A 72,089-nucleotide genomic window follows, 5' to 3' on the forward strand; every position below is an offset into this window, starting at 1 on the left:
TATTCAATCCCGATGCAATTTCTGTGTTTCAACACAGTCTGATAGCCTACAGATTACAGAATTCCACCAGATGTGCATCGGAAACTTTTACTGGTCTTCCAGGAACGATCAAAGCGTTGACTGTTTGAGACATTACTCCCGTAGAAAGTGCGCATTGCGACTGTTGAATTCAATCCCGATGCAATTTTTTTGTTTCATCAACACTTTGATAGTCCACAGATTACAGAATGCCTCCAGAAGTGCATTGGAAACTACTACTGGTCTTCCAGGGAATGATCAAAGCGTAGACTGTTTGAAACATTACTCCCATGGAGGAAAGTGCGCATGGTGACTGTTGTATTCAATCCCGATGCAATCTCTGATTTTCATCAACACTCTGATAGTCCACAGATGACAGTTAGCCTCCAGATGTGCATCGGAAACTACTACTGGTATTTCTGGGAACAATCAAAGCGTAGACTGTTTCAGACACTACTCCCATGGAGGAAAGTGCGGTTGGTGACTGTTGTATTCACTCCCGATGCAATTTCTGTGTTTCATCAACATTTTGAAGGTCCACAGATTACAGAATGCCTCCAGATGTGCATCGGAAACTACTACTGGTCTTCCAGGGAACGATCAAAGCGTAGACTGTATCAGACATTACTCCCATGGAGGAAAGTGCGGATGGTGACAGTTGTATTCAATTCCGATGCAATTTCTGTGTTTCATCAACACTCTGATAGTCCACAGATTACAGAATGCCACCAGACGTGCATCGGAAACTACTACTGGACTTCCAGGGAACGATCAAAGCGTAGACCGTTAGAGACATTACTCCTATGGAGGAATGTGCTCATGGTGACTGTTGTATTCAATCCCGATGCTGTTTCTGTGTTTCATCAACGCTCTGATAGTCCACAGATTACAGAATGCCACCAGATGTGGATCGGAAACTACTACTGGTCTTCAAGGGAACGATCATAGCGTGGACTGTTTCAGACATTACTTCCATAGAGGAAAGTGCGGATCGTGACTGTTGTATTCAATCCCGATGAAAGTTCTGTGTTTCATCAACACTCTGATAGTCCATAAATTACAGAATGCCACCAGATTTACATCGGGAACTACTACTGGTCTTCCAGTGAACGATCAAAGCCTAGAATGTTTGAGACATTACTCCCATGGAGGAAAGTCCGCATGGTGGCTGTTGTATTCAATCCCGATGCAATTTCTGTGTCTCATCAACACTCTGATAGTCCACAGATTACAGAATGAAACCAGATGTTCATCGGAAACTACTACTTGTCTTCCAGGGAACGATCAAAGCGTAGACTGTTAGAGACGTTACTCCCGTGGAGGTAAGTGCGCATGGTGACTGTTGTATTCAATCCCGATGCAATTTCTGTGTTTCATCTACACTCTGACAGTCCACAGATTACAGAATGCCGCCAGATGTGCATCGAAAATACTACTGGTCATCCAGGGAAGGATCAAAGTGTAGACTGTTTGAGACATCACTCCCATGGAGGAAAGTGCGCATGGTGATTGTTGTATTCAATCCCGATGCAATTTCTGTGTTTCATCACAGTCTGATAGTCCACAGATTACAGAATTCCACCAGATGTGCATCGGAAACTTTTACTGGTCTTCCAGGAACGATCAAAGCGTTGACTGTTTGAGACGTTACTCCCGTGGAGGAAAGTGCGCATGGCGACTGTAGAATTCAATCCCGATGCAATTTTTGTGTTTCATCAACACGCTGATAGTCCACAGATTACAGAATGCCTCCAGATGTGCATTCGAAACTACTACTGGTCTTCCAGGGAACGATCAAAGCGTAGACTGTTTGAGACATTACTCCCATGGAGGAAAGTGCGCATGGTGACTGTTGTATTCAATCCCGATGCAATCTCTGATTTTCATCAACACTCTGATAGTCCACAGATGACAGATTGCCTCCAGATGTGCATCGGAAACTACTACTGGTCTTTCTGGGAACGATCAAAGCGTAGACTGTTTCAGACACTACTCCCATGAAGGAAAGTGCGGATGGTGACTGTTGTATTCACTCCCGATGCAATTTCTGTGTTTCATCAACATTTTGAAGGTCCACAGATTACAGAATGAATCCAGATGTGCATCGGAAACTACTACTGGTCTTCCAGGGAACGATCAAAGCGTAGACTGTATCAGACATTACTCCCATGGAGGAAAGTGCTTATGGTGACTGTTGTATTCAATTCCGATGCAATTTCTGTGTATCATCAACACTCTGATAGTCCACAGATTACAGAATGCCACCAGATGTGCATCAGAAACTATTACTGGTCTTCCAGGGAACGATCAAATCGTAGACTGTTTGAGACATTACTCACGTGGAGGAAAGTGCGCATGGTGACATTTGTATTCAATTCCGATGCTATTTCTGTGTTTCATCAACACTCTGATAGTCCACAGATTACAGAATGCCACCAGACGTGCATAGGAAACTACTACTGGACTTCCAGGGAACGATCAAAGCGTAGACCGTTAGAGACATTACTCCCATGGAGGAAAGTGAGCATGGTGACTGTTGTATTCAATCCCGATGCTATTTCTGTGTTTCCTCAACACTCTGATAGTCCACAGATTACAGAATGCCACCAGATGTGGATCGGAAACTACTACTGGTCTTCCAGGGAACGATCATAGCGTGGACTGTTTCAGACATTACTTCCATAGAGGAAAGTGCGGATGGTGACTGTTGTATTCAATCCCGATGCAATTTCTGTGTTTCATCAACACTCTGATAGTCCACAGATTACAGAATGCCACCAGACGTGCATCGGAAACTACTACTGGTCTTCCAGGGAACGATCAAAGCGTAGACTGTTTGAGACATTACTCCCGTGGAGGAAAGTGCGCATGGTGATTGTTATATTCAATCCCGATGCAATTTCTGTGTTTCATCAACACTCTGATAGTCCACATATTACAGAATGCCACCAGATGTGCATCGGAAACTACTACTGGTCTCCCTTGGAAAGATCAAAACGTAGACTGTTTGAGTCATTACTCCCGTGGAGGAAACTGCGCATGGTGACTGTTGTATTCAATCCTGATGCAATTTCTGTGTTTCATCAACACTCTGATACTCCACAGATTACAGAATGCCTCCAGATGTGCATCGGAAACTACTACTGGTCTTCCAGGGTACGATCAAAGCGTAGACTGTTTGAGACATCACTCCCATGGAGGAAAGTGCGCATGGTGATTGTTGTATTCAATCCCGATGCAATTTCTGTGTTTCATCACAGTCTGATAATCCACAGATTACAGAATTCCATTAGATGTGCATCGGAAACTTTTACTGGTCTTCCAGGAACGATCAAAGCGTTGACTGTTTGAGACATTACTCCCGTGGAGGAAAGTGCGCATGGCGACTGTTGAATTCAATCCCGATGCAATTTTTGTGTTTCTTTAACACTCTGATAGTCCACAGATTACAGAATGCCTCCAGATGTGCATTGGAAACTACTACTGGTCTTCCAGGGAACGTTCACAGTGTAAAATGTTAGCGACATTACTCCCATGGAGGAAAGTGCGCATGGTGACTGTTGTATTCAATCCCGTTTCAATTTCTGTGTTTCATCAACACTCTGATAGTCTAGAGATTACAGAATGCCACCAGATGTGAATCAGAAACTACCACTGGTCTTCGAGGGAACGATCAAAGCGTAGACTGTTTGAGACATTACTAACATGGAGGAAAGTGCGCTAGGTGACTGCTGTATTCAATCCCGATGACATTTCTGTGTTTCATCAACACTCTGATAGTCCACAGACTACAGAATGCCACCAGATGTGCATCGGAAACTACTACTGTTTTTCCAGGGAACGATCAAAGCGTAGACTGTCTGAGACATTACTCCCATTGAGGAAAGTGCGCATGGTGATTGTTTTATTCAATCACGATACAATTTCAGTGTTTCATCAACACTCTGATACTCCACAGATTACAGAATGCCTCCAGATGTGCATCGGAAACTACTACTGGTCTTCCAGGGTACGATCAATGCGTAGACTGTTTGAGACATTACTCCCGTGGAGGAAAGTGCGCATGGTGACTGTTGTATTCAATCCCGATGCAATCTCTGTGACTCGTCAACACTCTGATAGTAAACAGATTACAGAATGCCACCAGATGTGCATCGGAAACTACTACTGGTCTTCAAGGGAACGATCAAAGCGTAAACTATTTGAGACATTACTCCCGTCTAGAAAGTGCGCATGGGAACTGTTGTATTCAATCCCGATGCAATTTCTGCGTTTCATCAACACTTTGATAGTCAACAGATTACAGAATGCCACCAGACGTGCATCGGAAAATACTACTGGTCTTCATGGGAACGATCAAAGAGTAGACAGTTTGAGACATTACTCCCGTGGAGGAAAGTGCGCATGGTGACTCTTGTATTCAATCCCGATGCAATATCTGTGTTTCGTCAACACTCTGATAGTCCACAGATTACAGAATGCCACCAGATGTGCATCGGAAACTGCTACTGGTCTTCCAGGGAACGATCAAAGCGTAGACTGTTTGAGACAATATTCCCATGGAGGAAATTGCGCATGGTGACAGTTGTATTCAGTCTCGATGCAATTTCTGTGTTTCATCAATTCTCTGATAGTCCACAGATTACAGAATGCCACCAGATGTGCATCAGAAACTACTACTGGTCTTCCAGGGAACGATCAAAGCGTTAGTGTTTGATACATTACTCCCGTGGTGAAAGTGTGCATGGGGACTGTTGTATTCAATCCCGATGCAATTACTGTGTTTCGTCAACACTCTGATAGTCCACAGATTACAGAAAGCCACCAGATGTGCATCGGAAACTACTACTGGTCTTCCAGGGAACGATCAAAGCGTAGACTGTTTGAGACATTCCTCCCGTGGAGGAAAGTGTGCATGGTGACTGTTGAATTAAATCCCGGCGCAATTTATGTGTTTCATCAACACTCTCATGGTCCACAGATTACAGAATGCCACCAGACGTGCATCGGAAACTACTACTGGACTTCCAGGGAACGATCGAAGCGTAGACCGTTAGAGACATTACTCCCATGGAGGAAAGTGCGCATGGTGACTGTTGTATTCAATCCCGATGCAATTTCTGTGTTTCATCAACACTCTGATAGTTCACAGATTACAGAATGCCTCCAGATGTGCATCAGAAACTACTACTGGTCTTCCAGGGAACGATCAAAGCGTAGACTGTTTGAGACATTACTCCCATGGAGGAAAGTGCGCATGGTGACTGTTGTATTCAATCGCGATGCAATTTCTGATTTTCATCAACACTCTGCTAGTCCACAGATGACAGATTGCCTCCAGATGTGCATCGGAAACTACTACTGGTCTTCCTGGGAACGATCAAAGCGTAGACTGTTTGAGACATTACTCCCGTGGAGCAAAGTGCACATGGTGATTGTTGTATTCAATCCCTGCCGTCGTTGGATAAGCAGCTGCTGCAGCAAGTCGTATAACCCTAGCTTACTTATTTGTTAGATAGTTTAATTAATTTCTTTGCGTGTTTTTGGGTACTTGCATTGTTTAATTCATATAGTTCGGGCGTATTATAGTATTTGACAGCTGTAGCATCGCGCTTTAGTGTTTACTTCGTAGGTTCTTATTTTAATTGCGTGTGAGTTTCGTATAGGAGGTGCAATTTCGAGTTTTAGTTACTGTAATCGTAAATTCAGCAGATTGTAGCGCAGTCGTTAGGCATTTGTACAGGTTAGTTGATACATTCTTTGTGTGTTCCGCTGGAGTTATCTAGGCACGGACTCGTGTTTCAGTAACTGTTGTTAAACATCAATTAGAATGGACAGGGACTGCGATTGCTGTGTTCGGATGAGGGCTGACTTGGCATCCCTTCGCTCACAGCTGCAATCGGCGCTGACTTCGGTCGCGCAGCTTGAGGCTGTTGCCAATGGGCACCACTGTGGGGAGCCGGACTCGGGTACCACGGGGATGTCAACCTCATCCCGTCTGTCCCCAGATCGGTCTGCCGCTGTGGTTGCCCCGGTTGCTGCCCGCAGTGGGGCTGAGCCCTCGCCTGTGGTTGATTGGGAGATCGTTCCAAGGCGTGGCAGGCAGCGAAAGGCGTCCCCGGAGGCTGATCAGAAAGCCTCCCCGGTGCGTCTGACAAACCGGTTTCAGGCACTGTCTCTGGCTGAGCCAGATGCAGCTGCCTCCCCTGTTTCAGAGGATCATTCTCAGCCTTCAAGGTCCGGGCAATCGCACAGGGTGGGCTTATTGGTAGTTGGGAGCTCCAATGTTAGGCGCGTAATGGGGCCCCTTAGGGATATGGCGGCTAAGGAGGGGAAGAAATCCAGTGTGCACTCTGTGTGCATTCCGGGAGGAGTCATTCCTGATGTGGAAAGGGTCCTTCCGGATGCCATGAAGAGCACAGGGTGCAGCCAGCTGCAGGTGGTGGCACATGTTGGCACTAATTACATGTGTCGCTTTGGATCTGAGGAAATTCTCTCTGGATTCCAGCGGCTATCTGATTTGGTGAAGGCTGCCGGTCTTGCTTACGAGATGAAGGCAGAGCTCAGCATCTGCAGCATCGTTGACAGAACCGACTGCGGACCTTTGGTGCAGAGCCGGGTGGAGGGTCTGAATCAGAGGCTCAGACGGTTTTGCGACCGTATTGGCTGCAGATTCCTTGACTTGCGCCATAGGGTGGTGGGGTTTCGGGTTCCGCTGAATAGGTCAGGAGTTCACTACACTCAGCTGGCGGCTACACGGGTAGCGGAAGCTGTGTGGCATGGACTGGGCGGTTTTTTAGGTTAGAAGGCCTCGGGAAAGTGCGGGATGGGCTGCAATGTCAAAGGGTGCTTAGCAATTACAGGACGTGCTTGGATCAAGGAACAGTCGGAATTATAGTTGTAAACTGTTGTAGTTGCGCTGGAAAAGTCCCTGAGCTTCAAGCGCTAATAGAAAGCACAGAAGCTGATATCGTTATAGGTACAGAAAGCTGGCTAAAGCCTGAAATAAGTTCTGCAGAAATTTTTACGAAGTCTCAGACGGTGTTCAGGAAAGATAGATTAGGCAGAATTGGTGGTGGAGTGTTGGTGTCTGTCAGTAGTGGTTTATCTTGTAGTGAAGTCGAAGTAGATACTCTGTGCGAATTGGTGTGGGTGGAGGTTATACTTAACAGCCGAATTAAGTTAATAATTGGCTCCTTCTACCGACCCCCAGACTCCGATGATACAGTTGCGGAACAGTTCAGAGAAAGTTTGAGTCTCGTAACAAATAAATACCCCACTCATACGGTTATAGTTGGTGGGGACTTCAACCTACCCTCGGTATGTTGGCAAAAATACTTGTTCAAAACCGGTGGTAGGCAGAAAACGTCTTCCGAGATTGTCCTAAATGCATTCTCTGAAAATTATTTAGAGCAGTTAGTCCACGAACCCACGCGAATTGTAAATGGTTGCAAAAACACACTTGACCTCTTGGCCACAAACAATCCAGAGCTGATAGAGAGCATCATGACTGATACAGGGATTAGTGATCACAAGGTCATTGTAGCTAGGCTCAATACCATTTCTTCCAAATCCATCAGAAACAAACGCAAAATAATTTTATTTAAAAAAGCGGATAAAGTGCCACTAGAAGCCTTCCTAAAAGACAATTTCCATTCCTTCCGAACTGACTATGCGAATGTAGACGAGATGTGGCTCAAATTCAAAGATATAGTAGCAACAGCAATTGAGATATTCATACCTCATAAATTGGTAAGAGATGGAACGGATCCCCCGTGGTACACAAAAAAGGTCCGAACGCTGTTGCAGAGGCAACGGAAAAAGCATGCGAAGTTCAGAAGAACGCGAAATCCTGAAGATGGGCTAAAATTTACAGACGCGCGAAATTTGGCACGTACTTCGATGCGAGATGCCTTTAATAGGTTCCACAACGAAACATTGTCTCGAAATTTGGTAGAAAATCCGAAGAAATTCTGGTCGTATGTAAAGTACACAAGCGGCAAGACGCAGTCAATACCTTCGCTGCGCAGTGCCGATGGTACTGTTATCGACGACTGTGCCGCTAAAGCGGAGTTATTGAACGCAGTTTTCCGAAATTCCTTCACCAGGGAAGACGAATGGAATATTCCAGAATTTGAAACTCGAACATCTGCTAGCATAAGTTTCTTAGAAGTAGATACCTTAGGGGTTGCGAAGCAACTCAAATCGCTTGATACGGGCAAGTCTTCAGGTCCAGATTGTATACCGATTAGGTTCCTTTCAGATTACGCTGATACTATAGCTCCCTACTTAGCACTCATATACAACCGCTCGCTCACCGATAGATCTGTACCTACAGATTGGAAAATTGCGCAGGTCGCACCAGTGTTCAAGAAGGGTAGTAGGAGTAATCCATTTAAGTACAGACCTATATCATTGACGTCGGTTTGCAGTAGGGTTATGGAGCATATACTGTATTCAAACATTATGAATCACCTCGAAGGGAACGATTTATTGACACGTAATCAGCATGGCTTCAGAAAACATCGCTCTTGTGCAACGCAGCTATCTCTTTATTCGCACGAAGTAATGGCCGCTATCGACAGGGGATCTCAAGTTGATTCCGTATTTCTAGATTTCCGGAAAGCTTTTCACACCATTCCTCACAAGCGACTTCTAATCAAGCTGCGGAGCTATGAGGTATCGTCTCAGTTGTGCGACTGGATTCGTGATTTCCTGTCAAGAAGGTCGCAGTTCGTAGTAATAGACGGCAAATCATCGAGTAAAACTGAAGTGATATCAGGTGTTCCCCAGGGAAGCGTCCTGGGACCTCTACTGTTCCTGATCTATATAAATGACCTGGGTGACAATGTGAGCAGTTCTCTTAGGTTGTTCGCAGATGATGCGGTAATTTACCGTCTAGAAAGGTCATCCGAAGACCAGTATCAGCTGCAAAGCGATTTAGAAAAGATTGTTGTATGGTGTTTCAGGTGGCAGTTGACGCTAAATAACGAAAAGTGTGAGATGATCCACATGAGTTCCAAAAGAAATCCGTTGGAATTCGATTACTCGATAAATAGTACAATTCTGAAGGCTGTCAATTCAACTAAGTACCTGGGTGTTAAAATTACGAACAACTTCAGTTGGAAGGACCACATAGATAATATTGTCGGGAAGGCGAGCCAAAGGTTGCGTTTCATTGGCAGGACACTTAGAAGATGCAACAAGTCCACTAAAAAGACAGCTTGCACTACACTCGTTCGTCCTCTGTTAGAATATTGCTGCGCGGTGTGGGATCCTTACCAGGTGGGATTGACGGAGGACATCGAGAGGGTACAAAGAAGGGCAGCTCGTTTTGTATTATCGCGTTATAGGGCAGAGAGTGTGGCAGATATGATACACGAGTTGGGATGGAAGTCATTACAGCATAGACGTTTTTCGTCGCGGCGAGAGCTTTTTACGAAATTTCAGTCACCAACTTTCTCTTCCGAATGCGAAAATATTTTGTTGAGCCCAACCTACATAGGAAGGAATGATCATCAAAACAAAATAAGAGAAATCAAAGCTCGAACAGAAAGGTTTAGGTGTTCGTTTTTCCCGCTCGCTTTTCGGGAGTGGAATAGTAGAGAGATAGTATGATTGTGGTTCGATGAACCCTCTGCCAAGCACTTAAATGTGAATTGCAGAGTAGTCATGTAGATCTAGATGTAGATGCAATTTCTGTGTTTCATCAACACTCTGATAGTCCACAGATTACAGAATGCCACCAGATGTGCATCGGAAACTACTACTGGTCTTCCAGGGAACGATCAAATCGTAGACTGTTTGAGACATTACTCACGTGGAGGAAAGTGCGCAAGGTGACATTTGTATTCAATCCCGATGCAACTTCTGTGTTTCATCAACACTCTGATAGTCCACAGATTACAGAATGCCACCAGATGTGGATCGGAAACTACTACTGGTCTTCCAGGGAACGATCAAAGCGTGGACTGTTTCAGACATTACTTCCATGGAGAAAAGTGCGGATGGTGACTGTTGTATTCAATCCAGATGCAATTTATGTGTTTCATCAACACTCTGATAGTCCATAAATTACAGAATGCCACCAGATGTACATCGGGAACTACTACTGGTCTTCCAGTGAACGATCAAAGCCTAGAATGTTTGAGACATTACTCCCATGGAGGAAAGGCCGCATGGTGACTGTTGTATTCAATCCCGAAGCAATTTCTGTGTTTCATCAACACTCTGATAGTCCACAGATTACAGAATGAAACCAGATGTGCATCGGAAACTACTACTGGTCTTCCAGGGAACGATCAAACCGTAGACTGTTTGAGACGTTACTCCCGTGGAGGAAAGTGCTCATGGTGACTGTTGTATTCAATCCCGATGCAATTCCTGTGTTTCATCTACACTCTGACAGTCCACAGATTACAGAATGCCGCCAGATGTGCATCGGAAAATACTACTGGCCTACCAGGGAAGGATTAAAGCGTAGACTGTTTGAGACACCACTCCCATGGAGGAAAGTGCGCATGGTGACTGTTGTATTCAATCCCGATGCAATTTCTGATTTTCATCAACACTCTGATAGTCCACAGATTACAAATTGCCTCCAGATGTGCATCGGAAACTACTACTGGACTTCCTGGGAGCGATCAAAGCGTATAACGTTAGAGACATTACGAACATGGAGGAAAGTGCGCATGGTGACTGTTGTATTAAATCCCGATGCAATTGCAGTGTTTCATCGACACTCTGATAGTCCACAGATTACAGAATGCCTCCAGATGTGCATCAGAAACTACTAATGGTCTTCCAGGGAACGATCAAATCGTAGACTGTTTGAGACATTACTCCCATGGAGGAATGTGCGCATGGTGACTGTTGTATTCAATCCCGATGCAATTTCTGATTTTCATCAACACTCTGATAGTCCACAGATAACAGATTGAATCCAGATGTGGATCGGAAACTACTACTGGTCTTCCTGGGAACGATCAAAGCGTAGACTGTTTCAGACATTACTCCCATGGAGGAAAGTGCGGATGGTGATTGTTGTATTCACTCCCGATGCAATTTCTGTGTTTCATCAACATTTTGAAGGTCCACAGTTTACAGAATGCCTCCAGATGTACATCGGAAACTACTACTCGTCTTCCAGGGAACGATCAAATTGTAAAATGTTTGAGAAATTACTCCCATGGAGGAAAGTGCGCATGGTGAATGTTCTATTCAATCCCGATGCAATTTCTGTGTTTCATCAACACTCTGACAGTCCACTGATTACAGAATGCCCCTGACGTGCATCGGAAACTACTACTCGACTTCCAGGGAACGATCAAAGCGTAGACCGTTAGAGACTTTACTCCCATGGAGGAAAGTGCGCATGGTGATTGTTGTATTCAATCCCGATTCAATTTCTGTGTTTCATCAACACTCTGAAAGTCCACAGATTACAGAATGCCACCAGATGTGCATCGGAAAATATTACTGGTCTACCAGGGAACAATCAAAGCGTAGACGGTTTGAGACATCACTCCCATGGAGGAAAGTGCGCATGGTGACTGTTGTATTCAATCCCGATGCAATTTCTATGTTTCATCAACATTCTGATAGTCCACAGATTACAGAATGCCAGCAGATGTGCATCGGAAACTACTACTGGTCCTCCAGGAACCAATCAAAGCGTAGACTGTTTGAGACATTACTCCCGTGAAGGAAAGTGTGCATGGTGACTGTTGAATTCAATCCCAATGCAATTTATGTGTTTCCTCAACACTCTGATGGTCCACAGATTACAGAATGCCACCAGCCGTGCATCGGAAACCACTACTGGACTTCCCGGGAACGATAAGAGCGTAGACCGTTAGAGACATTACTCCCATGGAGGAAAGTGCGCATGGTGACTGTTGTATGCAATCCCGATGCAATTTCTGATTTTCATCAACACTCTGATAGTCCACAGATTACAGATTGCCTCCAGATGTGCATCGGAAACTACTACTGGTCTTCCTGGGAACGATCAAAGCGTAGACTGTTTCAGACATTACTCCCATGGAGGAAAGTGCGGATGGTGACTGTTGTATTCACTCCCGATGCAATTTCTGTGTTTCATCAACATTTTGAAGGTCCACAGATTACAGAATGCCTCCAGATGTGCATCGGAAATTACTACTGGTCTTCCAGGGAACGATAAAAGCGTAGACTGTTTCAGACATTACTCCCATGGAGGAAAGTGCGGATGGTGACTGTTGTATTAACTCACGATGCAATTTCTGTGTTTCATCAACATTTTGTAGGTCCACAGATTACAGAATGCCTCCAGATGTGCATCGGAAACTACTACTGGTCTTCCAGGGAACGATCAAAGCGTAGACTGTTTGAGACATTACTCCCGTGGAGCAAAGTGCACATGGTGATTGTTGTATTCAATCCTGATGAAATTTCTGTGTTTCATCAACACTCTGATAGTCGGCAGATTACAGAATGCCACCAGATGTGCATCGGAAACTACTACTGGTCTTCCAGGGACCGATCAAACCGTAGACCGTTTGAGACATTACTCCCGTGGAGCAAAGTGCACATTGTGATTGTTGTATTCAATCCCGATGCAATTTCAGTGTTTCATCAACACCCTGATAGTCGGCAGATTACAGAATGCCACCAGATGTGCATCGGAAACTACTACTGGTCTTCCAGGGAACGATCAAATCGTAGACTCTTTGAGACATACCTCCCGTGGAGGAAAGTGCGCATGGTGACTGTTGTATTCAATACCGATGCAATTTCTGTGTTTCATCAACACTCTGATAGTCCACAGATTACAGAATGCCTCCAGATGTGCATCAGAAACTACTAATGGTCTTCCAGGGAACGATCAAATCGTAGACTGTTTGAGACATTACTCCCATTGAGGAATGTGCGCATGGTGACTGTTGTATTCAATCCCGATGCAATTTCTGATTTTCATCAACACTCTGATAGTCCACAGATAACAGATTGAATCCAGATGTGGATCGGAAGCTACGACTGGTCTTCCTGGGAACGATCAAAGCGTAGACTGTTTCAGACATTACTCCCATGGAGGAAAGTGCGGATGGTGACTGTTGTATTCACTCCCGATGCAATTTCTGTGTTTCATCAACATTTTGAAGGTCCACAGATTACAGAATGCCTCCAGATGTACATCGGAAACTACTACTCGTCTTCCAGGGAACGATCAAATTGTAGAATGTTTGAGAAATTACTCCCATGGAGGAAAGTGCGCATGGTGAATGTTCTATTCAATCCCGATGCAATTTCTGTGTTTCATCAACACTCTGACAGTCCACTGATTACAGAATGCCCCTGACGTGCATCGGAAACTACTACTCGACTTCCAGGGAACGATCAAAGCGTAGACCGTTAGAGACTTTACTCCCATGGAGGAAAGTGCGCATGGTGACTGTTGTATTTAATCCCGATGCAATTTCTGTGTTTCATCAACACTCTGATAGTCCACAGATTACAGAATGCCTCCAGATGTGCATCGGAAACTACCACTGGTCTTCCAGGGAACGATCAAAGCGTAGACCGTTTGAGACATTACTCCCGTGGAGGAAAGTGCGCATGGTGACTGTTGTATTCAATCCCGATGCAATTTCTGATTTTCATCAACACTCTGACAGTCCACAGATTACAGATTGCCTCCAGATGTGCATCGGAAACTACTACTGGTCTTCCTGGGAACGATCAAAGCGTAGACTGTTTCAGACATTACTCCCATGGAGGAAAGTGCGGATGGTGACTTTTGTATTCACTCCCGATGCAATTTCTGTGTTTCATCAACATTTTGAAGGTCCACAGATTACAGAATGCCTCCAGATGTGCATCGGAAACTACTACTGGTCTTCCAGGGAACGATAAAAGCGTAGACTGTTTCAGACATTACTCCCATGGAGGAAAGTGCGGATGGTGACTGTTGTATTAACTGACGATGCAATTTCTGTGTTTCATCAACATTTTGAAGGTTCACTGATTACAGAATGCCTCCAGATGTGCATCGGAAACTACTACTGGTCTTCCAGGGAACGATCAAATCGTAGACTCTTTGAGACTTTACACGCGTGCAGGAAAGTGCGCATGGTGACTGTTGTATTCAATCCCGATGCAATTTCTGTGTTTCATCAACACTCTGATAGTCCCCAGATTACAGAATTCCAATAGATGTGCATCGGAAACTACTACTGGTCTTCCAGGGAACGATCAAAGCGTAGACTGTTTGAGACATACCTCCCGTGGAGGAAAGTGCGCATGGTGACTGTTGTATTCAATCCCGATGCAATTTCTGTGTTTCATCAACACTCTGATGGTCCACAGATTACAGAATGCCACCGGACGTGCATCGGAAACTGGTACTGGTCTTCCTGGGAACGATCAAAGCGTAGACTGATTCTGACATTACTCCCATGGAGGAAAGTGCGGATAGTGACTGTTGTATTCACTCCCGATGCAATTTCTGTGTTTCATCAACATTTTGAAGGTTCACTGATTACAGAATGCCTCCAGATGTGCATCGGAAACTACTACTGGTCTTCCAGGGAACGATCAAATCGTAGACTCTTTGAGACTTTACACGCGTGCAGGAAAGTGCGCATGGTGACTGTTGTATTCACTCACGATGCAATTTCTGTGTTTCATCAACATTTTGAAGGTCCACAGATTACAGAATGCCTCCAGATGTGCATCGGAAACTACTCCTGGTCTTCCAGGGAACGATCAAAGCGTAGACCGTTAGAGACTTTACTCCCATGGAGGAAAGTGCGGATGGTGACTGTTGTATTCAATCCCGATGCAATTTAGGTGTTTCCTCAACACTCTGATGGTCCACAGATTACAGAATGCCACCAGACGTGCATCGGATACTAGACTTCCAGGGAACGATCAAAGCGTCGACCGTTAGAGACATTACTCCCATTGAGGAAAGTACGCATGGTGACTGTTGTATTCAATCCCGATGCAATTTCTGAATTTCATCAACACTCTGATAGTCCACAGATTACAGATTGCCTCCAGATGTGCATCGGAAACTACTACTGGTCTTCCTGGGAACGATCAAAGCGTAGACTGTTTCAGACTTTACTTCCATATAGGAAAGTGCGGATGGTGACTGTTGTATTCACTCCCGATGAAATTTCTGTTTGTCATCAACATTTTGAAGGTCCACAGATTACAGAATGCCACCAGATGTGCATCGGAAAATACTACTGGTCTTCCAGGGAACGATCAAATCGTAGACTCTTTGAGACTTTACACGCGTGCAGGAAAGTGCGCATGGTGACTGTTGTATTCACTCACGATGCAATTTCTGTGTTTCATCAACATTTTGAAGGTCCACAGATTACAGAATGCCTCCAGATGTGCATCGGAAACTACTCCTGGTCTTCCAGGGAACGATCAAAGCGTAGACCGTTAGAGACTTTACTCCCATGGAGGAAAGTGCGGATGGTGACTGTTGTATTCAATCCCGATGCAATTTAGGTGTTTCCTCAACACTCTGATGGTCCACAGATTACAGAATGCCACCAGACGTGCATCGGATACTAGACTTCCAGGGAACGATCAAAGCGTCGACCGTTAGAGACATTACTCCCATTGAGGAAAGTACGCATGGTGACTGTTGTATTCAATCCCGATGCAATTTCTGATTTTCATCAACACTCTGATAGTCCACAGATTACAGATTGCCTCCAGATGTGCATCGGAAACTACTACTGGTCTTCCTGGGAACGATCAAAGCGTAGACTGTTTCAGACTTTACTTCCATATAGGAAAGTGCGGATGGTGACTGTTGTATTCACTCCCGATGAAATTTCTGTTTGTCATCAACATTTTGAAGGTCCACAGATTACAGAATGCCACCAGATGTGCATCGGAAACTACTACTGGTCTTCCAGGGAACGATCAAATCCTAGACTCTTTGAGACATTACTCCCATGGAGGAAAGTGCGCATGGTGACTGTTGTATTCAATCCCGATGCAATTTCTGTGTTTCATCAACACTCTGATAGTCCCCAGATTACAGAATGCCAATAGATGAGCATCGGAAACTACTACTGGTCTTCCAGGGAACGATCAAAGCGTAGACTGTTTGAGACATACCTCCCGTACAGGAAAGTGCGCATGGTGGCTGTTGTATTAAATCCCGATGCAATTTCTGTGTTTCATCAACTCTCTGATGGTCCACAGATTACAGAATGCCACCAGACGTGCATCGGAAACTACTACTGGTCTTCCTGCGAACGATCAAAGCGTAGACTGATTCAGACATTACTCCCATGGAGGAAAGTGCGGATGGTGACTGTTGTATTCACTCCCTATGCAATTTCTGTGTTTCATCAACATTTGGAAGGTCCACAGATTACAGAATGACTCCAGATGTGCATCAGAAACTACTACTGGTCCTCCAGGGAACGATGAAAGCGTAGACTGTTTGAGACATTACTCCCGTGGAGGTAACTGCGCATGGTGACTGTTGTATTCAATTCCGATGCAATTTCTGTGTTTCATCAACACTCTGATAGCCCACATATTACAGAATGCCACCAGATGTGCATCGGAAACTACTACTGGTCTTCCATGGAACGATTAAAGCGTATACTGTTTGACACACTTTTCCCATGGAGGAAAGAGCGCATGGTGACTGTTGTATTCAATCCCGATGCAATTTCTATTTCATCAACACTCTGATAGTCCACAGATTACAGAATGCCATCAGATGTGTATCGGAAACTACTACTGGTCTACCAGGGAACGATCAAATCGTAGACTGTTTTAGACATTACTCCCGTGGAGGAAAGTGCTCATGGTGACTGTTGTATTCAATCCCGATGCAATTTCTGTGTTTCATCAACACGCTGATAGTCCACAGATTACAGAATGCCACTAGATGTGCATCGAAAACTACTACAGGTCTTCCAGGGATCGATCAAAGCGTAGACTGTTTGAGACATTAATCCCGTGGAGGAAAGTGCACATGGTGATTGTTGTATTCAATCCCGATGCAATTTCTGTGTTTCGTCAACACTCTGATAGTCCACAGATTACTGAATGCCACCAGATGCGCATCGGAAACTACTACTGGTCTTCCAGGGAACGATCAAATCGTAGACTGTTTCAGACATTACTCCCATTGAGGAAAGTGCGCATGGTGACATTTGTATTCAATCCCGATGCAATTTCTGTGTTTCATCAACACTCTGATAGTCCACTTATTACAGAATGCCACCAGACGTGCATCGGAAACTACTACTGGACTTCCAGGGAACGATTAAAGCGTAGACAGTTTGAGACATTACTCCCATGGAGGAAAGTGCGCATGGTGACTGTTGTATTCAATCCCGATGCAATTTCTGTGTTTCATCAACACTCTGATAGTCCACAGATTACAGAATGCCATCAGATGTGTATCGGAAACTACTACTGGTATACCAGGGACCGATCAAAGCGTAGACTGTTTGAGACATTACTCCCGTGGAGGAAAGTGCTCATGGTTACTGTTGTATTCAGTCCTGATGCTATTTCTGTGTTTCATCAAAACTCTGATAGTCTACAGATTACAGAATGCCTCCAGATGAGCATCGGAAACTTCCACTGGTCTTCCAGGGAACGATCAAAGCGTAGACAGTTTGAGACATTACTCCCATGGAGGAAAGTGCGCATGGTGACTGTTGTATTCAATCCCGATGCAATTTCTGATTTTCATCAACACTCTGAAAGTCCACAGAGTACAGATTGCCTCCAGATGTGCATTGAAACTACTATTGGTCTTCCTGGGAACGATCAAAGCGTAGACTGTTTCAGAAATTACTCCCATGGAGGAAAGTGCGGATGGTGTCTGTTGTATTTACTCCCTATGCAATTTATGTGTTTCATCAACATTTTGAAGGTCCACAGTTTACAGAATGCCTCCAGATGTGCATCGGAAACTACTATCGGTCTTCCAGTGAACGATCAAAGCGTAGACTGTTTGAGACATTACTCCCGTTTAGCAAAGTGCACATGGTGATTGTTGTATTCAATTCCGATGCAATTTCTGTGTTTCGTCAACACTCTGATAGTCCACAGATTACTGAATGCCACCAGATGCGCATCGGAAACTACTACTGGTCTTCCAGGGAACGATCAAATCGTAGACTGTTTGAGACAATACTCCTGTGGAGGAAAGTGCGCATGGTGACATTTGTATTCAATCCCGATGCAATTTCTGTGTTTCATCAACACTCTGATAGTCCACAGATTACAGAATAACACCAGATGTGCATCTGAAACTACTACTGGACTTCCAGGGAACGATTAAAGCGTAGACCGTTAGAGACTTTACTCCCATGGAGGAAAGTGCGCATGGCGACTGTTGTATTCAATCCCGATGCAATTTCTGTGTTTCATCAACACTCTGATGGTCCACAGATTACAGAATGCCACCAGACGTGCATCGGAAACTACTACTGGTCTTCCTGGGAACGATCAAAGCGTAGACTGTTTCAGACATTACTCCCATGGAGGAAAGTGCGGATGGTGACTGTTGTATTCACTCTCGATGCAATTTCTGTGTTTCATCAACATTTTCAAGGTCCACAGATTGCAGAATGCCTCCAGATGTGCATCGGAAACTACTACTGGTCTTCCAGGGAACGATCAAATCGTAGACTCTTTGAGACATTACTCCCGTGGAGGAAAGTGTGCATGGTGACTGTTGTATTCAATCCCGATGCAATTTCTGTGTTTCATCAACACTCTGATAGTCCCCAGATTACAGAATGCCAATAGATGTGCATCGGAAACTACTACTGGTCTTCCAGGGAACGATCAAAGCGTAGACTGTTTGAGACATACCTCCCGTGGAGGAAAGTGCGCCTGGTGACTGTTGTATTCAATCCCGATGCAATTTCTGTGTTACATCAACACTCTGATGGTCCACAGATTACAGAATGCCACCAGACGTGCATCGGAAACTACTACTGGTCATCCTGGCAACGATCAAAGCGTAGACTGATTCAGACATTACTCCCATGGAGGAAAGTGCGGATGGTGACTGTCGTATTCACTCCCGATGCAATTTCTGTGTTTCATCAACATTTGGAAGGTCCACAGATTACAGAATGCCTCCAGATGTGCATCAGAAACTACTACTGGTCTTCCAGGGAACGATCAAAGCGTTGACGGTTTCAGACATTACTCCCATGGAGGAAAGTGCGGAAGGTGACTGTTGTATTCACTCACAATGCAATATCTGTGTTTCATCAAGATTTTGAAGGTCCACAGAGTACAGATTGCCTCCAGATGTGCATTGAAACTACTACTGGTTTTCTTGGGAACGATCAAAGCGTAGACTGTTTCAGAAATTACTCCCATGGAGGAAAGTGCGGATGGTGTCTGTTGTATTCACTCCCGATGCAATTTCTGTGTTTCTTCAACATTTTGTAGGTCCACAGTTTACAGAATGCCTCCAGATGTGCATCGGAAACTACTACTGGTCTTCCAGGGAACGATCAAATCGTAGACTGTTTGAGACATTACTCCCGTGGAGCAAAGTGCACTTTTGATTGTTGTATTCAATCCCGATGCAATTTCTGGGTTTCATCAACACTCTGATAGTCCACAGATTACAGAATGCCACCAGATGCGCATCGGAAGCTACTACTGGTCTTCCAGGGAACGATCAAAGCGTAGATTGTATGAGACACTACTCTCATGGAAGAAAGTGCGCATGGTTACTGTTGTATTCAGTCCTGATGCTATTTCTGTGCTTCATCAACACTCTGATAGTCTACAGATTACAGAATGCCTCCAGATGAGCATCGGAAACTTCCACTGGTCTTCCAGGGAACGATCAAAGCGTAGACAGTTTGAGACATTACTCCCATGGAGGAATGTGCGCATGGTGACTGTTGTATTCAATCCCGATGCAATTTCTGATTTTCATCAACACTCTGAAAGTCCACAGAGTACAGATTGCCTCCAGATGATGCATTGAAACTACTATTGGTCTTCCTGGGAACGATCAAAGCGTAGACTGTTTCAGAAATTACTCCCATGGAGGAAAGTGCGGATGGTGTCTGTTGTATTCACTCCCTATGCAATTTATGTGTTTCATCAACATTTTGAAGGTCCACAGTTTACAGAATGCCTCCAGATGTGCATCGGAAACTACTATCGGTCTTCCAGTGAACGATCAAAGCGTAGACTGTTTGAGACATTACTCCCGTTTAGCAAAGTGCACATGGTGATTGTTGTATTTAATTACGATGCAATTTCTGTGTTTCGTCAACACTCTGATAGTCCACAGATTACTGAATGCCACCAGATGCGCATCGGAAACTACTACTGTTCTTCCAGGGAACGATCAAATCGTAGACTGTTTGAGACAATACTCCCGTGGAGGAAAGTGCACATGGTGACATTTGTATTCAATCCCGATGCAATTTCTGTGTTTCATCAACACTCTGATAGTCCACAGATTACAGAATGCCACCAGACGTGCATCGGAAACTACTACTGGACTTCCAGGGAACGATTAAAGCGTAGACCGTTAGAGACTTTACTCCCATGGAGGAAAGTGCGCATGGTGACTGTTGTATTCAATCCCGATGCAATTTCTGTGTTTCATCAACACTCTGATGGTCCACAGATTACAGAATGCCACCAGACGTGCATCGGAAACTACTACTGGTCTTCCTGGGAACGATCAAAGCGTAGACTGTTTCAGACATTACTCCCATGGAGGAAAGTGCGGATGGTGACTGTTGTATTCACTCCCGATGCAATTTCTGTGTTTCATCAACATTTTGAAGGTCCACAGATTGCAGAATGCCTCCAGATGTGCATCGGAAACTACTACTGGTCTTCCAGGGAACAATCAAATCGTAGACTCTTTGAGACATTACTCCCGTGGAGGAAAGTGTGCATGGTGACTGTTGTATTCAATCCCGATGGAATTTCTGTGTTTCATCAACACTCTGATAGTCCCCATATTCCAGAATGCCAATAGATGTGCATCGGAAACTACTACTGGTCTTCCAGGGAACGATCATAGCGTAGACTGTTTGAGACATACCTCCCGTGGAGGAAAGTGCGCATGGTGACTGTTGTATTCAATCCCGATGCAATTTCTGTGTTACATCAACACTCTGATGGTCCACAGATTACAGAATGCCACCAGACGTGCATCGGAAACTACTACTGGTCATCCTGGGAACGATCAAAGCGTAAACTGATTCAGACATTACTCCCATGGAGGAAAGTGCGGATGGTGACTGTTGTATTCACACCCGATGCAATTTCTTTGTTTCATCAACATTTGGAAGGTCCACAGATTACAGAATGCCTCCAGACGTGCATCGGAAACTACTACTGGTCATCCTGGCAACGATCAAAGCGTAGACTGATTCAGACATTACTCCCATGGAGGAAAGTGCGGATGGTGACTGTCGTATTCACTCCCGATGCAATTTCTGTGTTTCATCAACATTTGGAAGGTCCACAGATTACAGAATGCCTCCAGATGTGCATCAGAAACTACTACTGGTCTTCCAGGGAACGATCAAAGCGTTGACTGTTTCAGACATTACTCCCATGGAGGAAAGTGCGGATGGTGACTGTTGTATTCACTCACGATGCAATGTCTGTGTTTCATCAAGATTTTGAAGGTCCACAGAGTACAGATTGCCTCCAGATGTGCATTGAAACTACTACTGGTTTTCTTGGGAACGATCAAAGCGTAGACTGTTTCAGAAATTACTCCCATGGAGGAAAGTGCGGATGGTGTCTGTTGTATTCACTCCCGATGCAATTTCTGTGTTTCTTCAACATTTTGTAGGTCCACAGTTTACAGATTGCCTCCAGATGTGCATCGGAAACTACTACTGGTCTTCCAGGGACGATCAAAGCGTAGACTGTTTCAGACATTACTCCCATGGAGGAAAGTGCGGATGGTGACTGTTGTATTCACTCCCGATGCAATTTCTGTGTTTCATCAACATTTTGAAGGTCCACAGATTACAGAATGCCTACAGATGTGCATCGGAAGCTACTACTGGTCTTCCAGGGAACGGTCAAAGCGTAGACTGTTTGAGACATTACTCCCGTGGAGCAAAGTGCACTTTTGATTGTTGTATTCAATCCCGATGCAATTTCTGGGTTTCATCAACACTCTGATAGTCCACAGATTACAGAATGCCACCAGATGCGCATCGGAAACTACTACTGGTCTTCCAGGGAACGATCAAATCGTAGACTGTTTGAGACATTACTCCCGTGGAGGAAAGTGCGCATGGTGACATTTGTATTCAAACCCGATGCAATTTCTGTGTTTCATCAACACTCTGATAGTCCACAGATTACAGAATGCCACCAGACGTGCATCGGAAACTACTACTGGTCTTCCTGGGAACGATCAAAGCGTAGACTGCTTCAGACATTACTCCCATGGAGGAAAGTGTGGATGGTGACTGTTGTATTCACTCCCGATGCAATATCTGTGTTTCATCAACATTTTGAAGGTCCACAGATTACACAATGCCTCCAGAGGTGCATCGGAAACTACTACTGGTCTTCCAGGGAACGATCAAACCGTAGACTGTTTCAGACATTACTCCCATGGAGGAAAGTGCGGATGGTGATTGTTGTATTCACTCATGATGAAATATCTGTGTTTCATCAAGATTTTGAAGGTCTACAGATTACAGAATGCCTCCAGATGTGCATCGGAAACTACTACTGGTCTTCCAGGGAACGATCAAAGCTTTGACTGTTTGAGTCATTACTCCCTTGGGGTAACTGCGCATGGTGTCTGTTGTATTCAATCCCGATGCCATATCTGCGTTTCATCAACACTCTGATAGTCCACAGATTACAGAATGCCTCCAGATGTGCATCGGAAACTACTACTGGTCTTCCAGGGAACGATCAAATCGTAGACTGTTTCAGAAATTACTCCCATGGAGGAGAGTGCGCATGGTAACTGTTGTATTCAATCCCGATGGAATTTCTGTGTTTCATCAACACTCTGATAGTCCACAGGTTACAGAATGCCACCAGTCGTGCATCGGAAACTACTACTGGTCTTCCAGGGAACGATTAAAGCGTACACTGTTTGAGACACTTTTCCCATGGAGGAAAGTGCGCATGGTGACTGTTGTATTCAATCAGGATGCAATTTCTGTGTTTCATTAAGACTCTGATAGTCCACAGATTACAGAATGCCATCAGATGTGCATCGGAAGCTACTACTGGTCTTCTAGGGGCCGATCAAAGCGTAGACTGTTTGAGATATTACTCCTATGGAGCAAAGTGCGCATGGTGACTGTTGTATTCAACCCCGATGCATTTTCAGTGTTTCATCAACACGCTGATAGTCCACAGATTACAGAATGCCACTAGATGTGCATCGGAAACTACTACAGGTCTTCCAGGGATCGATCAAAGCGTAGACTGTTTGAGACATTACTCCCGTGGAGGATAGTGCGCATGGTGACTGTTGTATTCAGTCCCGATGCTATTTCTGTGTTTCATCAACACTCTGATAGTCCACAGATTACAGATTGCCTCCAGATGTGCATTGAAACTACTACTGGTCTTCCTGGGAACGATCAAAGCGTAGACTGTTTAAGACATTACTCCCATGGAGGAGAGTGCGCATGGTGACTGTTGTATTCAATCCCGATGCAATTTCTGTGTTTCATCAACACTCTGATAGTCCACAGATTACAGAATGCCACCAGACATGCATCGGAAACTACTACTGGTCTTCCAGGGAACGATTAAAGCGTAGAATGTTTGAGACACTTTTCCCATGGAGGAAAGTGCGCATGGTGACTGTTGTATTCAATCAGGATGCAATTTATGTGTTTCATCAACACTCTGTAAGTCCACAGCTTACAGAATGCCACCAGCTGTGCATCGGAAACTACTACTGGTCTTCCAGGGAACGATCAAAGCATAGACTGTTTGAGACATTACTCCAGTGCTGGAAAGTACGCATGGTGACTGTTGTATAAAATCCCGATGCAATTTCTGTGTTTCATCAACAGTCTGTAAGTCCACAGATTACAGAATACCACCTGATGTGCATCGGAAACTCTTACTGGTCTTGCAGTTAACGATCAAAGCGTAGACTGTTTGAGACATAACTCCTGTGGAGGAAAGTGCGCATGGTGACTGTTGTATTCAATCCCGATGCAATTTCTGTGTTTCATCAACACGCTGATAGTCCACAGATTACAGAATGCCACTAGATGTGCATCGGAAACTACTACTGGTCTTCCAGGGATCGATCAAAGCGTAGACTGTTTGAGACATTACTCCTATGGAGCAAAGTGCGCATGGTGACTGTTGTATTCAATCCCGATGCTATTTCTGTGTTTCATCAACACTCTGATAGTCCACAGATTACAGAATGCCACCAGACGTGCATTGGAAACTACTACTGGACTTCCAGGGAACGATCAAAGCGAAGACCATAGGAGACATTACTCCCATGGAGGAAAGTTGGCATGGTGACTGTTGTATTCAATCCCGATGCAATTCCTGTGTTTCATCAACACTCTGATAGTCCACAGATTACAGAATGCCTCCAGATTTGCATCGGAAACTACCACTGGGCTTCCAGGGAACGATCAAAGCGTAGACAGTTTGAGACATTACTCCCATGGAGGAAATTGCGCATGGTGACTGTTGTATTCAATGCCGATGCAATTTCTGATTTTCATCAACACTCTGAAAGTCCACAGAGTACAGATTGCCTCCAGATGTGCATTGAAACTACTACTGGTCTTCCTGGGAACGATCAAAGCGTAGTCTGTTTCAGACATTACTCCCATGGAGGAAAGTGCGGATGGTGACTGTTGTATTCACTCCCGATGCAATTTCTGTGTTTCATCAACATTTTGAAGTTGCACAGATTACAGAATGCCTCCAGATGTGCATCGGAAACTACTACTGGTCTTCCAGGGAACGATCAAAGCGTAGACTGTTTGAGACATTACTCCTATGGAGCAAAGTGCGCATGGTGACTGTTGTATTCAATCCCGATGCTATTTCTGTGTTTCAACACTCTGATAGTCCACAGATTACAGAATGCCACCAAACGTGCATCGGAAACTACTACTGCTCTTCCTGGGAACGATCAAAGCGTAGACTGCTTCAGACATTACTCCCATGGAGGAAAGTGTGGATGGTGACTGTTGTATTCACTACCGATGCAATTTCTGTGTTTCATCAACATTTTGAAGGTCCACAGCTTACAGAATGCCTCCATATGTGCATCGGAAACTACTACTGGTCTTCCAGGGAACGATCAAAGCGTAGACTGTTTCAGACATTACTCCCATGGAGGAAAGTGCGGATGGTGACTGTTGTATTCACTCACGATGCAATATCTGTGTTTCATCAAGATTTTGAAGGTCCACAGTTTACAGAATGCCTCCAGATGTACATCGGAAACTACTACTGGTCTTCCAGGGAACGATCAAAGCGTTGACTGTTTGAGTCATTACTCCCGTGGAGGTAACTGCGCATGGTGACAGTTGTATTCAATCCCGATGCCATTTCTGTGTTTCATCAACACTCTGATAGTCCACAGATTACAGAATGCCTCCAGATGTACATCGGAAACTACTTCTGGTCTTCCAGGGAACGATCAAAGCGTAGACTGTTTCAGAAATTACTCGCATGGAGGAGAGTGCGCATGGTAACTGTTGTATTCAATCCCGATCCAATTTCTGTGTTTCATCAACACTCTGATAGTCCACAGTCTACAGAATGCCACCAGTCGTGCATCGAAAACTACTACTGGTCTTCCAGGGAACGATTAAAGCGTACACTGTTTGAGACACTTTACCCATGGAGGAAAGTGCGCATGGTGACTGTTGTATTCAATCCCGATGCAATTTCTGTGTTTCATCAACACGCTGATAGTCCACAGATTACAGAATGCCACTAGATGTGCATCGGAAACTACTACAGGTCTTCCAGGGATCGATCAAAGCGTAGACTGTTTGAGACATTACTCACGTGGGGGAATGTGCGCACGGTGACTGTTGTATTCAGTCCCGATGCCATTTCTGTGTTTCATCAACACTCTGATATTCCACAGATTACAGATTGCCTCCAGATGTGCATTGAAACTACTACTGGTCTTCCTGGGAACAATCAAAGCGTAGACTGTTTCAGACATTACTCCCATGGAGGAGAGTGCGCATGGTGACTGTTGTATTCAATCCCGATGCAATTTCTGTGTTTCATCAACACTCTGATAGTACACAGATTACAGAATGCCACCAGACGTGCATCGGAAACTACTACTGGTCTTCCAGGGAACGATTAAAGCGTAGACCGTTTGAGACACTTTTCCCATGGAGGAAAGTGCGCATGGTGACTCTTGTATTCAATCAGGATGCAATTTCTGTGTTTCATCAACACTCTGTAAGTCCACTGATTACAGAATGCCACCAGCTGTGCATCGGAAACTACTACTGGTCTTCCACTGAACGATCAAAGCATAGACTGTTTGAGACATTACTCCCATGAAGGAAAGTTCTTATGGTTACTGTTGTATTCAATCCCGATGCAATTTCTGTGTTTCATCAACACTCTGATAGTCCACAGATTACAGAATGCCTCCAGATGTGCATTGGAAACTACTACTTTTCTTCCAGGGAACGATCAAAGTGTAGACTCTTGAGACATTACTCCCATGGAGAAAAGTGCGCATGGTGACTGTTGTATTCAATGCCGATGCAATTTCTGATTTTCATCAACACTCTAAAAGTCCACAGAGTACAGATTGCCTCCAGTTGTGCATTGAAACTACTACTGGTCTTCCTGGGAACGATCAAAGCGTAGTCTGCTTCAGACATTACTCCCATGGAGGAAAGTGCGGATGGTGACTGTTGTATTCACTCCCGATGAAATTTCTGTGTTTCATCAACATTTTGAAGGTCCACAGATTACAGAATGCCTCCAGATGTGCATCGGAAACTACTACTGGTCTTCCAGGGAACGATCAAAGCGTAGACTGTTTCAGACATTACTTCCATGGAGGAAAGTGCGGATGGTGACTGTTGTATTCACTCACGATGCAATTTCTGTGTTTCATCAACATTTTGAAGGTCCACAAATTACAGAATGCCTACAGATGTGCATCGGTAGCTACTACTGGTCTTCCAGGGAACGATCAAAGCGTAGACTGTTTGAGACGTTACTCCCGTGGAGCAAAGTGCACATGGTGATTGTTGTATTCAATCCCGATGCAATTTCTGTGTTTCATCAACACTCTGATAGTCCACAGATTACAGAATGCCACCAGATGCGCATCGGAAACTACTACTGGTCTTCCAGGGAACGATCAAATCGTAGACTGTTTGAGACATTACTCCCGTGGAGGAAAGTGCGCATGGTGACATTTGTATTCAATCCCGATGCAATTTCTGTGTTTCATCAACACTCTGATAGTCCACAGATTACAGAATGCCACCAGACGTGCATCGGAAACTACTACTGGACTTCCAGGGAACGATTAAAGCGTAGACCGTTAGAGACATTACTCCCATGGAGGAAAGTGCGCATGGTGACTGTTGTATTATTCCCGATGCAATTTCTGTGTTTCATCAACACTCTGCTGGTCCACAGATTACAGAATGCCACCAGACGTGCATCTGAAACTACTACTGGTCTTCCTGGGAACGATCAAAGCGTAGACAGTTTCAGACATTACTCCCGTGGAGGAAAGTGCGGATGGTGACTGTTGTATTCACTCCCGATGCAATTTCTGTGTTTCATCAACATTTTGAAGGTGCACAGATTACAGAATGCCTCCAGATGTGCATCGGAAACTACTACTGGTCTTCCAGGGAACGATCAAAGCGTAGACTTTTTAAGACATTACTCCCATGGAGGAAAGTGCGGATGGTGTCTGTTGTATTCACTCACGATGCAATATCTGTGTTTCATCAAGATTTTGAAGGTCCACAGATTACAGAATGCCTCCAGATGTGCATCGGAAACTACTGCTGGTCTTCCAGGGAACGATCAAAGCGTTGACTGTTTGAGTCATTACTCCCGAGGAGGTAACTGCGCATGGTGACTGTTGTATTCAATCCCGATGCCATTCCTGTGTTTCATCAACACTCTGATAGTCCACAGATTACAGAATGCCTAAACATGTGCATCGGAAAGTACTACTGGTCTTCCAGGGAACGATCAAAGCGTAGACTGTTTCAGAAATTACTCCAATGGAGGAGAGTGCGCATGGTAACTGTTGTATTCAATCCCGATGCAATTTCTGTGTTTCATCAACACTCCGATAGTCCACAGATTACAGAATGCCACCAGTCGTGCATCGGAAACTACTGCTGGTCTTCCAGGGAACGATTAGAGCGTAGACTGTTTGAGACCCTTTTTCCATGGAGGAAAGTGCGCATGGTGACTGTCGTATTCAATCAGGATATAATTTCTGTGTTTCATCAAGACTCTGATAGTCCACAGATTACAGAATGCCATCAGATGTGCATCGGAAACTACTACTGGTCTTCCAGGGACAGATCAAAGCGTAGACTCTTTGAGACATTACTCCCATATAGAAAAGTGCGCATGGTGACTGTTGTACTCAATCCCGATGCAATTTCTGTGTTTCATCAACACGCTGATAGTCCACAGATTACAGAATGCCACTAGATGTGCATCGGAAACTACTACAGGTCTTCCAGGGATCGATCAAAGCGTAGACTGTTTGAGACATTACTCCTATGGAGCAAAGTGCGCATGGTGACTGTTGTATTCAATCCCGATGCTATTTCTGTGTTTCATCAACACTCTGATAGTCCACAGATTACAGAATGCCACCAGACGTGCATTGGAAACTACTACTGGACTTCCAGGGAACGATCAAAACGAAGACCATAGGAGACATTACTCCCATGGAGGAAAGTGGGCATGGTGACTGTTGTATTCAATCCCGATGCAATTTCTGTGTTTCATCAACACTCTGATAGTCCACAGATTACAGAATGCCTCCAGATTTGCAGCGGAAACTACCACAGGTCTTCCAGGGAACGATCAAAGCGTAGACAGTTTGAGACATTACTCCCATGGAGGAAAGTGCGCATGGTGACTGTTGTATTCAATGCCGATGCAATTTCTGATTTTCATCAACACTCTGAAAGTCCACAGAGTACAGATTGCCTCCAGATGTGCATTGAAACTACTACTGGTCTTCCTGGGAACGATCAAAGCGTAGTCTGTTTCAGACATTACTCCCATGGAGGAAAGTGCGGATGGTGACTGTTGTATTCACTCCCGATGCAATTTCTGTGTTTCATCAACATTTTGAAGTTCCACAGATTACAGAATGCCTCCAGATGTGCATCGGAAACTACTACTGGTCTTCCAGGGAACGATCAAAGCGTAGACTGTTTGAGACATTACTCCCATGGAGGAAAGTGCGGATGGTGACTGTTGTATTCACTCACGATCCAATTTCTGTGTTTCATCAACATTTTGAAGGTCCACAAATTACAGAATGCCTACAGATGTGCATCGGAAGCTACTACTGGTCTTCCTGGGAACGATCAAAGCGTAGACTGTTTCAGACATTACTCCCATGGAGGAAAGTGCGGATGGTGACTGTTGTATTCACTCCCGATGCAATTTCTGTGTTTCATCAACATTTTGAAGGTGCACAGATTACAGAATGCCTCCAGATGTGCATCGGAAACTACTACTGGTCTTCCAGGGAACGATCAAAGCGTAGACTGTTTAAGACATTACTCCCATGGAGGAAACTGCTGATGGTGACTGTTGTATTCACTCACGATGCAATATCTGTGTTTCATCAAGATTTTGAAGGTCCACAGATTACAGAATTCCTCCAGATGTGCATCGGAAACTACTACTGGTCTTCCAGGAAACGATCAAAGCGTTAACTGTTTGAGTCATTACTCCCGTGGAGGAAACTGCGCATGGTGACTGTTGTATTCAATCCCGATGCCATTCCTGTGTTTCATCAACACTCTGATAGTCCACAGATTACAGAATGCCTAAACATGTGCATCGGAAACTACTACTGGTCTTCCAGGGAACGATCAAAGCGTAGACTGTTTCAGAAATTACTCCCATGGGGGAGAGTGCGCATGGTAACTGTTGTATTCAATCCCGATGCAATTTATGTGTTTCATCAACACTCCGATAGTCCACAGATTACAGATTGCCTCCAGATGTGCATTGAAACTACTACTGGTCTTCCTGGGAACGATCAAAGCGTAGACTGTTTCAGACATGACTCCCATGGAGGAGAGTGCGCATGGTGACTGTTGTATTCAATCCCGATGCAATTTCTGTGTTTCATCAACACTCTGATAGTCCACAGATTACAGAATGGCACCAGACGTGCATCGGAAACTACTACTGGTCTTCCAGGGAACGATTAAAGCGTAGACTGTTTGAGACACATTTCCCATGGAGGTAAGTGCGCATGGTGACTGTTGTATTCAATCAGGATGCAATTTCTGTGTTTCATCAACACTCTGTAAGTCCACAGATTACAGAATGCCACCAGATGTGCATTGGAAACTACTACTGGACTTCCACGGAACGATCATAGCGAAGACCATAGTAGACTTTACTCCCATGGAGGAAAGTGGGCATGGTGACTGTTGTATTCAATCCCGATGCAATTTCTGTGTTTCATCAACACTCTGATAGTCCACAGATTACAGAATGCCACCAGACGTGCATCGGAAACTACTACTGGACTTCCAGGGAACGATTAAAGCGTAGACCGTTAGAGACATTACTCCCATGGAGGATAGTGCGCATGGTGACTGTTGTATTCAATCCCGATGCAATTTCTGTGTTTCATCAACACTCTGATAGTCCACAGATTACAGAATGCCACCAGACGTGCATCGGAAACTACTACTGGTCTTCCTGGGAACGATCAAAGCGTAGACTGTTTCAGACATTACTCCCATGGAGGAAAGTGCGGATGGTGACTGTTGTATTCACTCCCGATGCAATTTCTGTGTTTCATCAACATTTTGAAGGTGCACAGATTACAGAATGCCTCCAGATGTGCATCGGAAACTACTACTGGTCTTCCAGGGAACGATCAAAGAATAGACTGTTTCAGACATTACTCCCATGGAGGAAAGTGGGGATGGTGATTGTTGTATTCAATCAGGATGCAATTTCTGTGTTTCATCAAGACTCTGATAGTCCACAGATTACAGAATGCCATCAGATGTGCATCGGAAACTACTACTGGTCTTCCAGGGACCGATCAAAGCGTAGACTGTTTGAGACATTACTCCCGTGGGGCAAAGTGCACATGGTGATTGTTGTATTCAATCCCGATGCAATTTCTGTGTTTCATCAACACTCTGATAGTCCACAGATTAGAGAATGCCACCAGATGCGCATCGGAAACTACTACTGGTCTTCCAGGGAACGATCAAATCGTAGACTGTTTGAGACATTACTCCCGTGGAGGAAAGTGCGCATGGTGACATTTGTATTCAATCCCGATGCAATTTCTGTGTTTCATCAACACTCTGATAGTCCACAGATTACAGAATGCCACCAGACGTGCATCGGAAACTACTACTGGACTTCCAGGGAACGATTAAAGCGTAGACCGTTAGAGACATTACTCCCATGGAGGAAAGTGCGCATGGTGACTGTTGTATTATTCCCGATGCAATTTCTGTGTTTCATCAACACTCTGCTGGTCCACAGATTACAGAATGCCACCAGACGTGCATCGGAAACTACTACTGGTCTTCCTGGGAACGATCAAAGCGTAGACAGTTTCAGACATTACTCCCGTGGAGGAAAGTGCGGATGGTGACTGTTGTATTCACTCCCGATGCAATTTCTGTGTTTCATCAACATTTTGAAGGTGCACAGATTACAGAATGCCTCCAGATGTGCATCGGAAACTACTACTGGTCTTCCAGGGAACGATCAAAGCGTAGACTGTTTAAGACATTACTCCCATGGAGGAAAGTGCGGATGGTGTCTGTTGTATTCACTCACGATGCAATATCTGTGTTTCATCAAGATTTTGAAGGTCCACAGATTACAGAATGCCTCCAGATGTGCATCGGAAACTACTGCTGGTCTTCCAGGGAACGATCAAAGCGTTGACTGTTTGAGTCATTACTCCCGAGGAGGTAACTGCGCATGGTGACTGTTGTATTCAATCCCGATGCCATTCCTGTGTTTCATCAACACTCTGATAGTCCACAGATTACAGAATGCCTAAACATGTGCATCGGAAAGTACTACTGGTCTTCCAGGGAACGATCAAAGCGTAGACTGTTTCAGAAATTACTCCCATGGAGGAGAGTGCGCATGGTAACTGTTGTATTCAATCCCGATGCAATTTCTGTGTTTCATCAACACTCCGATAGTCCACAGATTACAGAATGCCACCAGTCGTGCATCGGAAACTACTGCTGGTCTTCCAGGGAACGATTAGAGCGTAGACTGTTTGAGACACTTTTTCCATGGAGGAAAGTGCGCATGGTGACTGTCGTATTCAATCAGGATATAATTTCTGTGTTTCATCAAGACTCTGATAGTCCACAGATTACAGAATGCCATCAGATGTGCATCGGAAACTACTACTGGTCTTCCAGGGACAGATCAAAGCGTAGACTCTTTGAGACATTACTCCCATATAGAAAAGTGCGCATGGTGACTGTTGTACTCAATCCCGATGCAATTTCTGTGTTTCATCAACACGCTGATAGTCCACAGATTACAGAATGCCACTAGATGTGCATCGGAAACTACTACAGGTCTTCCAGGGAACGATCAAAGCGTAGACAGTTTGAGACATTACTCCCATGGAGGAAAGTGCGCATGGTGACTGTTGTATTCAATGCCGATGCAATTTCTGATTTTCATCAACACTCTGATAGTCCACAGATTACAGAATGCCTCCAGATTTGCAGCGGAAACTACCACAGGTCTTCCAGGGAACGATCAAAGCGTAGACAGTTTGAGACATTACTCCCATGGAGGAAAGTGCGCATGGTGACTGTTGTATTCAATGCCGATGCAATTTCTGATTTTCATCAACACTCTGAAAGTCCACAGAGTACAGATTGCCTCCAGATGTGCATTGAAACTACTACTGGTCTTCCTGGGAACGATCAAAGCGTAGTCTGTTTCAGACATTACTCCCATGGAGGAAAGTGCGGATGGTGACTGTTGTATTCACTCCCGATGCAATTTCTGTGTTTCATCAACATTTTGAAGTTCCACAGATTACAGAATGCCTCCAGATGTGCATCGGAAACTACTACTGGTCTTCCAGGGAACGATCAAAGCGTAGACTGTTTGAGACATTACTCCCATGGAGGAAAGTGCGGATGGTGACTGTTGTATTCACTCACGATCCAATTTCTGTGTTTCATCAACATTTTGAAGGTCCACAAATTACAGAATGCCTACAGATGTGCATCGGAAGCTACTACTGGTCTTCCTGGGAACGATCAAAGCGTAGACTGTTTCAGACATTACTCCCATGGAGGAAAGTGCGGATGGTGTCTGTTGTATTCACTCCCGATGCAATTTCTGTGTTTCATCAACATTTTGAAGGTGCACAGATTACAGAATGCCTCCAGATGTGCATCGGAAACTACTACTGGTCTTCCAGGGAACGATCAAAGCGTAGACTGTTTAAGACATTACTCCCATGGAGGAAACTGCTGATGGTGACTGTTGTATTCACTCACGATGCAATATCTGTGTTTCATCAAGATTTTGAAGGTCCACAGATTACAGAATTCCTCCAGATGTGCATCGGAAACTACTACTGGTCTTCCAGGAAACGATCAAAGCGTTAACTGTTTGAGTCATTACTCCCGTGGAGGTAACTGCGCATGGTGACTGTTGTATTCAATCCCGATGCCATTCCTGTGTTTCATCAACACTCTGATAGTCCACAGATTACAGAATGCCTAAACATGTGCATCGGAAACTACTACTGGTCTTCCAGGGAACGATCAAAGCGTAGACTGTTTCAGAAATTACTCCCATGGGGGAGAGTGCGCATGGTAACTGTTGTATTCAATCCCGATGCAATTTATGTGTTTCATCAACACTCCGATAGTCCACAGATTACAGATTGCCTCCAGATGTGCATTGAAACTACTACTGGTCTTCCTGGGAACGATCAAAGCGTAGACTGTTTCAGACATGACTCCCATGGAGGAGAGTGCGCATGGTGACTGTTGTATTCAATCCCGATGCAATTTCTGTGTTTCATCAACACTCTGATAGTCCACAGATTACAGAATGGCACCAGACGTGCATCGGAAACTACTACTGGTCTTCCAGGGAACGATTAAAGCGTAGACTGTTTGAGACACATTTCCCATGGAGGTAAGTGCGCATGGTGACTGTTGTATTCAATCAGGATGCAATTTCTGTGTTTCATCAACACTCTGTAAGTCCACAGATTACAGAATGCCACCAGACATGCATTGGAAACTACTACTGGACTTCCAGGGAACGATCAAAACGAAGACCATAGGAGACATTACTCCCATGGAGGAAAGTGGGCATGGTGACTGTTGTATTCAATCCCGATGCAATTTCTGTGTTTCATCAACACTCTGATAGTCCACAGATTACAGAATGCCTCCAGATTTGCAGCGGAAACTACCACAGGTCTTCCAGGGAACGATCAAAGCGTAGACAGTTTGAGACATTACTCCCATGGAGGAAAGTGCGCATGGTGACTGTTGTATTCAATGCCGATGCAATTTCTGATTTTCATCAACACTCTGAAAGTCCACAGAGTACAGATTGCCTCCAGATGTGCATTGAAACTACTACTGGTCTTCCTGGGAACGATCAAAGCGTAGTCTGTTTCAGACATTACTCCCATGGAGGAAAGTGCGGATGGTGACTGTTGTATTCACTCCCGATGCAATTTCTGTGTTTCATCAACATTTTGAAGTTCCACAGATTACAGAATGCCTCCAGATGTGCATCGGAAACTACTACTGGTCTTCCAGGGAACGATCAAAGCGTAGACTGTTTGAGACATTACTCCCATGGAGGAAAGTGCGGATGGTGACTGTTGTATTCACTCACGATCCAATTTCTGTGTTTCATCAACATTTTGAAGGTCCACAAATTACAGAATGCCTACAGATGTGCATCGGAAGCTACTACTGGTCTTCCTGGGAACGATCAAAGCGTAGACTGTTTCAGACATTACTCCCATGGAGGAAAGTGCGGATGGTGTCTGTTGTATTCACTCCCGATGCAATTTCTGTGTTTCATCAACATTTTGAAGGTGCACAGATTACAGAATGCCTCCAGATGTGCATCGGAAACTACTACTGGTCTTCCAGGGAACGATCAAAGCGTAGACTGTTTAAGACATTACTCCCATGGAGGAAACTGCTGATGGTGACTGTTGTATTCACTCACGATGCAATATCTGTGTTTCATCAAGATTTTGAAGGTCCACAGATTACAGAATTCCTCCAGATGTGCATCGGAAACTACTACTGGTCTTCCAGGAAACGATCAAAGCGTTAACTGTTTGAGTCATTACTCCCGTGGAGGTAACTGCGCATGGTGACTGTTGTATTCAATCCCGATGCCATTCCTGTGTTTCATCAACACTCTGATAGTCCACAGATTACAGAATGCCTAAACATGTGCATCGGAAACTACTACTGGTCTTCCAGGGAACGATCAAAGCGTAGACTGTTTCAGAAATTACTCCCATGGGGGAGAGTGCGCATGGTAACTGTTGTATTCAATCCCGATGCAATTTATGTGTTTCATCAACACTCCGATAGTCCACAGATTACAGATTGCCTCCAGATGTGCATTGAAACTACTACTGGTCTTCCTGGGAACGATCAAAGCGTAGACTGTTTCAGACATGACTCCCATGGAGGAGAGTGCGCATGGTGACTGTTGTATTCAATCCCGATGCAATTTCTGTGTTTCATCAACACTCTGATAGTCCACAGATTACAGAATGGCACCAGACGTGCATCGGAAACTACTACTGGTCTTCCAGGGAACGATTAAAGCGTAGACTGTTTGAGACACATTTCCCATGGAGGTAAGTGCGCATGGTGACTGTTGTATTCAATCAGGATGCAATTTCTGTGTTTCATCAACACTCTGTAAGTCCACAGATTACAGAATGCCACCAGATGTGCATTGGAAACTACTACTGGACTTCCACGGAACGATCATAGCGAAGACCATAGTAGACTTTACTCCCATGGAGGAAAGTGGGCATGGTGACTGTTGTATTCAATCCCGATGCAATTTCTGTGTTTCATCAACACTCTGATAGTCCACAGATTACAGAATGCCACCAGACGTGCATCGGAAACTACTACTGGACTTCCAGGGAACGATTAAAGCGTAGACCGTTAGAGACATTTCTCCCACGGAGGATAGTGCGCATGGTGACTGTTGTATTCAATCCCGATGCAATTTCTGTGTTTCATCAACACTCTGATAGTCCACAGATTACAGAATGCCACCAGACGTGCATCGGAAACTACTACTGGTCTTCCTGGGAACGATCAAAGCGTAGACTGTTTCAGACATTACTCCCATGGAGGAAAGTGCGGATGGTGACTGTTGTATTCACTCCCGATGCAATTTCTGTGTTTCATCAACATTTTGAAGGTGCACAGATTACAGAATGCCTCCAGATGTGCATCGGAAACTACTACTGGTCTTCCAGGGAACGATCAAAGAATAGACTGTTTCAGACATTACTCCCATGGAGGAAAGTGGGGATGGTGATTGTTGTATTCAATCAGGATGCAATTTCTGTGTTTCATCAAGACTCTGATAGTCCACAGATTACAGAATGCCATCAGATGTGCATCGGAAACTACTACTGGTCTTCCAGGGACCGATCAAAGCGTAGACTGTTTGAGACATTACTCCCGTGGGGCAAAGTGCACATGGTGATTGTTGTATTCAATCCCGATGCAATTTCTGTGTTTCATCAACACTCTGATAGTCCACAGATTAGAGAATGCCACCACATGCGCATCGGAAACTACTACTGGTCTTCCAGGGAACGATCAAATCGTAGACTGTTTGAGACATTACTCCCGTGGCGGAAAGTGCGCATGGTGACTGTTGTATTCAATGCCGATGCAATTTCTGATTTTCATCAACACTCTAAAAGTCCACAGAGTACAGATTGCCTCCAGATGTGCATTGAAACTACTACTGGTCTTCCTGGGAACGATCAAAGCGTAGTCTGTTTCAGACATTACTCCCATGGAGGAAAGTGCGGATGGTGACTGTTGTATTCACTCCCGATGCAATTTCTGTGTTTCATCAACATTTTGAAGTTCCACAGATTACAGAATGCCTCCAGATGTGCATCGGAAACTACTACTGGTCTTCCAGGGAACGATCAAAGCGTAGACTGTTTGAGACATTACTCCTATGGAGCAAAGTGCGCATGGTGACTGTTGTATTCAATCCCGATGCTATTTCTGTGTTTCATCAACACTCTGATAGTCCACAGATTACAGAATGCCACCAGACGTGCATTGGAAACTACTACTGGACTTCCAGGGAACGATCAAAGCGAAGACCGTTGGAGACATTACTCCCATGGAGGAAAGTGGGCATGGGGACTGTTGTATTCAATCCCGATGCAATTTCTGTGTTTCATCAACACTCTGATAGTCCACAGATTACAGAATGCCTCCAGATTTGCAGCGGAAACTATCACTGGTCTTCCAGGGAACGATCAAAGCGTAGACAGTTTTAGACATTACTCCCATGGAGGTAAGTGCGCATGGTGACTGTTGTATTCAATGCCGATGCAATTTCTGATTTTCATCAACACTCTGAAAGTCCACAGAGTACAGATTGCCTCCAGTTGTGCATTGAAACTACTACTGGTCTTCCTCGGAACGATCAAAGCGTAGTCTGTTTCAGACATTACTCCCATGGAGGAAAGTGCGGATGGTGACTGTTGTATTCACTCCCGATGCAATTTCTGTGTTTCATCAACATTTTGAAGGTCCACAGATTACAGAATGCCTCCAGATGTGCATCGGAAACTACTACTGGTCTTCCAGGGAACGATCAAAGCGTAGACTGTTTCAGACATTACTCCCATGGAGGAAAGTGCGGATGGTGACTGTTGTATTCACTCACGATCCAATTTCTGTGTTTCATCAACATTTTGAAGGTCCACAAATTACAGAATGCCTACAGATGTGCATCGGAAGCTACTACTGGTCTTGCTGGGAACGATCAAAGCGTAGACTGTTTGAGACATTACTCCCATGGAGGAAAGTGCGGATGGTGACTGTTGTATTCACTCCCGATGCAATTTCTGTGTTTCATCAACATTTTGAAAGTGCACAGATTACAGAATGCCTCCAGATGTGCATCGGAAACTACTACTGGTCTTCCAGGGAACGATCAAAGCGTAGACTGTTTAAGACATTACTCCCATGGAGGAAACTGCTGATGGTGACTGTTGTATTCACTCACGATGCAATATCTGTGTTTCATCAAGATTTTGAAGGTCCGCAGATTACAGAATTCCTCCAGATGTGCATCGGAAACTACTACTGGTCTTCCAGGAAACGATCAAAGCGTTAACTGTTTGAGTCATTACTCCCGTGGAGGTAACTGCGCATGGTAACTGTTGTATTCAATCCCGATGCAATTTCTGTGTTTCATCAACACTCCGATAGTCCACAGATTACAGATTGCCTCCAGATGTGCATTGAAACTACTACTGGTCTTCCTGGGAACGATCAAAGCGTAGACTGTTTCAGACATGACTCCCATAGAGGAGAGTGCGCATGGTGACTGTTGTATTCAATCCCGATGCAATTTCTGTGTTTCATCAACACTCTGATAGTCCACAGATTACAGAATGGCACCAGACGTGCATCGGAAACTACTACTGGTCTTCCAGGGAACGATTAAAGCGTAGACTGTTTGAGACACATTTCCCATGGAGGTAAGTGCGCATGGTGACTGTTGTATTCAATCAGGATGCAATTTCTGTGTTTCATCAACACTCTGTAAGTCCACAGATTACAGAATGCCACCAGATGTGCATTGGAAACTACTACTGGACTTCCACGGAACGATCAAAGCGAAGACCATAGGAGACTTTACTCCCATGGAGGAAAGTGGGCATGGTGACTGTTGTATTCAATCCCGATGCAATTTCTGTGTTTCATCAACACTCTGATAGTCCACAGATTACAGAATGCCACCAGACGTGCATCGGAAACTACTACTGGACTTCCAGGGAACGATTAAAGCGTAGACCGTTAGAGACATTACTCCCATGGAGGATAGTGCGCATGGTGACTGTTGCACTCAATCCCGATGCAATTTCTGTGTTTCATCAACACTCTGATAGTCCACAGATTACAGAATGCCACCAGACGTGCATCGGAAACTACTACTGGTCTTCCTGGGAACGATCAAAGCGTAGACTGTTTCAGACATTACTCCCATGGAGGAAAGTGCGGATGGTGACTGTTGTATTCAGTCCCGATGCAATTTCTGTGTTTCATCAACATTTTGAAGGTGCACAGATTACAGAATGCCTCCAGATGTGCATCATAAACTACTGCTGGTCTTCCAGGGAACGATCAAAGAGTAGACTGTTTCAGACATTACTCCCATGGAGGAAAGTGGGGATGGTGATTGTTGTATTCAATCAGGATGCAATTTCTGTGTTTCATCAAGACTCTGATAGTCCACAGATTACAGAATGCCATCAGATGTGCATCGGAAACTACTACTGGTCTTCCAGGGACCGATCAAAGCGTAGACTGTTTGAGACATTACTCCCGTGGGGCAAAGTGCACATGGTGATTGTTGTATTCAATCCCGATGCAATTTCTGTGTTTCATCAACACTCTGATAGTCCACAGATTAGAGAATGCCACCAGATGCGCATCGGAAACTACTACAGGTCTTCCAGGGATCGATCAAAGCGTAGACTGTTTGAGACATTACTCCCGTGGAGGAAAGTGCGCATGGTGACTGTTGTATTCAGTCCCGATGCTATTTCTGTGTTTCATCAACACTCTGATAGTCCACAGATTACAGAATGCCACTAGATGTGAATCGGAAACTACTACATGTCTTCCAGGGATCGATCAAAGCGTAGACTGTTTGAGACATTACTCCCATGGAGGAGAGTGCGCATGGTGACTGTTGTATTCAATCCCGATGCAATTTCTGTGTTTCATCAACACTCTGATAGTCCACAGATTACAGAATGCCACCAGACGTGCATAGGAAACTACTACTGGTCTTCCAGGGAACGATCAAAGCGTAGACTGTTTCAGACATTACTCCCATGGAGGAAAGTGCGGAAAGTGACTGTTGTATTCACTCACGATGCAATATCTGTGTTTCATCAAGATTTTGAAGGTCCACAGATTACAGAATGCCTTCACATGTGCATCGGAAACTACTACTGGTCTTCCAGGGAACGATCAAAGCGTTGACTGTTTGAGTCATTACTCCCGTGGAGGTATGTGCGCATGGTGACTGTTGTATTCAATCAGGATGCAATTTCTGTGTTTCATCAACACTCTGATAGTCCACAGATTACAGAATGCCACCAGACGTGCATCGGAAACTACTACTGGACTTCCAGGGAACGATTAAAGCGTAGACCGTTATAGACATTACTCCCATGGAGTTAAGTGCGCATGGTGACTGTTGTATTCAATCCCGACGCAATTTCTGTGTTTCATCAACACTCTGATGGTCCACAGATTACAGAATGCCACCAGACGTGCATCGGAAACTACTACTGGTCTTCCTGGGAACGATCAAAGCGTAGACTGTTTCAGACATTACTCCCATGGAGGAAAGTGCGGATGGTGACTGTTGTATTCACTCCCGATGCAATTTCTGTGTTTCATCAACATTTTGAAGGTGCACAGATTACAGAATGCCTCCAGATGTGCATCGGAAACTACTACTGGTCTTCCAGGGAACGATCAAAGCGTAGACTGTTTCAAACGTTACTCCCATTGAGGAAGGTGCGGATGGTGACTGTTGTATTCACTCACGATGCAATATCTGTGTTTCATCAAGATTTTGAAGGTCCACAGATTACAGAATGCCTCCACTTGTGCATCGGAAACTACTACTGGTCTTCCAGGGAACGATCAAAGCGTTGACTGTTTGAGTCATTACTCCCGTGGAGGTAACTGCGCATGGTGACTGTTGTATTCAATCCCGATGCCATTTCTGTGTTTCATCAACACTCTGATAGTCCACAGATTACAGAATGCCTCCAGGTGTGCATCGGAAACTACTACTGGTCTTCCAGGGAACGATCAAAGCGTAGACTGTTTCAGAAATTACTCCCATGGAAGGGAGTGCGCATGGTAACTGTTGTATTCAATCCCGATGCCATTTCTGTGTTTCATCAACACTCTGATAGTCCACAGATTACAGAATGCCACCAGTCGTGCATCGGAAACTACTACTGGTCTTCCAGGGAACGATTAAAGCGTAGACTGTTTGAGACACTTTTCCCATGGAATAAAGTGCGCATGGTGACTGTTGTATTCAATCAAGATGCAATTTCTGTGTTTCATCAAGACTCTGATAGTCCACAGATTACAGAATGCCATCAGATGTGCATCGGAAACTACTACTGGTCTTCCAGTGACCGATCAAAGCGTAGACTGTTTGAGACATTTCTCCCGTGGAGGAAAGTGCGCATGGTGACTGTTGTAATCAATCCCGATGCAATTTCTGTGTTTCATCAACACGCTGATAGTCCACAGATTACAGAATGCCACCAGACGTGCATCGGAAACTACTACTGGTCTTCCAGGGAACGATTAAAGCGTAGACTGTTTCAGAAATTACTCCCATGGAGGAGAGTGCGCATGGTAACTGTTGTATTGAATCCCGATGCAATTTCTGTGTTTCATCAACACTCTGATAGTCCACAGATTACAGAATGCCACTAGATGTGCATCGGAAACTACTACAGGTCTTCCAGGGATCGATCAAAGCGTAGACTGTTTGAGACATTACTCCCGTGGAGGAAAGTGCGCATGGTGACTGTTGTATTCAGTCCCGATGCTATTTCTGTGTTTCATCAACACTCTGATAGTCCACAGATTACAGAATGCCACCAGACGTGCATCGGAAACTACTACTGGTCTTCCAGGGAACGATTAAAGCGTAGACTCTTTGAGACACTTTTCCCATGGAGGTAAGTGCACATGGTGACTGTTGTATACAATGAGGATGTAATTTCTGTGTTTCATCAACACTCTGTAAGTCCACAGATTACAGAATGCCTCCAGATGTGCATCGGAAACTACTACTGGTCTTCCAGGGAACGATCAAAGCGTAGACTGTTTCAGACATTACTCCCATGGAGGAAAGTGCGGATGGTGACTGTTGTATTCACTCACGATCCAATTTCTGTGTTTCATCAACATTTTGAAGGTCCACAAATTACAGAATGCCTACAGATGTGCATCGGAAGCTACTACTGGTCTTGCTGGGAACGATCAAAGCGTAGACTGTTTGAGACATTACTCCCATGGGGGAAAGTGCGGATGGTGACTGTTGTATTCACTCCCGATGCAATTTCTGTGTTTCATCAACATTTTGAAAGTGCACAGATTACAGAATGCCTCCAGATGTGCATCGGAAACTACTACTGGTCTTCCAGGGAACGATCAAAGCGTAGACTGTTTAAGACATTACTCCCATGGAGGAAACTGCTGATGGTGACTGTTGTATTCAGTCCCGATGCTATTTCTGTGTTTCATCAACACTCTGATAGTCCACAGATTACAGAATGCCACTAGATGTGAATCGGAAACTACTACATGTCTTCCAGGGATCGATCAAAGCGTAGACTGTTTGAGACATTACTCCCATGGAGGAGAGTGCGCCTGGTGACTGTTGTATTCAATCCCGATGCAATTTCTGTGTTTCATCAACACTCTGATAGTCCACAGATTACAGAATGCCACCAGACGTGCATAGGAAACTACTACTGGTCTTCCAGGGAACGATCAAAGCGTAGACTGTTTCAGACATTACTCCCATGGAGGAAAGTGCGGAAAGTGACTGTTGTATTCACTCACGATGCAATATCTGTGTTTCATCAAGATTTTGAAGGTCCACAGATTACAGAATGCCTTCACATGTGCATCGGAGACTACTACTGGTCTTCCAGGGAACGATCAAAGCGTTGACTGTTTGAGTCATTACTCCCGTGGAGGTATGTGCGCATGGTGACTGTTGTATTCAATCAGGATGCAATTTCTGTGTTTCATCAACACTCTGATAGTCCACAGATTACAGAATGCCACCAGACGTGCATCGGAAACTACTACTGGACTTCCAGGGAACGATTAAAGCGTAGACCGTTATAGACATTACTCCCATGGAGTTAAGTGCGCATGGTGACTGTTGTATTCAATCCCGACGCAATTTCTGTGTTTCATCAACACTCTGATGGTCCACAGATTACAGAATGCCACCAGACGTGCATCGGAAACTACTACTGGTCTTCCTGGGAACGATCAAAGCGTAGACTGTTTCAGACATTACTCCCATGGAGGAAAGTGCGGATGGTGACTGTTGTATTCACTCCCGATGCAATTTCTGTGTTTCATCAACATTTTGAAGGTGCACAGATTACAGAATGCCTCCAGATGTGCATCGGAAACTACTACTGGTCTTCCAGGGAACGATCAAAGCGTAGACTGTTTCAAACGTTACTCCCATTGAGGAAGGTGCGGATGGTGACTGTTGTATTCACTCACGATGCAATATCTGTGTTTCATCAAGATTTTGAAGGTCCACAGATTACAGAATGCCTCCACTTGTGCATCGGAAACTACTACTGGTCTTCCAGGGAACGATCAAAGCGTTGACTGTTTGAGTCATTACTCCCGTGGAGGTAACTGCGCATGGTGACTGTTGTATTCAATCCCGATGCCATTTCTGTGTTTCATCAACACTCTGATAGTCCACAGATTACAGAATGCCTCCAGGTGTGCATCGGAAACTACTACTGGTCTTCCAGGGAACGATCAAAGCGTAGACTGTTTCAGAAATTACTCCCATGGAAGGGAGTGCGCATGGTAACTGTTGTATTCAATCCCGATGCCATTTCTGTGTTTCATCAACACTCTGATAGTCCACAGATTACAGAATGCCACCAGTCGTGCATCGGAAACTACTACTGGTCTTCCAGGGAACGATTAAAGCGTAGACTGTTTGAGACACTTTTCCCATGGAATAAAGTGCGCATGGTGACTGTTGTATTCAATCAAGATGCAATTTCTGTGTTTCATCAAGACTCTGATAGTCCACAGATTACAGAATGCCATCAGATGTGCATCGGAAACTACTACTGGTCTTCCAGTGACCGATCAAAGCGTAGACTGTTTGAGACATTTCTCCCGTGGAGGAAAGTGCGCATGGTGACTGTTGTAATCAATCCCGATGCAATTTCTGTGTTTCATCAACACGCTGATAGTCCACAGATTACAGAATGCCACCAGACGTGCATCGGAAACTACTACTGGTCTTCCAGGGAACGATTAAAGCGTAGACTGTTTCAGAAATTACTCCCATGGAGGAGAGTGCGCATGGTAACTGTTGTATTGAATCCCGATGCAATTTCTGTGTTTCATCAACACTCTGATAGTCCACAGATTACAGAATGCCACTAGATGTGCATCGGAAACTACTACAGGTCTTCCAGGGATCGATCAAAGCGTAGACTGTTTGAGACATTACTCCCGTGGAGGAAAGTGCGCATGGTGACTGTTGTATTCAGTCCCGATGCTATTTCTGTGTTTCATCAACACTCTGATAGTCCACAGATTACAGAATGCCACCAGACGTGCATCGGAAACTACTACTGGTCTTCCAGGGAACGATTAAAGCGTAGACTCTTTGAGACACTTTTCCCATGGAGGTAAGTGCACATGGTGACTGTTGTATACAATGAGGATGTAATTTCTGTGTTTCATCAACACTCTGTAAGTCCACAGATTACAGAATGCCACCAGACGTGCATTGGAAACTACCACTGGACTTCCAGGGAACGATCAAAGCGAAGACCATAGGAGACTTTACTCCCATGGAGGAAAGTGGGCATGGTGACAGTTGTATTCAATCCCGATGCAATTTCTGTGTTTCATCAACACTCTGATAGTCCACAGATTACAGAATGCCTCCAGATTTGCATCGGAAACTACCACTGGTCTTCCAGGGAACGATCAAAGCGTAGACAGTTTGAGACATTACTTCCATGGAGTAAAGTGCGCATGGTGACTGTTGTATTCAATGCCGACGCAATTTCTGATTTTCATCAACACTCTGAAAGTCCACAGAGTACAGATTGCCCCCAGATGTGCATTGAAACTACTACTGGTCTTCCTGGGAACGATCAAAGCGTAGTCTGTTTCAGACATTACTCCCATGGAGGAAAGTGCAAATGGTGACTGTTGTATACACTCCCGATGCAATTTCTGTGTTTCATCAACATTTTGAAGTTCCACAGATTACAGAATGCCTCCAGATGTGCATCGGAAACTGCTACTGGTCTTCCAGGGAACGATCAAAGCGTAGACTGTTTGAGACATTACTCCTATGGAGCAAAGTGCGCATGGTGACTGTTGTATTCAATCCCGATGCAATTTCTGTGTTTCATCAACACTCTGTAGGTCCACAGATTACAGAATGCCACCAGATGTGCATCGGAAACTACTACTGGTCTTGCAGTTAACGATCAAATCGAAGACTGTTTGAGACATACCTCCTGTCGACTAAAGTGCTCATGGTGAATGTTGTATTCAATCCCGATGCAATTTCTGTGTTTCATCAACACTCTGATACTCCACAGAAAACAGAATGCCTCCATATTTGCATCGGAAACTACCACTGGTCTTCCAGGGAACGATCAAATCGTAGACAGTTTGAGACATTACTCCCATGGAGGAAAGTGCGCATGGTGACTGTTGTATTCAATGCCGATGCAATTTCTGATTTTCATCAACACTCTGAAAGTCCACAGAGTACAGATTGCCTCCTGATGTGCATTGAAACTACTACAGCTCTTCCAGGGATCGATCAAAGCGTAGACTGTTTGAGACATTACTCCCATGGAGGAAAGTGGGCATGGTGACTGTTGTATTCAATCCCGATGCAATTTCTGTGTTTCATCAACACTCTGATAGTCCACAGATTACAGAATGCCTCCATATTTGCATCGGAAACTACCACTGGTCTTCCAGGGAACGATCAAAGCGTAGACAGTTTGAGACATTACTCCCATGGAGGAAAGTGCGGATGGTGACTGTTGTATTCACTCCCGATGCAATTTCTGTGTTTCATAAACATTTTGAAGGTCCACAGATTACAGAATGCCTCCAGATGTGCTTCGTAAACTACTACTGGTCTTTCAGGGAACGATGAAAGCGTAGACTGTTTCAGACATTACTCCCATGGAGGAAAGTGCGGATGGTGACTGTTGTATTCACTCACGATGCAATTTCTGTGTTTCATCAAGATTTTGTAGGTCCACAGATTACAGAATGCCTCCAGATGTGCATCGGAAACTACTACTGGTCTTCCAGGGAACGATCAGAGCCTAGACTGTTTGAGACGTTACTCCCGTTGAGCAAGGTGCACAGGGTGATTGTTGTATTAAATCCCGATGCAATTTCTGTGTTTCATCAACAGTCTGGTAGTCCACAGATTACAGAATGCCACCAGATGTGCATCTGAAACTACTACTGGTCTTCCAGGTAACGATCAAATCGTAGACTGTTTGAGACATTAAACCCGTGGAGGAAAGTGCGCATGGTGAGATTTGTATTCAATCCCGATGCAATTTCTGTGTTTCATAAACACGCTGATAGTCCACAGATTACAGAATGCGTAGTCTGTTTCAGACATTACTACTACAGGTCTTCCAGGGATCCATCAAAGCGTAGACTGTTTGAGACATTACTCCCGTTGAGGAAAGTGCGCATGGTGACTGTTGTATTCAGTCCCGATGCTATTTCTGTGTTTCATCAACACTCTGATAGTCCACAGATTACAGATTGCCTCCAGATGTGCATTGAAACTACTACTGGTCTTCCTGGGAACGATCAAAGCGTAGTCTGTTTCAGACATTACTCCCATGGAGGAAAGTGCGCATGGGGACTGTTGTACTCACTCCCGCTGCAATTTCTGTGTTTCATAAACATTTTGAAGGTCCACAGATTACAGAATGCCTCCACGTGTGCATCGGAAACTACTACAGGTCTTCCAGGGAGCGATCAAAGCGTAGACTGTTTGAGACATTACTCCCATGGAGGAAAGTGCGCATGGTGACTGTTGTATTCAATCCCGATGCAATTTCTGTGTTTCATCAACACTCTGATGGTCCACAGATTACAGAATGCCACCAGATGTGCATCGGAAACTACTACTGGTCTTCCAGGGAACGATAAAAGCATAGACTCGTTGAGACATTACTCCCGTAGTGGAAAGTTGCATGGTGAATGTTGTATTCAATCCCGATGTAATTTCTGTGTTTCATCAACGCTCTGTAAGTCCACAGATTAGAGTATGCCACCAGCTGTGCATCGGAAACTACTACTGGTCTTCAGGGGAACGATCAAAGCATAGACTGTTTGAGACATTACTCCCGTGCTGGAAAGTGCGCATGGTGACTGTTGTATTCAATCCCGATGCAATTTCTGTGTTTCATCAACACTCTGTAAGTCCACAGATTACAGAATGCCACCAGATGTGCATCGGAAACTACTACTGGTCTTGCAGTTAACGATCAAATCGTAGACTGTTTGAGACATACCTCCTGTCGACTAAAGTGCTCATGGTGACTGTTGTATTCAATCGCGATGCAATTTCTGTGTTTCATCAACACGCTGATAGTCCACAGATTACCGAATGCCACTAGATGTCCATCAGAAACTACTACAGGTCTTCCAGGCATCGATCAAAGCGTAGACTGTTTCAGACATTACTCCCATGGAGTAAAGTGCGGATGGTGACTGTTGTATTCACTCCCGAAGCAATTTCTGTGTTTCATCAACATTTTGAAGGTCCACAGATTACAGAATGCCTCCAGATGTGCATCGGAAACTACTACTGGTCTTCCAGGGAACGATCAAAGCGTAGACTGTTTCAGACATTACTCCCAAGGAGGAAAGTGCGGATGGTGACTGTTGTATTCACTCACGATGCAATATCTGTTTTTCATCAACATTTTGAAGGTCCACAGATTACAGAATGCATCCAGATGTGCATCGGAAACTACTACTGGCCTTCCAGGGAACGATCAAAGCGTAGAGTGTTTGAAACATTACTCCCGTGGAGCAAATTGCACATGGTGATTCTTGTATTCAATCCCGATGCAATTTCTGTGTTTCATCAACACTCTGACAGTCCACAGATTACAGAATGCCACCAGATGTGCATCAGAAACTACTACTGGTATTCCAGGGAACTATCAAATCGTAGACTGGTTGAGACATTACTCCTGTGGAGGAAAGTGCGCATGGTGACACTTGTATTCAATCCCGAAGCAATTTCTGTGTTTTATCAACACTCTGATAGTCCACAGATTACAGAATGCCACCAGACGTGCATCGGAAGCTACTACTGGACTTCCAGGAAACGATCAAAGCGAAGACTGTTTCAGACATTACTCCCATGGAGGAAAGTGCGGATGGTGACTGTTGTATTCACTCACGATGCAATATCTGTGTTTCATCAAGATTTGGAAGGTCCACAGATTACAGAATGCCTCCAGATGTGCATCGGAAACTACTACTGGTCTTCCAGGGAACGATCAAAGCATAGACTCGTTGAGACATTACTCCCGTGGTGGAAAGTCGCATGGTGACTGTTCTATTCAATCCCGATGCAATTTCTGTGTTTCATCAACACTCTGTAAGTCCACAGATTACAGAATGCCACCAGATGTGCATCGGAAACTACTACTGGTCTTGCAGTAAACGACCAAATCGTAGACTCTTTGAGACATACCTCCTGTCGAGGAAAGTGCGCATGGTGACTGTTGTATTCAATCGCGATGCAATTTCTGTGTTTCATCAACACGCTGATAGTCCAGAGATTACAGAATGCCACTAGATGAGCACCGGAAACTAGTACAGGTCTTCCAGGGATCGATCAAAGCGTAGACTGTTTGAGACATTACTCCCATGGAGGAAAGAGCGCATGGTGACTGTTGTATTCAGTCCCGATGCTATTTCTGTGTTTCATCAACACTCTGTAAGTCCACAGATTACAGAATGCCACCAGACGTGCATCGGAAACTACTACTGGACTTCCAGGGAACGATCAAAGCGAAGACCATTCTAGACATAACTCCCATGGAGGAAAGTGGGCATGGTGACTGTTGCATTCAATCCCGATGCAATTTCTGTGTTTCATCAACACTGTATAGCCCACAGATTACAGAATGCCTCCAGATTTGCATCGGAAACTACCACTGGTCTTCCTGTGAACGATCAAAGCGTAGACTGTTTCAGACATTACTCCCATGGAGGAAAGTGCGGATGGTGACTGTTGTATTCACTCCCGATGCAATTTCTGTGTTTCATCAACATTTTGAAGGTCCTCAGATTACAGAATGCCTCCAGATGTGCATCGGAAACTACTACTGGTTTTCCAGGGAACGATCAAAGCGTAGACTGTTTCACACATACTCCCATGGAGGAAAGTGCGGATGGTGACTGTTGTATTCACTCACGATGCAATTTCTGTGTTTCATCAACATTTTGAAGGTCCACAGATTACAGAATGCATCCAGATGTGCATCGGAATCTACTACTGGTCTTCCAGGGAACGATCAAAGCGTACACTGTTTGAGACATTACTCCCGTGGGCGAAAGTGCGCATGGTGACTGTTGTATTCAATCCCGATGCAATTTCTGTGTTTCATCAACACTCTGATAGTCCACAGATTACAGAATGCCTCCAGATGTGCATCGGAAACTACTACTGGTTATCCAGGGAACGATCAAAGCGTAGACTGTTTGAGACATTACTCCCGTGGAGGTAAGTGCGCATGGTGACTGTTGTATTCAATCCCGATGCAATTTATGTGATTCATCCACACTCTGATAGTCCACAGATTACAGAATGCCACCAGATGTGCATCGGAAACTACTACTGGTCTTCCAGGGAACGATCAAAGCATAGACTCCTTGAGACATTACTCCCGTGGTGGAAAGTCGCATGATGACTGTTGTATTCAATCCCGATGCAATTTCTGTGTTTCATCAACACTCTGTAAGTCCACAGGTTACAGAATGCCACCAGATGTGCATCGGAAACTACAACTGGTCTTGCAGTTAACGATCAAGGCGTAGACTGTTTGAGACATACCTCCTCTGGAGGAAAGTGCGCATGGTGACTGTTGAATTCAATCCCGATGCAATTTCTGTGTCTCATCAACACTCTGATAGTCTACAGATTACAGAATGCCCCCGGATGCGCATTGGAATCTACTACTGGTCTTCCAGGGAACTATCAAAGCGTGGAATGTTTGAGACATACCTCCCGTGGAGGAAAGTGCGCATGGTGTCTGTTGTATTCAATCCCGATGCAATTCATGTGTTTCATCAACACTCTGATAGTCCACAGATTACAGAATGCCTCCAGATGTGTATTGGAAACTACCACTGGTCTTCCAGGGAACGATCAAAGCGTAGACTGTTAGAGACAATACTACCATGGAGGAAAGTGCGCATGGCGACTGTTATATTCAATCCCGATGCAATTTCTGTGTTTCATCAACACTCTGATAGTCCACTGATTACAGAATGCCACCAGACGTGCATCGGAAACTAGTACTGGACTTCCAGGGAACGATCAAAGCGTAGACTGTTTGAGACATTACTCCCATTGAGGAAAATGCGCATGGTGACTGTTGTATTCAATCCCGATGCAATTTCTTTGATTCATCAACACTCTGGTAGTCCACAGATTACAGAATGCCACCAGATGTGCATCGGAAACTACTACTGGTCTTCAGGGGAACGATCAAAGCATAGACTGTTTGAGACATTACTCCCGTGCTGGAAAGTGCGCATGGTGACTGTTGTATTCAATGCCGATGCAATTTCTGATTTTCATCAACACTCTGAAAGTCTACAGAGTACAGATTGCCTCCTGATGTGCATTGAAACTACTACAGGTCTTCCAGGGATCGATCAAAGCGTAGACTGTTTGAGACATTACTCCCATTGAGGAAAATGCGCATGGTGACTGTTGTATTCAATCCCGATGCAATTTCTTTGATTCATCAACACTCTGGTAGTCCACAGATTACAGAATGCCACCAGATGTGCATCGGAAACTACTACTGGTCTTCAGGGGAACGATCAAAGCATAGACTGTTTGAGACATTACTCCCGTGCTGGAAAGTGCGCATGGTGACTGTTGTATTCAATCCCGATGCAATTTCTGTGTTTCATCGACACTCTGATAGTCCACAGATTACAGAATGCCTCCATATTTGCATCGGAAACTACCACTGGTCTTCCAGGGAACGATCAAAGCGTAGACAGTTTGAGACATTACTCCCATGGAGGAAAGTGCGGATGGTGACTGTTGTATTCACTCCCGATGCAATTTCTGTGTTTCATAAACATTGTGAAGGTCCACAGATTACAGAATGCCTCCAGATGTGCATCGGAAACTACTACTGGTCTTCCAGGGAACGATGAAAGCGTAGACTGTTTCAGACATTACTCTTATGGAGGAAAGTGCGGATGGTGACTGTTGTATTCACTCACGATGCAATTTCTGTGTTTCATCAAGATTTTGTAGGTCCACAGATTACAGAATGCCTCCAGATGTGCATCGGAAACTACTACTGGTCTTCCAGGGAACGATCAGAGCCTAGACTGTTTGAGACGTTACTCCCGTTGAGCAAGGTGCACATGGTGATTGTTGTATTCAATCCCGATGCAATTTCTGTGTTTCATCAACACTCTGTAAGTCCACAGATTACAGAATGACACCAGATGTGCATCGGAAACTACTACTGGTCTTGCAGTTAACGATCAAATCGTAGACTGTTTGAGACATACCTCCTGTCGACTAAAGTGCTCATGGTGACTGTTGTATTCAATCGCGATGCAATTTCTGTGTTTCATCAACACGCTGATAGTCCACAGATTACCGAATGCCACTAGATGTCCATCAGAAACTACTACAGGTCTTCCAGGGATCGATCAAAGCGTAGACTGTTTCAGACATTACTCCCATGGAGGAAAGTGCGGATGGTGACTGTTGTATTCACTCCCGATGCAATTTCTGTGTTTCATCAACATTTTGAAGGTCCACAGATTACAGAATGCCTCCAGATGTGCATCGGAAACTAATACTGGTCTTCCAGGGAACGATCAAAGCGTAGACTGTTTCAAACATTACTCCCAAGGAGGAAAGTGCGGATGGTGACTGTTGTATTCACTCACGATGCAATATCTGTTTTTCATCAACATTTTGAAGGTCCACAGATTACAGAATGCATCCAGATGTGCATCGGAAACTACTACTGGTCTTCCAGGGAACGATCAAAGCGTAGAGTGTTTGAGACATTACTCCCGTGGAGGAAAGTGCGCATGGTGACACTTGTATTCAATCCCGATGCAATTTCTGTGTTTTATCAACACTCTGATAGTCCACAGATTACAGAATGCCACCAGACGTGCATCGGAAGCTACTACTGGACTTCCAGGGAACGATCATAGCGAAGACTGTTTCAGACATTACTCCCATGGAGGAAAGTGCGGATGGTGACTGTTGTATTCACTCACGATGCAATATCTGTGTTTCATCAAGATTTGGAAGGTCCACAGATTACAGAATGCCTCCAGATGTGCATCGGAAACTACTACTGGTCTTCCAGGGAACGATCAAAGCATAGACTCGTTGAGACATTACTCCCGTGGTGGAAAGTCGCATGGTGACTGTTCTATTCAATCCCGATGCAATTTCTGTGTTTCATCAACACTCTGTAAGTCCACAGATTACAGAATGCCACCAGATGTGCATCGGAAACTACTACTGGTCTTGCAGTATACGATCAAATCGTAGACTCTTTGAGACATACCTCCTGTCGAGGAAAGTGCGCATGGTGACTGTTGTATTCAATCGCGATGCAATTTCTGTGTTTCATCAACACGCTGATAGTCCAGAGATTACAGAATGCCACTAGATGTGCACCGGAAACTAGTACAGGTCTTCCAGGGATCGATCAAAGCATAGACTGTTTGAGACATTACTCCCATGGAGGAAAGAGCGCATGGTGACTGTTGTATTCAGTCCCGATGCTATTTCTGTGTTTCATCAACACTCTGATAGTCCACAGATTACAGAATGCCACCAGACGTGCATCGGAAACTACTACTGGACTTCCAGGGAACGATCAAAGCGAAGACCATTGGAGACATTACTCCCATGGAGGAAAGTGGGCATGGTGGCTGTTGTATTCATTCCCGATGCAATTTCTGTGTTTCATCAACACTCTATAGTCCACAGATTACAGAATGCCTCCAGATTTGCATCGGAAACTACCACTGGTCTTCCAGGGAACGATCAAAGCGTAGACAGATTGAGACATTACTCCCATGGAGGAAAGTGCGCATGGTGACTGTTGTATTCAATGCCGATGCAATTTCTGATTTTCATCAACACTCTGAAAGTCCACAGAGTACAGATTGCCTCCAGATGTGCATTGAAACTACTACTGGTCTTACTGTGAACGATCAAAGCGTAGACTGTTTCAGACATTACTCCCATGGAGGAAAGTGCGGATGGTGACTGTTGTATTCACTCCCGCTGCAATTTCTCTGTTTCATCAACATTTTGAAGGTCCTCAGATTACAGAATGCCTCCAGATGTGCATCGGAAACTAGTATCGGGTTTCCAGGGAACGATCAAAGCGTAGACTGTTTCAGACATTACTCCCATGGAGGAAAGTGCGGATTGTGACTGTTGTATTCACTCACGATGCAATTTCTGTGTTTCATCAACATTTTGAAGGTCCACAGATTACAGAATGCATCCAGATGTGCATCGGAATCTACTACTGGTCTTCCAGGGAACGATTAAAGCGTAGACAGTTTCAGACATTACTCCCTCGGAGGAAAGTGCGGATAGTGACTGTTGTATTCGCTCACGATGCAATTTCTGTGTTTCATCAACATTTTGAAGGGCCACAGATTACATAATGCCTCCACATGTGCATCGGAAACTACTACAGGTCATCCAGGGATCGATCAAAGCGTACACTGTTTGAGACATTACTCCCGTGGGCGAAAGTGCGCATGGTGACTGTTGTATTCAATCCCGATGCAATTTCTGTGTTTCATCAACACTCTGATAGTCCACAGATTACAGAATGCCTCCAGATGTGCATCGGAAACTACTACTGGTCTTCCAGTGAACGATCAAAGCGTAGACTGTTTGAGACATTACTCCCGTTGAGGTAAGTGCGCATGGTGACTGTTGTATTCAATCCCGATGCAATTTATGTGATTCATCCACACTCTGATAGTCCACAGATTACAGAATGCCACCAGATGTGCATCGGAAACTACTACTGGTCTTCCAGGGAACGATCAAAGCATAGACTCCTTGAGACATTACTCCCGTGGTGGAAATTCGCATGGTGACTGTTGTATTCAATCCCGATGCAATTTCTGTGTTTCATCAACACTCTGTAAGTCCACAGATTACAGAATTCCACCAGCTGTGCATTGGAAACTACTACTGGTCTTCCAGGGAACGATCAAAGCATAGACTGTTTGAGACATCACTCCCATGCTGGAAAGTGCGCATGGTGACTTTTGTATTCAATCCCGATGCAATTTCTGTGTTTCTTCAACACTCTGTAAGTCCACAGGTTACAGAATGCCACCAGATGTGCATCGGAAACTACAACTGGTCTTGCAGTTAACGATCAAGGCGTAGACTGTTTGAGACATACCTCCTCTGGAGGAAAGTGCGCATGGTGACTGTTGAATTCAATCCCGATGCAATTTCAGTGTCTCATCAACACTCTGATAGTCTACAGATTACAGAATGCCCCGGGATGTGCATTGGAAACTACCACTGGTCTTCCAGGGAACGATCAAAGCGTGGAATGTTTGAGACATACCTCCCGTGGAGGAAAGTGCGCATGGTGTCTGTTGTATTCAATCCCGATGCAATTTCTGTGTTTCATCAACACTCTGATAGTCCACAGATTACAGAATGCCTCCAGATGTGTATTGGAAACTACCACTGGTCTTCCAGGGAACGATCAAAGCGTAGACTGTTAGAGACAATACTAACATGGAGGAAAGTGCGCATGGTGACTGTTATATTCAATCCCGATGCAATTTCTGTGTTTCATCAACACTCTGATAGTCCACTGATTACAGAATGCCACCAGACGTGCATCGGAAACTAGTACTGGACTTCCAGGGAACGATCAAAGCGTAGACTGTTTGAGACATTACTCCCATTGAGGAAACTGCGCATGGTGACTGTTGTATTCAAACCCGATGCAATTTCTTTGATTCATCAACACTCTGGTAGTCCACAGATTACAGAATGCCACCAGATGTGCATCGGAAACTACTACTGGTCTTCCAGGGAACGATCAAAGCATAGACTCGTTGAGACATTACTCCCGTGGTGGAAAGTCACATGGTGACTGTTGTATTCAATCCCGATGCAATTTCTGTGTTTCATCAACACTCTGTAAGTCCACAGATTACAGAATGCCACCAGATGTGCATCGGAAACTACTACTGTTCTTGCAGTTAACGATCAAATCGTAGACTGTTTGAGACATACCTCCTGTCGAGGAAAGTGCGCATGGTGACTGTTGTATTCAATCGCAATGCAAATTCTGTGTTTCATCAACACGCTGATAGTCCACAGATTACAGAATGCCACTAGATGTGCTTCGGAAACTACTACAGGTCTTCCAGGGATCGATCAAAGCATAGACTGTTTGAGACATTACTCCCATGGAGGAAAGAGCGCATGGTGACTGTTGTATTCAGTCCCGATGCTATTTCTGTGTATCATCAACACTCTGATAGTCCACAGATTACAGAATGCCACCAGACGTGCATTGGAAACTACTACTGGACTTCCAGGGAACGATCAAAGCGAAGACCATTGGAGACATTACTCCCATGGAGGAAAGTGGGCATGGTGACTGTTGTATTCAATCCCGATGCAATTTCTGTGTTTCATCAACACTCTATAGTCCACAGATTACTGAATGCCTCCAGATTTGCATCGGAAACTACCACTGGTCTTCCAGGAAACGATCAAAGCGTAGACAGTTTGAGATATTACTCCCATGGAGGAAAGTGCGCATGGTGACTGTTGTATTCAATGCCGATGCAGTTTCTGATTTTCATCAACACTCTGAAAGTCCACAGAGTACAGATTGCCTCCAGATGTGCATTGAAACTACTACTGGTCTTCCTGTAAACGATCAAAGCGTAGACTGTTTCAGACATTACTCCCATGGAGGAAAGTGCGGATGGTGGCTGTTGTATTCACTCCCGATGCAATTTCTGTGTTTCATCAACATTTTGAAGGTCCTCAGATTACAGAATGCCTCCAGATGTGCATCGGAAACTACTACTTTTTTTCCAGGGAACGATCAAAGCGTAGACTGTTTCAGACATTACTCCCATGGAGGAAAGTGCGGATGGTGACTGTTGTATTCACGCACGATGCAATTTCTGTGTTTCATCAACATTTTGAAGGTCCACAGATTACAGAATGCATCCAGATGTGCATCGGAAACTACTACTGGTCTTCCAGGGAACGATCAAAGCGTAGACTGTTTCAGACATTACTCCCTCGGAGGAAAGTGCGGATGGTGACTGTTGTATTCACTCACGATGCAATCTCTGTGTTTCCTCCACATTTTGAAGGGCCACAGATTACAGAATGCCTCCACATGTGCATCGGATACTACTACAGGTCATCCAGGGATCGGTCAAAGTGTAAACTGTTTGAGACATTACTCCCGTGGGCGAAAGTGCGCATGGTGACTGTTGTATTCAATCCCGATGCAATTTCTGTGTTTCATCAACACTCTGATAGTCCACACATTACAGAATGCCTCCAGATGTGCATCGGAAACTACTACTGGTCTTCCAGGGAACGATGAAAACGTAGACTGTTTGAGACATTGCTCCCGTGGAGGTAAGTGCGCATGGTGACTGTTGTATTTAATCCCGATGCAATGTATGTGATTCATCAACACTCTGATAGTCCACAGATTACAGAATGCCACCAGATGTGCATCGGAAACTACTACAGGTCTTCCAGGCAACGATCAAAGCATAGACTCTTTGAGACATTACACCCGTGGTGGAAAGTCGCATGGTGACTGTTGTATTCAATCCCGATGCAATTTCTGTGTTTCATCAACACTCTGTGAGTCCTCAGATTACAGAATGCCCCCGGATGTGCATTGGAAACTACTACTGGTCTTCCAGGGAACGATCAAAGCGTGGAATGTTTGAGACATACCTCCCGTGGAGGAAAGTGCGCATGGTGTCTGTTGTATTCAATTCCGATGCAATTTCTGTGTTTCATTAACACTCTGAGAGTCCACAGATTACAGAATGCCACCAGATGTGCATCGGAAACTACTACTGGTCTTCCAGGGAACGATCAAAGAGTAGACTATTTGAGACATTACTCCCATGGAGGAAGGTGCGCATGGTGACTGTTGTATTCAATCCTGACTAAATTTCTGTGTTTCATCAACACTCTGATAGTCCACAGATTACAGAATGCCTCCAGATGTGCATTGGAAATTACCACTGGTCTTCCAGGGAACGATCAAAGCGTAGACTGTTTTAGACATTACTAACATGGAGGAAAGTGCGCATGGTGACTGTTGTATTCAATCCCGATGCAATTTCTGTGTTTAATCAACACTCTAATAGTCCAGAGATTACAGAATGCCTCCAGATGTGCATCGGAAACTACTACTGGTCTTCCAGGGAACGATCAAAGAGTAGACTATTTGAGACATTACTCCCGTGGAAGAAAGTGCGCATGGTGACTGTTGTATTCAATCCCGATGCAATTTCTGTGTTTCATCAACACTCTGATAGTCCACAGATTACAGAATGCCACCAGATGTGCATCGGAAACTACTACTGGTCTTCTTGGGAACGATCAAGGCGTAGACTGTTTGAGACATTACTACCGTGGAGGAAAGTGAGCATGGTGACTGTTGTATTCAATCAAGATGCAATTTCTGTGTTTCTTCAACACTCTGATAGTCCCCAGATTACAGAATGTCAATAGATGTGCATCGGAAACTACTACTGGTCTTCCAGGGAACGATCAAAGCGTAGACTGAGACATACCTCCCGTGGAGGAAAGTGCGCATGTTGACTGTTGTATTCAATCCCGATGCAATTTCTGTGTTTCATCAACACTCTGATAGTCCACAGATTACAGAATGCCTCCAGACGTGCATTAGAAACTACTACTGGTCTTCCAGGGAACGATCAAAGCGTAAACTCTTTGAGACATTACTCCCACGGAGGAAGGTGGGCATGGTGACTGTTGTATTCAATCCCGATGCAATTACTGCGTTTCATCAACACTCTGATAGTCCACAGATTACAGAATGCCACCAGATGTGCAGCGGAAACTACTACTGGTCTTCCAGGGAACGATCAAAGCGTAGACTCTTTGAGACATTACTAACATTGAGGCAAGTGCGCATGGTGACTGTTGTATTCAATCCCGATGCAATTTCTGTGTTTCATCAACACTCTGATAGTCCACAGATTACAGAATGCCTATAGATGTGCATAGGAAACTACTACTGGTCTTCCAGGGAACGATCAAAGCGTAGACTGTTTCAAACATTACTCCCAAGGAGGAAAGTGCGGATGGTGACTGTTGTATTCACTCACGATGCAATATCTGTTTTTCATCAACATTTTGAAGGTCCACAGATTACAGAATGCATCCAGATGTGCATCGGAAACTACTACTGGTCTTCCAGGGAACGATCAAAGCGTAGAGTGTTTGAGACATTACTCCCGTGGAGGAAAGTGCGCATGATGACACTTGTATTCAATCCCGATGCAATTTCTGTGTTTTATCAACACTCTGATAGTCCACAGATTACAGAATGCCACCAGACGTGCATCGGAAGCTACTACTGGACTTCCAGGGAACGATCAAAGCGAAGACTGTTTCAGACATTACTCCCATGGAGGAAAGTGCGGATGGTGACTGTTGTATTCACTCACGATGCAATATCTGTGTTTCATCAAGATTTGGAAGGTCCACAGATTACAGAATGCCTCCAGATGTGCATCGGAAACTACTACTGGTCTTCCAGGGAACGATCAAAGCATAGACTCGTTGAGACATTACTCCCGTGGTGGAAAGTCGCATGGTGACTGTTCTATTCAATCCCGATGCAATTTCTGTGTTTCATCAACACTCTGTAAGTCCACAGATTACAGAATGCCACCAGATTTGCATCGGAAACTACTACTGGTCTTGCAGGGAACGATCAAAGCGAAGACCATTGGAGACATTACTCCCATGGAGGAAAGTGGGCATGGTGACAGTTGTATTCAATCCCGATGCAATTTCTGTGTTTCATCAACACTCTATAGTCCACAGATTACAGAATGCCTCCAGATTTGCATCGGAAACTACCACTGGTCTTCCAGGGAACGATCAATGCGTAGACAGATTGAGACATTACTCCCATGGAGGAAAGTGCGCATGGTGACTGTTGTATTCAATGCCGATGCAATTTCTGATTTTCATCAACACTCTGAAAGTCCACAGAGTACAGATTGCCTCCAGATGTGCATTGAAACTACTACTGGTCTTCCTGTGAACGATCAAAGCGTAGACTGTTTCAGACATTACTCCCATGGAGGAAAGTGCGGATGGTGACTGTTGTATTCACTCCCGATGCAATTTCTGTGTTTCATCAACATTTTGAAGGTCCTCAGATTACAGAATGCCTCCAGATGTGCATCGGAAACTACTACTGGTCTTCCAGGGAACGATCAAAGCGTAGACTGTTTGAGACATTACTCCGGTGGAGGTAAGTGCGCATGGTGACTGTTGTATTCAATCCCGATGCAATTTATGTGATTCATCCACACTCTGATAGTCCACAGATTACAGAATGCCACCAGATGTGCATCGGAAACTACTACTGGTCTTCCAGGGAACGATCAAAGCATAGACTCCTTGAGACATTACTCCCGTGGTGGAAATTCGCATGGTGACTGTTGTATTCAATCCCGATGCAATTTCTGTGTTTCATCAACACTCTGTAAGTCCACAGATTACAGAATTCCACCAGCTGTGCATTGGAAACTACTACTGGTCTTCCAGGGAACGATCAAAGCATAGACTGTTTGAGACATCACTCCCATGCTGGAAAGTGCGCATGGTGACTTTTGTATTCAATCCCGATGCAATTTCTGTGTTTCATCAACACTCTGTAAGTCCACAGGTTACAGAATGCCACCAGATGTGCATCGGAAACTACAACTGGTCTTGCAGTTAACGATCAAGGCGTAGACTGTTTGAGACATACCTCCTCTGGAGGAAAGTGCGCATGGTGACTGTTGAATTCAATCCCGATGCAATTTCTGTGTCTCATCAACACTCTGATTGTCTACAGATTACAGAATGCCCCCGGATGTGCATTGGAAACTACTACTGGTCTTCCAGGGAACGATCAAAGCGTGGAATGTTTGAGACATACCTCCCGTGGAGGAAAGTGCGCATGGTGTCTGTTGTATTCAATCCCGATGCAATTTCTGTGTTTCATCAACACTCTGATAGTCCACAGATTACAGAATGCCTCCAGATGTGTATTGGAAACTACCACTGGTCTTCCAGGGAACGATAAAAGCGTAGACTGTTAGAGACAATACTAACATGGAGGAAAGTGCGCATGGTGACTGTTATATTCAATCCCGATGCAATTTCTGTGTTTCATCAACACTCTGATAGTCCACTGATTACAGAATGCCACCAGACGTGCATCGGAAACTAGTACTGGACTTCCAGGGAACGATCAAAGCGTAGACTGTTTGAGACATTACTCCCATTGAGGAAACTGCGCATGGTGACTGTTGTATTCAATCCCGATGCAATTTCTTTGATTCATCAACACTCTGGTAGTCCACAGATTACAGAATGCCACCAGATGTGCATCGGAAACTACTACTGGTCTTCCAGGGAACGATAAAAGCATAGACTCGTTGAGACATTACTCCCGTGGTGGAAAGTCGCATGGTGACTGTTGTATTCAATCCCGATGCAATTTCTGTGTTTCATCAACACTCTGTAAGTCCACAGATTACAGAATGCCACCAGATGTGCATCGGAAACTACTACTGTTCTTGCAGTTAACGATCAAATCGTAGACTGTTTGAGACATACCTCCTGTCGAGGAAAGTGCGCATGGTGACTGTTGTATTCAATCGCAATGCAATTTCTGTGTTTCATCAACACGCTGATAGTCCACAGATTACAGAATGCCACTAGATGTGCATCGGAAACTACTACAGGTCTTCCAGGGATCGATCAAAGCGTAGACTGTTTGAGAAATTACTCCCATGGAGGAAAGTGGGCATGGTGACTGTTGTATTCAATCCCGATGCAATTTCTGTGTTTCATCAACACTCTATAGTCCACAGATTACAGAATGCCTCCAGATTTGCATCGGAAACTACCACTGGTCTTCCAGGAAACGATCAAAGCGTAGACAGTTTGAGATGTTACTCCCATGGAGGAAAGTGCGCATGGTGACTGTTGTATTCAATGCCGATGCAATTTCTGTGTTTCATCAACACTCTGATAGTCCACAGATTACAGAATGCCACCAGATGTGCATCGGAAACTACTACTGGTCTTCTTGGGAACGATCAAGGCGTAGACTGTTTGAGACATTACTACCGTGGAGGAAAGTGAGCATGGTGACTGTTGTATTCAATCCAGATGCAATTTCTGTGTTTCTTCAACACTCTGATAGTCCCCAGATTACAGAATGTCAATAGATGTGCATCGGAAACTACTACTGGTCTTCCAGGGAACGATCAAAGCGTAGACTGAGACATACCTCCCGTGGAGGAAAGTGCGCATGTTGACTGTTGTATTCAATCCCGATGCAATTTCTGTGTTTCATCAACACTCTGATAGTCCACAGATTACAGAATGCCTCCAGACGTGCATTAGAAACTACTACTGGTCTTCCAGGGAACGATCAAAGCGTAAACTCTTTGAGACATTACTCCCACGGAGGAAGGTGCGCATGGTGACTGTTGTATTCAATCCCGATGCAATTACTGCGTTTCATCAACACTCTGATAGTCCACAGATTACAGAATGCCACCAGATGTGCAGCGGAAACTACTACTGGTCTTCCAGGGAACGATCAAAGCGTAGACTCTTTGAGACATTACTAACATTGAGGCAAGTGCGCATGGTGACTGTTGTATTCAATCCCGATGCAATTTCTGTGTTTCATCAACACTCTGATAGTCCACAGATTACAGAATGCCTATAGATGTGCATAGGAAACTACTACTGGTCTTCCAGGGAACGATCAAAGCGTAGACTGTTTCAAACATTACTCCCAAGGAGGAAAGTGCGGATGGTGACTGTTGTATTCACTCACGATGCAATATCTGTTTTTCATCAACATTTTGAAGGTCCACAGATTACAGAATGCATCCAGATGTGCATCGGAAACTACTACTGGTCTTCCAGGGAACGATCAAAGCGTAGAGTGTTTGAGACATTACTCCCGTGGAGGAAAGTGCGCATGATGACACTTGTATTCAATCCCGATGCAATTTCTGTGTTTTATCAACACTCTGATAGTCCACAGATTACAGAATGCCACCAGACGTGCATCGGAAGCTACTACTGGACTTCCAGGGAACGATCAAAGCGAAGACTGTTTCAGACATTACTCCCATGGAGGAAAGTGCGGATGGTGACTGTTGTATTCACTCACGATGCAATATCTGTGTTTCATCAAGATTTGGAAGGTCCACAGATTACAGAATGCCTCCAGATGTGCATCAGAAACTACTACTGGTCTTCCAGGGAACGATCAAAGCATAGACTCGTTGAGACATTACTCCCGTGGTGGAAAGTCGCATGGTGACTGTTCTATTCAATCCCGATGCAATTTCTGTGTTTCATCAACACTCTGTAAGTCCACAGATTACAGAATGCCACCAGATTTGCATCGGAAACTACTACTGGTCTTGCAGTATACGATCAAATCGTAGACTCTTTGAGACGTACCTCCTGTCGAGGAAAGTGCGCATGGTGACTGTTGTATTCAATCGCGATGCAATTTCTGTGTTTCATCAACACGCTGATAGTCCAGAGATTACAGAATGCCACTAGATGTGCATTGGAAACTAGTACAGGTCTTCCAGGGATCGATCAAAGCGTAGACTGTTTGAGACATTACTCAAATGGAGGAAAGAGCGCATGGTGACTGTTGTATTCAGTCCCGATGCTATTTCTGTGTTTCATCAACACTCTGATAGTCCACAGATTACAGAATGCCACCAGACGTGCATCGGAAACTACTACTGGACTTCCAGGGAACGATCAAAGCGAAGACCATTGGAGACATTACTCCCATGGAGGAAAGTGGGCATGGTGACAGTTGTATTCAATCCCGATGCAATTTCTGTGTTTCATCAACACTCTATAGTCCACAGATTACAGAATGCCTCCAGATTTGCATCGGAAACTACCACTGGTCTTCCAGGGAACGATCAATGCGTAGACAGATTGAGACATTACTCCCATGGAGGAAAGTGCGCATGGTGACTGTTGTATTCAATGCCGATGCAATTTCTGATTTTCATCAACACTCTGAAAGTCCACAGAGTACAGATTGCCTCCAGATGTGCATTGAAACTACTACTGGTCTTCCTGTGAACGATCAAAGCGTAGACTGTTTCAGACATTACTCCCATGGAGGAAAGTGCGGATGGTGACTGTTGTATTCACTCCCGATGCAATTTCTGTGTTTCATCAACATTTTGAAGGTCCTCAGATTACAGAATGCCTCCAGATGTGCATCGGAAACTACTACTGGTCTTCCAGGGAACGATCAAAGCGTAGACTGTTTGAGACATTACTCCGGTGGAGGTAAGTGCGCATGGTGACTGTTGTATTCAATCCCGATGCAATTTATGTGATTCATCCACACTCTGATAGTCCACAGATTACAGAATGCCACCAGATGTGCATCGGAAACTACTACTGGTCTTCCAGGGAACGATCAAAGCATAGACTCCTTGAGACATTACTCCCGTGGTGGAAATTCGCATGGTGACTGTTGTATTCAATCCCGATGCAATTTCTGTGTTTCATCAACACTCTGTAAGTACACAGATTACAGAATTCCACCAGCTGTGCATTGGAAACTACTACTGGTCTTCCAGGGAACGATCAAAGCATAGACTGTTTGAGACATCACTCCCATGCTGGAAAGTGCGCATGGTGACTTTTGTATTCAATCCCGATGCAATTTCTGTGTTTCATCAACACTCTGTAAGTCCACAGGTTACAGAATGCCACCAGATGTGCATCGGAAACTACAACTGGTCTTGCAGTTAACGATCAAGGCGTAGACTGTTTGAGACATACCTCCTCTGGAGGAAAGTGCGCATGGTGACTGTTGAGTTCAATCCCGATGCAATTTCTGTGTCTCATCAACACTCTGATTGTCTACAGATTACAGAATGCCCCCGGATGTGCATTGGAAACTACTACTGGTCTTCCAGGGAACGATCAAAGCGTGGAATGTTTGAGACATACCTCCCGTGGAGGAAAGTGCGCATGGTGTCTGTTGTATTCAATCCCGATGCAATTTCTGTGTTTCATCAACACTCTGATAGTCCACAGATTACAGAATGCCTCCAGATGTGTATTGGAAACTACCACTGGTCTTCCAGGGAACGATCAAAGCGTAGACTGTTAGAGACAATACTAACATGGAGGAAAGTGCGCATGGTGACTGTTATATTCAATCCCGATGCAATTTCTGTGTTTCATCAACACTCTGATAGTCCACTGATTACAGAATGCCACCAGACGTGCATCGGAAACTAGTACTGGACTTCCAGGGAACGATCAAAGCGTAGACTGTTTGAGACATTACTCCCATTGAGGAAACTGCGCATGGTGACTGTTGTATTCAATCCCGATGCAATTTCTTTGATTCATCAACACTCTGGTAGTCCACAGATTACAGAATGCCACCAGATGTGCATCGGAAACTACTACTGGTCTTCCAGGGAACGATAAAAGCATAGACTCGTTGAGACATTACTCCCGTGGTGGAAAGTCGCATGGTGACTGTTGTATTCAATCCCGATGCAATTTCTGTGTTTCATCAACACTCTGTAAGTCCACAGATTACAGAATGCCACCAGATGTGCATCGGAAACTACTACTGTTCTTGCAGTTAACGATCAAATCGTAGACTGTTTGAGACATACCTCCTGTCGAGGAAAGTGCGCATGGTGACTGTTGTATTCAATCGCAATGCAATTTCTGTGTTTCATCAACACGCTGATAGTCCACAGATTACAGAATGCCACTAGATGTGCATCGGAAACTACTACAGGTCTTCCAGGGATCGATCAAAGCGTAGACTGTTTGAGAAATTACTCCCATGGAGGAAAGTGGGCATGGTGACTGTTGTATTCAATCCCGATGCAATTTCTGTGTTTCATCAACACTCTATAGTCCACAGATTACAGAATGCCTCCAGATTTGCATCGGAAACTACCACTGGTCTTCCAGGAAACGATCAAAGCGTAGACAGTTTGAGATGTTACTCCCATGGAGGAAAGTGCGCATGGTGACTGTTGTATTCAATGCCGATGCAGTTTCTGATTTTCATCAACACTCTGAAAGTCCACAGAGTACAGATTGCCTCCAGATGTGCATTGAAACTACTACTGGTCTTCCTGTAAACGATCAAAGCGTAGACTGTTTCAGACATTACTCCCATGGAGGAAAGTGCGGATGGTGACTGTTGTTTTCACTCCCGATGCAATTTCTGTGTTTCATCAACATTTTGAAGGTCCTCAGATTACAGAATGCCTCCAGATGTGCATCGGAAACTACTACTTTTTTTCCAGGGAACGATCAAAGCGTAGACTGTTTCAGACATTACTCCCATGGAGGAAAGTGCGGATGGTGACTGTTGTATTCACTCACGATGCAATATCTGTGTTTCATCAACATTTTGAAGGTCCACAGATTACAGAATGCCTCCAGATGTGCATCGGAAACTACTACTGGTCTTCCAGGGAACGATCAAAGCATAGACTCGTTGAGACATTACTCCCGTGGTGGAAAGTCGCATGGTGACTGTTCTATTCAATCCCGATGCAATTTCTGTGTTTCATCAACACTCTGTAAGTCCACAGATTACAGAATGCCACCAGATTTGCATCGGAAACTACTACTGGTCTTGCAGTATACGATCAAATCGTAGACTCTTTGAGACGTACCTCCTGTCGAGGAAAGTGCGCATGGTGACTGTTGTATTCAATCGCGATGCAATTTCTGTGTTTCATCAACACGCTGATAGTCCAGAGATTACAGAATGCCACTAGATGTGCATTGGAAACTAGTACAGGTCTTCCAGGGATCGATCAAAGCGTAGACTGTTTGAGACATTACTCAAATGGAGGAAAGAGCGCATGGTGACTGTTGTATTCAGTCCCGATGCTATTTCTGTGTTTCATCAACACTCTGATAGTCCACAGATTACAGAATGCCACCAGACGTGCATCGGAAACTACTACTGGACTTCCAGGGAACGATCAAAGCGAAGACCATTGGAGACATTACTCCCATGGAGGAAAGTGGGCATGGTGACAGTTGTATTCAATCCCGATGCAATTTCTGTGTTTCATCAACACTCTATAGTCCACAGATTACAGAATGCCTCCAGATTTGCATCGGAAACTACCACTGGTCTTCCAGGGAACGATCAATGCGTAGACAGATTGAGACATTACTCCCATGGAGGAAAGTGCGCATGGTGACTGTTGTATTCAATGCCGATGCAATTTCTGATTTTCATCAACACTCTGAAAGTCCACAGAGTACAGATTGCCTCCAGATGTGCATTGAAACTACTACTGGTCTTCCTGTGAACGATCAAAGCGTAGACTGTTTCAGACATTACTCCCATGGAGGAAAGTGCGGATGGTGACTGTTGTATTCACTCCCGATGCAATTTCTGTGTTTCATCAACATTTTGAAGGTCCTCAGATTACAGAATGCCTCCAGATGTGCATCGGAAACTACTACTGGTCTTCCAGGGAACGATCAAAGCGTAGACTGTTTGAGACATTACTCCGGTGGAGGTAAGTGCGCATGGTGACTGTTGTATTCAATCCCGATGCAATTTATGTGATTCATCCACACTCTGATAGTCCACAGATTACAGAATGCCACCAGATGTGCATCGGAAACTACTACTGGTCTTCCAGGGAACGATCAAAGCATAGACTCCTTGAGACATTACTCCCGTGGTGGAAATTCGCATGGTGACTGTTGTATTCAATCCCGATGCAATTTCTGTGTTTCATCAACACTCTGTAAGTCCACAGATTACAGAATTCCACCAGCTGTGCATTGGAAACTACTACTGGTCTTCCAGGGAACGATCAAAGCATAGACTGTTTGAGACATCACTCCCATGCTGGAAAGTGCGCATGGTGACTTTTGTATTCAATCCCGATGCAATTTCTGTGTTTCATCAGCACTCTGTAAGTCCACAGGTTACAGAATGCCACCAGATGTGCATCGGAAACTACAACTGGTCTTGCAGTTAACGATCAAGGCGTAGACTGTTTGAGACATACCTCCTCTGGAGGAAAGTGCGCATGGTGACTGTTGAATTCAATCCCGATGCAATTTCTGTGTCTCATCAACACTCTGATTGTCTACAGATTACAGAATGCCCCCGGATGTGCATTGGAAACTACTACTGGTCTTCCAGGGAACGATCAAAGCGTGGAATGTTTGAGACATACCTCCCGTGGAGGAAAGTGCGCATGGTGTCTGTTGTATTCAATCCCGATGCAATTTCTGTGTTTCATCAACACTCTGATAGTCCACAGATTACGGAATGCCTCCAGATGTGTATTGGAAACTACCACTGGTCTTCCAGGGAACGATCAAAGCGTAGACTGTTAGAGACAATACTAACATGGAGGAAAGTGCGCATGGTGACTGTTATATTCAATCCCGATGCAATTTCTGTGTTTCATCAACACTCTGATAGTCCACTGATTACAGAATGCCACCAGACGTGCATCGGAAACTAGTACTGGACTTCCAGGGAACGATCAAAGCGTAGACTGTTTGAGACATTACTCCCATTGAGGAAACTGCGCATGGTGACTGTTGTATTCAATCCCGATGCAATTTCTTTGATTCATCAACACTCTGGTAGTCCACAGATTACAGAATGCCACCAGATGTGCATCGGAAACTACTACTGGTCTTCCAGGGAACGATAAAAGCATAGACTCGTTGAGACATTACTCCCGTGGTGGAAAGTCGCATGGTGACTGTTGTATTCAATCCCGATGCAATTTCTGTGTTTCATCAACACGCTGATAGTCCACAGATTACAGAATGCCACTAGATGTGCATCGGAAACTACTACAGGTCTTCCAGGGATCGATCAAAGCGTAGACTGTTTGAGAAATTACTCCCATGGAGGAAAGTGGGCATGGTGACTGTTGTATTCAATCCCGATGCAATTTCTGTGTTTCATCAACACTCTATAGTCCACAGATTACAGAATGCCTCCAGATTTGCATCGGAAACTACCACTGGTCTTCCAGGAAACGATCAAAGCGTAGACAGTTTGAGATGTTACTCCCATGGAGGAAAGTGCGCATGGTGACTGTTGTATTCAATGCCGATGCAGTTTCTGATTTTCATCAACACTCTGAAAGTCCACAGAGTACAGATTGCCTCCAGATGTGCATTGAAACTACTACTGGTCTTCCTGTAAACGATCAAAGCGTAGACTGTTTCAGACATTACTCCCATGGAGGAAAGTGCGGATGGTGACTGTTGTTTTCACTCCCGATGCAATTTCTGTGTTTCATCAACATTTTGAAGGTCCTCAGATTACAGAATGCCTCCAGATGTGCATCGGAAACTACTACTTTTTTTCCAGGGAACGATCAAAGCGTAGACTGTTTCAGACATTACTCCCATGGAGGAAAGTGCGGATGGTGACTGTTGTATTCACGCACGATGCAATTTCTGTGTTTCATCAACATTTTGAAGGTCCACAGATTACAGAATGCATCCAGATGTGCATCGGAAACTACTACTGGTCTTCCAGGGAACGATCAAAGCGTAGACTGTTTCAGACATTACTCCCTCGGAGGAAAGTGCGGATGGTGACTGTTGTATTCACTCACGATGCAATCTCTGTGTTTCCTCCACATTTTGAAGGGCCACAGATTACAGAATGCCTCCACATGTGCATCGGATACTACTACAGGACATCCAGGGATCGGTCAAAATGTAAACTGTTTGAGACATTACTCCCGTGGGCGAAAGTGCGCATGGTGACTTTTGTATTCAATCCCGATGCAATTTCTGTGTTTCATCAACACTCTGATAGTCCACACATTACAGAATGCCTCCAGATGTGCATCGGAAACTACTACTGGTCTTCCAGGGAACGATGAAAGCGTAGACTGTTTGAGACATTACTCCCGTGGAGGTAAGTGCGCATGGTGACTGTTGTATTTAATCCCGATGCAATTTATGTGATTCATCAACACTCTGATAGTCCACAGATTACAGAATGCCACCAGATGTGCATCGGAAACTACTACTGGTCTTCCAGGGAACGATCAAAGCATAGACTCTTTGAGACATTACACCCGTGGTGGAAAGTCGCATGGTGACTGTTGTATTCAATCCCGATGCAATTTCTGTGTTTCATCAACACTCTGTGAGTCCTCAGATTACAGAATGCCCCCGGATGTGCATAGGAAACTACTACTGGTCTTCCAGATAACGATCAAAGCGTGGAATGTTTGAGACATACCTCCCGTGGAGGAAAGTGCGCATGGTGTCTGTTGTATTCAATTCCGATGCAATTTCTGTGTTTCATTAACACTCTGAGAGTCCACAGATTACAGAATGCCACCAGATGTGCATCGGAAACTACTACTGGTCTTCCAGGGACCGATCAAAGAGTAGACTATTTGAGACATTACTCCCATGGAGGAAGGTGCGCATGGTGACTGTTGTATTCAATCCTGACTAAATTTCTGTGTTTCATCAACACTCTGATAGTCCACAGATTACAGAGTGCCTCCAGATGTGCATTGGAAATTACCACTGGTCTTCCAGGGAACGATCAAAGCGTAGACTGTTTTAGACATTACTAACATGGAGGAAAGTGCGCATGGTGACTGTTGTATTCAATCCCGATGCAATTTCTATGTTTAATCAACACTCTAATAGTCCAGAGATTACAGAATGCCTCCAGATGTGCATCGGAAACTACTGCTGGTTTTCCAGGGACCGATCAAAGCGTAGAATATTTGAGACATTACTCCCAGTGGAAGAAAGTGCGCATGGTGACTGTTGTATTCAATTCCGATGCAATTTCTGTGTTTCATCAACACTCTGAGAGTCCACAGATTAAAGAATGCCACCAGATTTGCATCGGAAACTACTACTGGTCTTCCAGGGAACGATCAAAGAGTAGACTATTTGAGACATTACTCCCGTGGAAGAAAGTGCGCATGGTGACTGTTGTATTCAATCCCGATGCAAATTCTGTGTTTCATCAACACTCTGATAGTCCACAGATTACAGAATGCCACCAGATGTGCATCGGAAACTACTACTGGTCTTCTTGGGAACGATCAAGGCGTAGACTGTTTGAGACATTACTACCGTGGAGGAAAGTGAGCATGGTGACTGTTGTATTCAATCCAGATGCAATTTCTGTGTTTCTTCAACACTCTGATAGTCCCCAGATTACAGAATGTCAATAGATGTGCATCGGAAACTACTACTGGTCTTCCAGGGAACGATCAAAGCGTAGACTGAGACATACCTCCCGTGGAGGAAAGTGCGCATGTTGACTGTTGTATTCAATCCCGATGCAATTTCTGTGTTTCATCAACACTCTGATAGTCCACAGATTACAGAATGCCTCCAGACGTGCATAAGAAACTACTACTGGTCTTCCAGGGAACGATCAAAGCGTAAACTCTTTGAGACATTACTCCCACGGAGGAAGGTGCGCATGGTGACTGTTGTATTCAATCCCGATGCAATTACTGCGTTTCATCAACACTCTGATAGTCCACAGGTTACAGAATGCCACCAGATGTGCAGCGGAAACTACTACTGGTCTTCCAGGGAACGATCAAAGCGTAGACTCTTTGAGACATTACTAACGTTGAGGCAAGTGCGCATGGTGACTGTTGTATTCAATCCCGATGCAATTTGTGTGTTTCATCAACACTCTGATAGTCCGCAGATTACAGAATGCCACCAGATGTGCATCGAAAACTACTACTGGTCTTCCAGGGAACGATCAAAGCGTAGACTGTTTGAGACATTACTCCTGTGGAGGAAAGTGCGCATGGTGACTGTTGTTTTCAATCCCGATGCAATTTCTGTGTTTCGTAAACACTCTGATAGTCCACAGATTACAGAATGCCACCATATGTGCATCGGAAACTACTACTGGTCTCCCAGGGAAAGATCAAAGCATAGACTGTTTGAGCCATTACTCCCGTGGAGGAAAGTGCGCATGGTGACTGTTGTATTCAATCCCGATGCAATATCTGTGTTTCATCAACACTTTCAAGGTCCACAGATTAAGGAATGCCTAT

The sequence above is a fragment of the Schistocerca gregaria genome, chromosome 10 (assembly GCF_023897955.1).
Source record: "Schistocerca gregaria isolate iqSchGreg1 chromosome 10, iqSchGreg1.2, whole genome shotgun sequence".
NCBI classification, from domain to species: Eukaryota; Metazoa; Arthropoda; class Insecta; order Orthoptera; family Acrididae; genus Schistocerca; species Schistocerca gregaria.